The following is a 72,089-nucleotide window of genomic DNA, read 5'->3' on the forward strand; positions in this document are numbered from 1 at the left end:
AGCTTATTGTAGAATTTTGTCGGGGCAGCTAACCAAGCAGTAAATCCGTATGTGAGGACTGGTCGTAAGAATACTTTGTACGCATTTAGTATTGTGTGTGGTTTAAGGCCCCAAGTGGTACCAGTCAAGCGTTTCAATAGATTAAGTCTATTATAGGCTTTAGTAGTAACGGTTTTTAGATGTTGCAACCAGGTAAGATGATGGTCATATGTAATTCCAAGATATGTAACAATATTACTGAGTTGAATAGGCACCCCATCAACGTGTAGAGAGAGTTTACGTGGATTTCTACGGAATTTGGAAGTTCGTCTGGGTGGTAAGAAAACTATCGCTTGAGTTTTAGCTGCGTTTATAGTAAGCCTCCATGAAGTACACCAGGTGTAGAAGTGATCGATAGCAGTCTGTAAGAAAGTGCTGATCTTCTGAACAGTTGTTCCAAGTGCTAGCAGGGCCGTGTCGTCCGCATACTGGAAGAGATGGACTTTATCTGGTAATCGGGGCATATCAGCTACGTATAGAAGATACAATAAAGGGGATAAAGCCGACCCTTGCGGTACTCCAGAGAAGAGAAAGATAGGATGTGATAAACTGCCCTGTACTGAGATATAGGTGACACGATTGGTAATAAAGTTGTATATGAGGCGAATATATGAGATAGGGAGCTGGACTTTGAGAAGTTTGTATAGGAGCCCAAGATGCCAGACCTTATCGAATGCTTTCTCCAAGTTAAATAACACTAAGCAGGAAGGTTGAGCTGAATTATAATGTTGTGTAATGAGCATTGTGAGTCGGAGTAGCAGATCATTGATAGAGAAGCCTGGTAGAAAGCCTGCTTGTGTGACTGGAAGTAAGTTATGATCTGCGATGAATAGATGTAATCGTTTAACCAGAATAAGATCTTACTGAAGGTGGAAGTAAGTTGGATAGGTGTATAGGATGTAATATTCTGCGGAGGTTTGTGTGGTTTAGGAAACATAAGCGTCTTAGATGTTTTCCAAGCTAAAGGAAAAAAGCCAGTGCGCAGTATGAATGTGTAAACATTCGCAAGAAGAAGGAGTAGCGAGATAGGACATTCTTTGATATGGCGATATGTTACGTTATCGAGACAAGGTGCAGTATTTCGTTTATTATTAAGAATTTGAGTGATTTCGTTAACAGTGATGGGAGCAGAAACAGCAGCATTAGTAGGTAAGATATGAGTAATATTTGATTGAAGTGGTGGCGGTGAGGTATTAAGCCTGTCTGCAGCGTTGTCAGATGACGGTGTGAAAATTTCTTGTAAGTGATCTGCAAGTGCATTCGCTTTATTTCGATCGGTAGAAATAGGTGTGTCGCCTAATAAAATAGGGTAGGGCGTAGTAGTGAATTTCCCACACAATGCATTAAAGCGAGTCCAGAATTTTGTAGGATGAGATGTTTCGGAAAGATTGTTGCATGTCTTCACTCAGGAGCGAAGTTTATATGCTTTGACGTAGTTGTGAACTGTGCGTTGAAGTTGTTTGTGATGTCGGAGTGCTTCTGGATTGTGAGTGCGAAGATATTCTCGATAGAACTGGCGTGAACGTTTGATCATAGTGATGTATTGAGGCGGAAGCTTGAGTTGATAGGGAACGGATTGTGTGGTTGGAATGTATAAGTTGCTGGCTTCCTGGATTGCAGAGATAATGGTGTCTACAGTCTGATATAAATCATCGCTTGTGGTGGGGTCGATTAGATCTCTGGTGAGGTCTGAAACATGTGTACAATATTGGTCCCATTTAGCTCTATCATAACGCAAGCTCACTCGCAATGGTAACGAAGAACTACTTGCAGCTAAATATGGTTTATAGACTAGCTTGATGGGTGCATGATCGCTGCCCAGAAGATCAAGGATTTCGAACATTGCAGTGTGAGCCAAGATTTGCTGAGGCGATGACTATGTCAGGCTTGGTGTTTGAGATGGGGCGTATAGCTTGCGGAAGATCAAGAATGATTCCAGGAGTGTGAGTCGTTATAAAGTTAACAAAATTGGTCCTGTCGCCATCGCTGCGGTTATGCATATTGAAGTCAGCCATAATAATATATCTATTGAAAGTGTTGGAGATATATTGTACGACCTGCTCAGGCAATGGATGGTCTGGTCTGATATATATAGTTGCCAGTGTGATTATGATATTTTTTAAATAAACAGTGGCTATGAGGTATTCGGAAACAGCTGTTGCAGTATAGTGATGCTGGCGAAAAGGGATGTGAGGAGAAACCCTTATGGCCACTCCCCCATTGGCTCGAAGTGTAGGTAGAGGATTTTCAGAATGAAGCTTGGTATATCGTGGTAAACGACAAGAACGAGAGCTGGTAAGAAATGTTTCATTAAGCAGGAAGACTGTTACATGCTCCTCGAGAAGAAGCTGTTCAAATAAAATTTTGTTCTTTGGTAGTGACCGGATGTTGAGAAAGAGGAAAGTTAAAGCCATGATATTAATAGATAGTAGTAGCATGTGATTTATGGAAATGGACAGTATTGCCTCAATATGTTGCAGTAAAATTGACATGGAAAGTTGTCTTTGCTGCTATAATGATTTGTTGTAGAATATGAGGCCTAATGAAAGGATGAATATTTTGTAGAGCTAGTGTTAGAAACGTTAGTAGCTGGTCCAATGAAACAGGAGTGTCAATTGGATGTGGAGTGGTTTGAACTGGCGTCGGTGGTCGCAAAAGAACGACTAGTTCAGGATGGTCCTGAATAGGGTCCGGCTTTGCCTTACACTTATAACTATAGGCCGGATGCTGCTCATTACAAGTGGCGCATTTTGGTGGCAATTGCAAGTTGTTACAAGTCCGGGTGTTATGCGGACCAGCACAGTAGACACAGTTACTTGTGTTTTTACAATCGGATGTCTGATGAGCATTGTAAACCTGGCATCGCTCACAGCGGATAGGCATAGGAACTGGTGTTCGTGATGGCTCTACTTGGTGTTTATGATTATAAATGTAGGCTCCTGATGCCAATAGCTCATCGAGTACCTTGGTGGTTTTTAAGAACACGAACCATATAGGTAGGGCCTTGGTCGTTTCAAATTCGTAGTACTTTCGTAATAGTATGGCCTTCTAGCTTGAGCTCCTCTTGGACCTCTTCATCTGTATAAGAGGGGTCAACCCCCCGAATAACAACAGATAACAGAGGGGATCGTTTCGGTGGTGGAGGCTGCTTACATGTGGAAGAGTTCAGTGATTGAATCTTCGCATTGGGACCAAAAGTGTCAATAGGCACTTTGTTTTTTATTGTAGCGAGCAGAGTTGGGTCCGGAGTTTTTAAGATGATACCATTCCTCGTATGGACGATTTCTGATATAGCTGCCCGAGAGAGGTACTTGCGTAGTTGTATGGCGACAAATTTCGCATTGCTGAATTTTAAGTCGAAATTAGTTAGTAACATTGAGTGAACAGAAGGTGAAGTAGGCCCGTCAGGATGATGCGAAGATGTAGCTATGTCCATTGGAACTTGGCTTACATCTGGATTTGAAGAGAGATGTTGTTGTTGTAGGTGGAGATTGTTGAAGCCGTTCGGCATAACTGTGTCTGTTGTGATGCATGTGGTGATCTGCTGCGAACAAAGCCAGAAGAAAGACCTGAAGTGGCAGAGGCAACTGAGGCTTGAGAACCTCGCCGCTGCTGAGATTTACTAAGAGTGGGGGTGATGTGGCTTGCATCCCTGCGGGTCCTGACCTTCGTGTTGTTCTCGGTTGGTCCAGCTAAAACTTGCGGTAATCCTGTATGCTTGCCTTTCATCGTTTTGCCTGATCCTAGCCGTGGGTCCGCCATCGAAAAATCCGCCCTGGGCTGATGCCCAAATGAAAGGATGCGTTACGCTTGTAGATGTGTAATGAATGATGTGATGATACAAGGTGTAATGATGGTAATGATAGGTTCACCCTCCAGCACTGAAAAGCGCTGTCAATCCCAGTGAGAGCGCATGCGTGTGCTACACAATGTCCTCGAAGGCACGTTAACACTTCCCAGCTAGGCTAGGTTTTATACAAAAGACAGCTTATGACGTTTGGTATGTCTAGCTGATAAGAGAGTATGTGTCAACAAAAAAATAGGAGTCATTAATTTCGTAACGACCCTCGTATATATACAGGCGCGGATCCAACGGGAGGGCTATAGGGGCTATAGCTCCAACTTGACGCTCAAGTATACACTGGATAATATGGGCTGGAATCCTACATTTTTTTACACCTGGTAAATTGGCAAACTATGGTTTAGCTCCTCCCTTGAGCATATCCTGGATCCGCGGCTGTATACATAACATTAACTTATAGAAATACGCTTTTTAGAAGTGTCCAAGGCTATGATTTCTTTTATTTATTAAAAAAAACTTAAGAAATCATTTAATGGGAAAAGAAAAATCGTAAAACTTAAAACATCAGAAAACGTATAACTTACTAGGGAAACGTAAGATATGGTAACCATAATATATCTTCTGTATTATTCATAGAATTACTGTCATCTGTCTCTTTAAAAAAAACCACACGTCCCTGTCCATTAGCGGAATTACTATTTTCATCTGTCATATGTTGTAATGGTGGAAAGAATTTTCTTTTAAATAACAAATTTATACATGAATTGATGTTCGAGAAACTAACTTCAATACTAGATAATGTTAAGCACTAGAAACAATAATAATGAAAAAAAGTGTGTTTATTTTAGATTGATTATTGTGTTAATTTTAACAATTGGCGAATGTGGTTGCCTCAGAGGGGCTTTAATAAAGATTGTGAGTGGTTGCGTGATATTTTTCTCAGTGCTACAAAGAGTCAAGAAAAATCGGAGATGTATCATCAATTCACCGGAGTTACCCCTCACTCCGTTTATCACAATCGTACAATGGAAACACAGTCATGTGGCAAGTCTTATAGCCAAGAACATCTACGTGACAAGCAGGTGCCACAGCAGGGCTACCCATCTTGCCCTGCCAAATGGCAGTATCAGATGCCAACGATGACATTCAGACAACAGCTGCAGATGGCCAGTTGTTGTAGTCACTATGTCCCTCCTCCACCTGCGTGTGGAGTTATGCGCAAGCCGGTTCCTCGTTGCGGCGGAGTAGCATGGACGCCCGGACGAGTATATCCTCCTCGGAAACGTGGCAAGAAAAAGCGAAGATCTGTTGAAAATAAATCTCCTGAGGAGAGGAAAGAACTTTTCACGGTAGAGACAAAAGTTACTGATGAAAACCCACAAAGTCTGCATGAACTGAGAGCTGTGAAATCCTATGAAATCCAGAATGAAACCAAAGTCCGATTCCGTCCTTCTGTTGGTAAATTCACTATTTTAGTGATGAACTTTCTCAAAGATCTAGATAGATTAGAGACATCTACATTACTATGTCATTATGCAAAAAAACGAGGACAACCTTTTATTTATCGCGTGTGTCAATATTTGGTATCACCGCAGGTCCGGTTGTTTCCTTATATGAGCTATAGTGATATCAGAGGAGAGCAAGCTGTACAGAGTCTAAAGAAATGTAAGAAAACTTACAAAGTGGCTGCCGAAGTACCAAACATCATATGTGGTATTAGTTACAATAGCATAATACCAAGTGCTTGTCTTGACACACACACAAACTTGAGCTTCGATATGTTAAACTATCACACGCGAGTATTATCGTTTTGCAGGAAACGCTTCATGTTAAAGTTTTGTCATTCAAATACGCTTTACTTGAATAAAACTGTGATATGCGAGAGAAAAGAAATGTATTTGCTAGTAGAACAGGAAGAATTTTTATCAGCTCCAGCAAATGAGCAGAAAACTTTCGCTATCAATCGGTCAACATCTGAGAGTGGAGAAGGCAATTTTAACATGTTTTGCGTTACTTCAATGCAGTCACAAATAAGAAAAATAGCAAAGAAAAGGAAATACCGAAGCTCGCATTATGTAACGTGGTGCTCAACTACAGTTCACGTATCTTCTCAAATTGCTTTTTTTGGTTCTGTTCTGTTTCTTAAAGAAGAGAAATCATCAAACCTGACGCTTTTTTCAGAAAAAAATTTAGTTATTCAAAAGCATTACATAAATAAGAACATAGTCATGAATGAAAATATAGAAATATCTTTGACAATAGAAAAAACTAAACGAATTTTGTCAGCGCCAGTCAATACAAAGCAAAGTTTATTAACCAATTTGTTTCCAGTATCCCGTGAGCACAAAGCTAGAAGCATCTGCATTTCTTCAAAAGACTTAATGCTAAGAACACCACCAAAAGAAAGAAAGAAATTGAATTTAAATTCTCTTATCTATTCTATGAAGACAGTTTGTTTACCTTCTCATGAAGTGTTATCAGAAATGAAAACTGACCTTTCGGAAATTTCTTCACCATCTTCACAGTTACTTTATTCATCTTTCCTTTCTGCTGCTACAGCTTCTATGCCTGATTCAGAAATAGTGAATGATGTGGAATTAGAAGTTCAAAGTACTCAGCCATGTTCACTTTCATATCTTGTGTCTGCTGCTACGTCTTCTGTTTTTGATTCAAAGGCATTGAATGATGTGGAAACTCAAGTTCTATCTCCAAATGCACAGTCACCTCCTCTTTCTGATCCACCTGCTCCTGTATCTGAAATGAAGACTGACCGTTCGGAAATTTCTTCACCATCTTCACAGTTATTTTATTCATCTTTCCTTTCTGCTGCTACGGCTTCTATGCCTGATTCAGAAATAGTGAATGATGTGGAATTAGTTCAAAGTACTCAACCATATTCACTTTCATATCTTGTTTCTGCTGCTACGTCTTCTGTTTTTGATTCAAAGGCATTGAATGATGTGGAAACTCAACTTCTAAGTCAACCATCTCCAAATGCACAGTCACCTCCTCTTTCTGATCCACCTGCTCCTGTATCTGAAATGAAGACTGACCGTTCGGAAATTTCTTCACCATCTTCACAGTTACTTTATTCATCTTTCCTTTCTGCTGCTACGGCTTCTATGCCTGATTCAGAAATAGTGAATGATGTGGAATTAGAAGTTCAAAGTACTCAGCCATGTCCACTTTCATATCTTGTGTCTGCTGCTACGTCTTCTGTTTTTGATTCAAAGGCATTGAATGATGTGGAAACTCAACTTCTATCTCCAAATGCACATTCACCTCCTCTTTCTGATCCACCTGCTTCTGTGTCTGTTTCAGAGGTACTTTTCAATGGAGAGAATGAACTAAATACATCTTGTGCATCATCTTATATTCAGAATGAACAGATAGTTGAAAACACTGAACACCCAGCAAGAAGTCCAGAGAAGAAAGTTACAGATAGTTCCTCATTAAGTACAAAGGAGTGCTTGGTGCAGGAAACTGAATCTGTAATAAAGAAGAAACGTAGTGTTCAACAAAAATTTTATGAATTGAATACAAATCTTCAACGGAAAATAAGGGAATTGGAGGCGGAGTACGAAACTTACGTGAGAAAGAAACTGAATAAAACAGTGACGAAAGCACTTAAAAGAGCTCAAACGAGAACTGAAAGGAGGAATGTGTACGACAAAGCGGTACAATTGGAAGAGAAAATGTACGGAGAGCTACCAATGTACCAAAATTATGACGCTGACTTATGGTCCCATTTACAAAGGGACTATCTACATAACAGCGAGAAAAAGATAGTACTAAAAAGAGTGTATCAAGCCAAAAAGGATAAAGCTAAGGAAACTATGCGAGAATGGTTAAAGTCAGTAACTTGTCCAAATGCCAATGTTCGATGGAGGATTTTTAATTGTATTTTTAATGCCTTTTCATGCTTTTAAGGATTGCAATAAGTATAAACTTTTGATTAGTGTAAAACCGGTTGATATACGCTCATGTAAATGAGAAGAAATTTTTAACAGTATGGTACCAGTTCGTCCAACTGGAGAATTTTTAAAGAAATAAAAGAAGAAGAAGAAAGAGAAAAGATAGTAGGAACTAAACAATGGAAGATTTTTGTTGTGATCTACGCTTGGTGAAATTTTGATAAAATAAGTGGAAAGCGACCACAGCACTCGCAATTTTTTTGTTGATAGACTGCCAGAAAAATCACTCATACAGGATGGTTGGTTGAAATGCCTAATTAACGATAGAGGGACAGTGTTATTAATATTTCGGCAACTGGGCGACACTTAAATGGTCAACGCCTTATTTGTTCTTCTGCAACATGAAGAAAAGAAAAAAGAAAGGATGAAATTACAGAAGCCATTGACGTAAAAAAAAAAAAGTTTTAACATCCTTTATTCTTTGTTATGTTGTACTGCTTAACGCGTGAATTAGACTCCAATTAGTAGTAGTTTCCAATATAAGTAGGAAAACTAAATTTGTTACGTACAAGAACGACAGCGTAATATAAAGAATTTGGAAAATTTTCCGTTTAATGAGTCCTGATAAATATAAGTAACAAAATTAACATTTCCTTTTATTTTATTGTATAACAGTAATTGTTAAATCTTCTAACCAACAGTGTTGCCAACAAGTTGATACAAAAAGTCGCTAAAGGGAGATGAAAAGACTCCGATTTTGAGTGAAAAGTCGCTAAATAATTATTCGTGGAACTTCTCACTCTCACTCTCATATATATTTACATCTCTTTCATATATATATATATATTACTTTATGATCAATTTCACTTCAACGAAATCTAAAATGAGTTTAGAAAAACGAACAAAAGTAAAAGTCTTACAAAGAAAAAGTCTTACATCCACTTTACTTTTACTCACGCTTCTACAGATAACCAGCTTACTATTGGTAATGTATTATTTGTGGCTCTAAACTGAAGCTCTGCAAACTAAAGGATATTAAAGGTTGCAGTTGGCCTCCGTCAGAAGGCAAAAAGTAACAGCAATCGAAGTGGGAATATGGAGATAAATGGTATATACTTTCCAGGCTCTTCAATATCTGAGCTGATTCAAATATGGAAAGGAAAATGAACATACATCTGAACTGACTCGAGCTAATAGTACTTGATTACAGGACAAGTTGTTCACATCACAGAAGTCGCTAAATTTTTAAGTAAGTCGCCAAATTGTCATTCAAAAATCATCAAAAAAGTCGCTAATCGGAAACATTATCTTTTGTCGCTTTCCTAGAAGTCAGATCCCCTAGATTTAGCGATTTTTACTCCAAATTGGCAACACTGCTAACCAAACAGAAAAGATCTAAAACAGTGGTTCTCAAACTCATTGTCAATGCGACCCACATTAAATAATAAAAAGTATTTTGTTGCCCACCTACTTTTACTCAAATACACATTGACATTCTTTCTCTATAACTGTATCATATGAAATTATACGCATGCGCAAAGAGGGTTATGGTAAAGTGTTTCCACAGAAAGATAAGACAGAGCTAACACTGTCCCAACGTAATACCCTACCTTGTGGCAGATTTTGACTTACCCACTTCCTTTCCATCCTAACACACAATCTCTACTAACTGTTACAACAAGGTTGGGCGCTGAGAAACCACTTCTTGTTCATCTTATTAACAAACGTTTCCAATTTTCATTTTATGAATAGTACTTTACAACATATATTTTTTTGCATCAAAATAAAACTTTTATAATTAAAAGGAAAAATTTATCACGACCCACCAATGGGTCACGACCCAGAGTTTGAGAAGCACTGATCTAAAACATAAAGGAAAGTATTATTTCAAATAAGGTATAAAATATCTTCTAGTTATCTGACGACTTAGCTAAATTAAGACCTTTTTATTGTTTTTAATCTAAAATACGAGGAGCAGTCTAAAAATTTCCCGCAATGTTGTTCTAGTTTTTGCATTTATGATGCAATTACAATGAATCTTGAACAGTGCAGTTCTTAGGTTGTCTAATTATGAATTTAACGAGTTTTAACACATTATAACAGGCATTGTATGAACAATGTAGCTGAACGAAGGAGTGTCTGGTGATCAAATAGTACAATTTCACAGATCGAGCAACGCGCAAACATCAAGTTCATGTGCAAATATGGGGGGAAAATCTGTTTCAGAGACTTTGATAGCCTTAAAAAAACTGTTTAGCACCATCGGATGTTTGATTTTTCCCAAAGTTTATAATGGGTTATTTCCGCTTCGCTAATGCAGAAGAGATCAAAATCAACGCAACGCCTAAACTTCGGCAGATACCAAAAGAGGTCTTTCGTCCGTATTTCCACCAATCGCAGGAGCTTGGAACTAGTGTTTTTGTGTGTGTGTGTTCCAACGTGCCAACTTTGAAAGCGAATAAGTAAATGTGTACTTATGGTCAGGGACGTACGCAAAAATTTATTTCGGGAGGGGTCTAACGCGTTTTTTTTGGGGGGGGTCCAAATACAATTTGAGGCTAAATTATATGAAAATTTCTAAAATTACCCCTAAAAGTAGACTACATTTACAAAAATAGTCGGGATTTCGGAAGGGGGATCCGGACTCCCAGGGCCCACCCCCTGCGTACTACCCTGCTTATGGTAATAAAGAGCTACAACAGAACTCTGTAAACTTTAGAACCGACCCTCGTATTTATTTGTCGAATTTTGTTCAGTTTTGTCAGCTGACATGAAATTTCCTTTATTAAGGAAATTCTGAACACTGGCGGGAATGCGAGATTTTTCTTTAACCTTTCACTTAATTAGCGTTCATACTTACAATCAACATAGCTTTTTATTCAGTTATATGCTCGAATGATAACTTCAATGACCGTTTAGTTGACATTACTGCTTTTATATTGATATTCATATACGTGATTTGAGGATTTAAAAAAAAAAATATTTTCGTCGGCAGGAGGTTAGTCAAATTCAGAAGCAGAAACAGAAGCTGTATTTCTCGAGTTCCGCGTAAGATTTTTGTTATTTGTGGTTTCTTCGTCTGCAGGAAGATATTTCAACGAAACTGCTGCTCGTGAGAAATATTCGTAATTATAGTTGAACATAAGAGTTGAGAAGGGAAAAAAATAAAATTTTTCGTGTCGAGTATGGGTCAGAAACATGGACATTATTCAAAAGTGCTGAAAAACGACTGGAAGTTTTAGAAATGTGGGTATGAAGAAGAATGGAGAGAATTTGCTGGGTCGAGGAGAAAACGAATGAGAGGGCGTTAGAAATGGTGGGGGAGAAAAGAACAATTGTAGTTATTATTATTAAGAAGAGGAAGAGAAAGTGGTTTGGACATTGGCTAAGAAGGAACTGTATCATGAGGGACGTGCAAGACGTTATGGTAGCAGGAAAAACAGGGAGGGGCGAAGGAGACTACAATTAATGGACGATATCAGAACAGATAAATCGCACACGAAGATGAAGAGGTTAGAAGAAGACCATAGACCATGGAAGCTTCTCAGTTGCAGCAATTGACCTGCCAATAATGGCGGAATACCTATGATGATGATGATACTGTGGGCTATGTTGACTTCTTGTAACACATGATTATGTGCTTTAAATTACGAAATCATTGTCAGGAAGGTGTGTTTTATCCATAATATCAAACCAAAACACTTTCACAAGAATTTCTCAATGCTTGTTATTTAAAAGGTTACATTGAATGTTGCACTTTCATCGTGACAGCAGACTCGTCGCTAGATTTTCACAAAATCATTGTCACTGGGGGGTGAAACGTGGTGTCTCAATTATAATCCTCTCACCAAAGGACAGTCGTGAACGTTGGTAAATCGAGAAAAGCTAATACCAACGAACATTCTCAACCAGAAGTTACGAGTCAAATCTATTTTGATTGACTATTTTGACTATCTATTTTGACTCCAAGGTGCAGAAGACCAGGTCCTCAATATCAGTTTCTATCTAGAGGTCATGTCACAGGAAATTAATTAAGTCTGGTAATTAATTAATTAAGACCTCTCAAACAACTGGCACATCCAGTGCAAGGGAATCAAGCCCACTTTCGGTCATTATAAACCTCACATTTAAGATGTCTATCTGAAGTTCCTTTCAAAACTTAAAAGATTCATGTTAAGGGTCTTCACTAAAGCGAAATTAAACTACCGCAAATTCCAGTTTCCTGTAATATCTTCAAAATAAATAAAATTTTAGAAAAGCAGAATTAGTCTCATACCAAAAGCAGATAGGTGAATAGTGGTAAAGGTATCACATGCAAAATAGTAGTGTCTAGTCACTACGTTCCTGCTTTTCTAATATTTTTATTTGTTTTGAAGATATTACAGAAAAAACTCTAAAATTAGCGGTAGTTTAATTTCACTGTAGTGAAAACCTTTAAGATATTGTAAATAATTCTCATAATATAGAAAACAGAGTTTATTTCTCCACGTACTTATAAATGTTCAGATTTTGTCTCTGTTTCTCGCAACTTTGGTGATTGAACTGGATTTGTTTATTCTCAGACAGATTTTCGCCGGAAAAGTAGGTAATTGTGATTGACCACACACCGAATTCACTAGATTTGGCTCCATCAGTCTATTTCTGGTTCTCAAAGCTGAAAATCTTCCTTAAGGGCAACATGATTGGGGGCATAGAGGCCACCAAGACGATCACGACAAGAGGACTAAAGGGCATCCAAGAAGATGGCTCTTCCAGCAGCTTCCAGTTACTATAATAGCGAGCGAACATTGAGGAAAGAAAAAACGTGTGTGGCGTATGTAAAAACGTAGATTGCGTGTGTAATTCCTGTAGTTTTCGGACTTAACGTACAGCAAACATATAACTGAAAAAGTATATTTTATACGTCTTTTCCTTAGTGTTTCGAATAAACTTACTTTCCGTACGAACGAAAGAACCGTATATGGATGGGCAGGATCTCACATACAGATAGATCTATGTAACATACGTATACATATGCAATATACGGAAGACATCCTACAATGGCATTATGTAACTCTAAGGACAGTGCGTATGTAGCATATGAATAAAATTTTCTTCGTACTGATTTCTGTAGTAAACATAAGGATTCAGTATATTTGTACGTACAATATACCACTGTTCAGATAAAGAATTTTTCTCAGTGAAGTTGGGTATCATGAAACAAAGTAAGTACGTAGAAAATGTAAGGAATATCATCTTCCTGAGGTCATATTTTTCACTTCATAAAATTCGTTCAGTAACTTTATGGCCACATTGTACAGAAATATCTAGATGGAAGTTAGCAATATTACATACACGCGTTCAATATATATGATTTTATTTTGTTTTAAAAGAAAGAAAGCAAAAATCACGAAATATGCTAGGTCTTTATTTTGAGAAGCCAATTTGTTTTTCGAACAATTGATTGCCTATTTGGAAAAGACGATTTGGTTTCAGCTTCTACAAGAGAGGGATCCGCTACCGTGTTAATTTGTTAACTAAGATATTTCTTTCCTCCTAAAATACACACGTGTACATAAGAAGAAACACATTTTACTTTGTATTTACCGTCTTTAATCCTTGGAGGACGACCAAGAAAAGACCATTTAACAACAAATAAGACCTTTTTCGTAACTGTTGAAGAATCTAAAATATTTTGTTTGAAATAATGATAGCATTAGTGGAATAAATTCTTAGTTCTTTTGTGGACAACTTTATTTTGTGTTTGACATGAAAGAGCAAAGATCTTTCATGATAGTAAAATAAATTTGCGATTCACACTTAAAAAATATCCTTTTCAAAACTTGTGTCCATGTTTCAAATGAACATTTTCTGTGTTAAAACTTAAAAGGAAATTCAGTAAACGATGGACAGAGAAAAATGTATGTTATATGCGTAAATCTCGTAGTTTTTGGAATTAAAGTACGATTATATGTAACATACTGCAGAAAAAATATAACTGAAAAAGTTTTGTAATGCTTTCCGCATAAGTATTCCATCTATACGTACTTTCCGTATGAAAGAAAGAACTGGATATATGCGCTAAGGATCTCTCACAGATGGACGTATATAACATATACTTAACGTATGTAACATAGTATATATATGTAATATACAGAAGACCGTTAGATGTCTAATATCTGAAGCAGCATGATGTAACATCTAATCGGGGAAAAGTCAGTACGTATGTAACATATGGATAACATTTGGTCGGTGCAGATTTCCCTAATAAATATATGGATACCGTACATTTGTATGTGCGACTCCAAAAGTGCATTAAAATCTGCAATTCTCCTTTTCCTGCAATAGTAGGCAACCCAAAAACTTTGCTCTTTGAGTTGGTTGAGAATTGGAAAGGCGTTGGACCAAACCTCAATTTTGTTACAAATATATCACTGTGGCAAACTACAAATAATAGAATAAAATAAATTGTTAAAGATGATGGTTTTATTATTGTGAGGAAAATGGATGACATAAAAAGTTACAAAATGATCTTAGTTAAGCAGTTGAAACAAGGTGAATGGTAAGAAATAGATATCAGAGAAAAGCAGTTTCTTTCTTTCTTCCAAAAAAACTCGTAAAAAAGAAAAAAGTTTACATAATGTAAAGGTTTAATATAAAAGCCTAACAGCACAACAACAAACATCCACAAGAAACGAAGAGACAAACCCAGACTAAGGGACACCATTGGCGTTGCAGACTTGCTGGCCTCCCATGCAAGATAAAGACATGGGACCCTAATTGTAAACCCAATTGTTATAATAATAATAATAATAACAATTATTATTATTATATTGTCTGCATATAGTAGTCATATCTGCACTTCTTTCAATGAGCGGTCCCAAAGGCCAAAAGGAAAGGAAATCTCCGAGAGAGAGGAACAAAAGTCTTCCTTATGATAAATTCTAGGTCAAAGTTAGAAGCACTTGCTTTCGACAGGTGCTTTCTTCGAAGGTGTTTCGACAGGTGTTCCTTTTTTCCTGGAAAAGAAAAGTTTTGGAGCCTAAGAAATCACAGTATATATATATATATATATATATATATATATATATATATATATATATATATATATATATATATATATTGCAAACTTGCAAGTGGATATATTAACATTGAATTTGTAGTAATAAAAAAATTGTCATTAGAAGACATTATTGTAAAAATTAAGTTTTTTTATGTTAGTCGAAAAAATAGGATAAAAGTTACTTTTTTGTAATACTGAAATCCATCAGACTGTGAGCTATGGCTATTCGTGTTTCTAAGAAAATTTCCGACAAACTTTAAAAAAAATAGAATATAATTAATTTTATTCAGGCTCGTAATTTAGAACAAAATAAGTAATGTCTAGGGTAATTAACTTAATAAACAGGTTTATTACTAAGAATCTTATCTACATATGGAATCACAACACATGAGATACCTCTATTAAAAGTTTATTTAGAGAGAGTTGATTAATTCTATAAAATATCTTTCATTAAAAGTGCATGAGTGATACCTGTTGGGTATTCTCTTCTCTAATTCCTTATTTTTTTTAGTTTTAGTAAACTCTATTAAGTTAAGGTTTCTCTAATTTTGTGCATGTGGCAGACAGAAGGGTTAGCCGTCATTAAAAGTGTCATCTATCAACCTTAACATATAAAAGGCATTGACTCACTACATCCGAAGCCCTGGCCTACAACCCTATTTCGTGTACTCCCTTAAATAGAGAAGAGCACTAGAAGGATGTCTATCTAAATACTTATTATAGGGATAGGTAGGAAAGGAGAATGAGTTCGCCTTATAGTAGCGAAAGATCCTTAAATAGATTTGGCAGGTAAAGGTTAGTTAAGAACCATACTCCCTGAAATAGGAGGTGTGATTCAAACAATAAAAAATCTAAAAACTCTATCAGTAACCTCTCACGAGCCTACATCGAGGGATCGAACCCTGGAATATGTTTTCAGAGTATTCATAAAAACCTAATGTGTCCTGCAAGAGAAACAAATTACTTTATAACCGACCAAAGCCGTATACAGCTTCAGTTTTGAACACGTACTCAAAAATTCTAATATTAGGAAATTGTTAGTCTAAATGCCATATCCACTTAAATATGGAATGTAGCATTTCCAGGGTCAAATCCTGTCCCTATCCTACAGTTCCTAATTCCCTAGCAAAAATCTATTTCTTGAATCAATATAAGAATTATTTTTCTATGGTGTTATATACTGCTGAGAGAAAAATGAAAAAAGAAGTTTACAAACAACTATGGGAGGAGGAACTCTCACAAGAATCTTTTGAAAAAAGACGTTACTGACGTAAATGTTTCCATCTAGTTAAACCAAAATTTTATAGAGGCAAATATGTTTTTAAGAATAAATGATATATGCTAAATAAGATACATACTTTTACACAATACATAAACATATCAAATTGTAACTACACTTAACATATAATATTAAACTAAGATAGAAATAAATAATTTTAACTAGATCTGGCCAATTTCCCCACATATGTAATATATAAATTTTTCATACTAATGCAATTATACTATTCGAACTACTAAAGTAAGTAAAGTAAGAGGTGATTTGATCCTTAGTAATCAACATTATACTGTTACAGAATATTTATGAGAATTGTTAACAAGAAATAACCAAACAAACTATGATGATAATGATATAGGTGATTATAGGCAAATATTACGTGATTCAAATTCCATATTTCAAAAGAATGAACCGAAAATAGGAAGACCAAAATCTAGTAAAAGTGGAAAATATAATGAAATCATCAAACCTATTTGGGATATGTATATTAAACCATATCTTCCGTGAACACCACCAAAAACAAACACCAAAGTCTGGAGAGGAAATAACAACATATAACGATTTACCGAAACAGTATGTATAGGTAAGTGATTTAAGAAAATGAATAGATAGATTGATTGTTATAAATGAGGAGGAAAAAGCTGGCAATAATAACTTTATCAATGAGAAAGTAGGTATAATAGATATGATTAATTCAAAACTCTTACAATTTGTTGCGAACAATTCAAAAGATATAGGTTATTTGATAAAGATTTTGAATACATTACCACCAAGATTTTGGAATGAAGAAAAATATGGTAAAGGATTGATTAATTGGATTTTAAATTTCACAGGAATGCCTGAGTTACAACGAAGCTACAAGAAAGATTAGAAAGACGAGATAAAGGAATTAACCTATTAGATGAATCCTGCAAAGAACATGACATATTTTACAGAAATCATAAATATACAAGCTCAAGACATATTGCTGATAAAGAATTAGAAAATAAAGCATGGGAAAGAGTTTTTGCTAAAGATACCCCACTAATAATTGAAAAACTACCAGCTTTAGAAACTGCTTTAGCGATGAACACAATAATAAGATTTGGTTTAGGTTTATAAATATATGTGTTGTTTAATTTCCATGGAGTGTTTTCCATAAAAGAATATCGCTTAATAACGTATGTTATTAGCAGATCAAATATAATTTTTGATGTGCATTGTTTGGTGATTTTAAACTGATTGTCCTTATCTTTAAACCAGATTTTAACATCGTCAAAAAGTTTTTTTTTATACAATAAATACAATATGAAGTTGAGTAGTTTTACATTTACAGTTCCTAACGAAGAACTTGGACAATTAAATATTGATCACTTTTAACAAACAAGCAACTTAAACAGAAAGAAATCAAACTAAGCAAAGGAAAAGGTTGTTTTTATATCTTACTGTACCTCAAATTAAAAAAATAAACAAAGAAATAAAGAGTAGTAATAAGGTTCACTATGGAGGATTTATAGTTACTATTCCTACATTCCTAGCGTTAATAGGTGCTTTAAGTTCTGCTGCTGGATTGGTTGCTACAATTGTTAAAGCTGTAAATGATGTGAAAATGAATAAAGAAGAACTAGAAAAAAGACAACTTAGCAATGGAAACAAAGCAAGGTAGAGGTAGAAAATAAAAAAAAGCTTAAACCGTTAACCAACTTCAACATAGAAAGGTTGGCGAAAGATTTAAAGATTAGAAACTTTAGAGGTGTATTTATGATTGATGAATTACCTAAACAGCCTAAAGTTATAGAATGTGGAATTGTTAATTTTGATTCGTCTAAAATATAGGAATGCATTGGATTTGTTATTGGGAAGAAGGAAATATAAAGTATGTGTTTGATTCATTCTGAGGCAATCCGCCAAAAGCTCTTATAAAATATCTAAGCCATAATAATGTAGAATATAGTAGAGACCGAATATAGCATTTTAAGGGGTTAATCTGTGGACATTTATGTATTTTTGTTTTAAAGATGTTTACAGATGAATATAGCTTTTCTGAAATCATTATTCGACTAAACAAAAATAAAGATATTAGGAGAAGGTATATTTAAGTTTAGGTTAATTTGTTCGTTTTATGGGGATAATCCATAAAAATAAAAGTTTTTTCTTATAATAAATATAAATAGAATTGCAATCCTTTAACCCTAATCAAAAACAATCGAAAATTTAAATAACCAAACAGATCTATTGAGTTTGATATTGATGTAGGTGACAGTTTTGTGCATCCTTATTATGATGAGATTTACGTAACTTTTGAAATTAGAAGTAGAGATGCTGACAGGGAATATACTAATGTTCAAAATATTAAACTTATTAATAATTTCTTTCCACATTTATTTTATCAAATAACGTACCAGATAGAACAACTTGTTATGTTGTAATAATTGCAAAGAATTTTAAATATGATGTTCAAAAGGAAAAAATTGAGAAAATGTAATTAGGTTTAGATTTTAAATTTATATGTTAAGATTTTATGATAAATATCAAAATACTTGAAGGGAGGAGCGATTACTCCTCCCTTATAGTTGTTAAGAGGAACGATTTGTGTTTCCCCTGTGTTGTAAGGGAATAGTGATTTGCTATCCCTGTATTGTAAGGGAGTAGTGATTTGCTAGCCCTGTGTTGTAAGGGAGTAGCGATTTGCTAAACCAGTGTTGTAAGGGACTTGCGATTTGCTACCCCTGTGTTGTAAGGGAGTAACGATTTGTTTCTCTTGTAGTTGTTAAGGAGGCCTGATTCAGACCCCCTTTGTACTTCTCTCTGTTGGAAACTAATTTTAAAAACTTTCCATACAATAAACATGGCAAAACATATTGACATTGTACATATAAATGGACATAAGACTGGAAATATTGAACAAAAACCAGTTATCACTTTGAAAGAGCTAGATTTAGATACAGAATATGAGATTATTAAGATGGAAAGAATAAAGACTAAGTATGGTAAGGATATTTTAGTTGAATTTGAAGACATTAAGGCATTTCTTCCACTTAGATTAAAAAAAAACATATGACAGATAAAAATGCTAAAAGAGATAATTAAGGATGGTTTATGTATTAAGTATACTGGTTTGAAAGATGGTTACCCAACATTAGAATTTTGTGAGAAAATAATGATTAATCTTTCTAAAAGTTTTCTTTATATAAATAAGGGATGGCATCACAATTAAAGAAGAAAAACGATATTAATGTATTAAGAGCTGTTCGTTTGCATGATTTAAAAAAGTGTAAACCATACGAAATTACACTGTGAAAATTAGTTCAAACACAATATACAGGAAAAATGGTGTTAGTACACTTAGATGAGAATACGAAACTTTATTGCATCAAAGATATAATGAAGATACAGAACAAGTGTTAAAAGAGATGAAAACTAACAAAAAAACTGTTTATGAGGTATGATGCAATGAAAGATCTTTCTAATGGTTATAAAATGCATCAATCGTTCTTTAAAAATGAGTTTAAGAAGTAAAAATGTTAAACTTGAATTTCATTTTTTATGGTTTTAAGGTATAAAAATGAAAATGAAACGGGAAAATATTTTTAATAATTAATTGGGTTGCTATGAAACCTCAAAAGAAGTTTATTTTTATTTCTTCATTCAATGTGATTGTGAAAGATGTGTAAGACAACACGCAAATATTTTCGAAATAAATGGATGTTAATTCAGTTTGAACTATGATCAGTAGACAGAGTTTAAGAATTCATTATTCCCAATTGAAAACGAAGTAAAAAGATTTTACTACAAATATACTCATTTATAATTAACATGTAACATTTAAGTAAATGTTTATGGTTTTAATGCCATAAAATCTATATCCTGTAAGTATGCAACCAAGGGACACATTCTGAAAAAACTTTTTATTTTTATATTGACTGACGTTTGTTTCATTTAGTTTGAGTAATTAGAAGCTGAGAAAATATAAACTGAAAATAAAGGGTTATTGAGATGGATTAGGCTGTTGATTTTTTTTAGATGAGTTGAGGGTGGTTAGAGTAGGTATAGCGGTGAATCTACAGAACATATTCCCTTTTATTTTATTTCAATTGATTATATAGGAGATAAACTTCCCAAGTGATTATAAATGTCAATTTTTCTGATATTGGGGATAGTTTGTGTGGTTATTTTGTTCAGATTTTGCACTCTTTGCAATTTTGTCTTTTTTCTCTTCTCTGCTAGTTTAGTGCATTCCTTGTCAAACCATCTTCGTCCAAATTTTTCTTTTACTGACATCTTAATGCTATCTCTGATTCCAACCCAAGTGTCGTCAACACTAGTGTACTCCGAACCTTCTAAAATCGAGAATCTATTCGAAACTTGAATATGGTTTCCTCTCTTACCTGGCTCTTCTCTGATTCTTTCAAATTAAATCTCTTCGTTTTCAGACATTGAATATTTTCCTTATTCAAAGATAATCTCTCTCTTATTATCGCTGCAACCAGGTAGTAATCAGTGCCACAGTCAACTTCTTTAAACGGCTGAACATTAGTTATGTTGGACTGTTTCTTCGACCTACTAAAACATGATCAATTTGATTGTGTGTTTTTTCAAATGGTGAGGCCCAAGTATATTTATGAACGTCACGATATGGGAATTTTGTTTTCTTAGAAGATATTTTTTTATGTTGCAAAGTTTGCAAGTCTAACACTGTTATCATTACTTTCCTTCCTGTCGTCCTACCTTCGCATTGAAATCCCAAATAGAATTTATAGCGATATTTTATATCTATTTTGTAATTTCTTCTATTTTTATATTTTGATCTTGGACAACGGTGCATAAAAGGACGCAATCTGTCGTGTAAAAGAAGAAGAAGAAAAAGAAGAATATATATGTTGTTGATTCTAAATAGAAAGAAATAAGATTTAATCTCAATAGTAAAAGTATATGTTGGTTTTATAGGTGTAATCTGCATTTTTAGTTATTATAACAGCAGATAGTTGCTTGTTTAAATCGTTATGACAACCGAAAAAGATCTGGTTAGAAATCTATAGATTATAAGATTTCTGACCAAAGTATAATTAATGAAGTTTTGGAGAATAAAGGTAATAGTGATATAATTTGTCGTGCCTGATTTAATGTGATTGGATCAATTTGACATTTTTTAAAACTTACACGGACTGTTTGTTGAAATGTAACGTAAAAATATATGTATAATATAAATTGATCCTTATATTTTAAATGGTGGTTCCAATATACATTACATTTTAGATGGTGTTATCTCGCCCAGGACATTACATTTTAGATGGTGGTTTACCGACCAGGAGTATTGAGATTAGTTTGAAGTAAAGTAAAGCTGTCTCAGTATAGAGTTCAACACGGAGTATACTTTACACAGAAGTGGGAAAATAATCTATAGAAACAAAAATGACTGGGTCTGGAAATGAAAATATGAAAGAGGAAGGTGGTGATGTGGAGCTACCAGGTATGAACTCTTCAACGAACGTGGCTGATCTTATAAGACAGCTTGGTCAGAAAATGTCCCACCAAATAACATAGCAACAGCAAAAAATAGATACCAAGCTGGAGCAAATGTCACATTTAACACAACAAAAAAATGGAACAATTCGCACAACGGATGGATGTAAAGTTTGAGCAAATAACTAAGCAAATGGACACTAAAATGGAGAGTAAATTGGAAAAATAAACCAACAAATACATTCAAAATTGAACAAACCGATTATAAAATGGAACAGATTTTACATCGATTCACTGTTGTACAAATTTTGGTTGAAGCCATTTTGACTCACCTTGAAGTTGTTCCATAAAGACTCAAAATTCTATTTGGAAATATTCAGATTCATCAGGGTCGCATTATCCCTAAAAATAAACGTTGCCCAAATGTCACAAAAGTGCCGTTAAGATCGTTTTAGAAAGCGTTTTTCTGAAATCTTTACCACCCACTTCCAAGAAAAATTACTGAAACTTCTTTGTTGCTTAATTCTAATCTTTCAAATTGTGTATGAAAACATCACATCAAGTTCGGAAATGGAGATATGATCATTTAAACAGACCTACGTCTCTCGACACGGCAGTCATTTTGATGACGTCACCACTGGGGTTTATGAACTCTGATTAAGTGTCTCACGGCAGTTTTTTCTATTCCTTCATATATATATATATATATATATATATATTCACTGTGCAAAATATCATACTGGTCTTGAAGCCATAAACAGGCATTATTATACTATTATAGATGTAAGATAAAAAGAAAGTAGACTAAAGTGTTTTTTTCTATTAAGGTCATAGAAAGTAAGTTACATTGCATCTCATTCTAAAATGGGACAAGCATGTAATAATAAATCAGATTACAAATATATAGAAGTAACACCCAAAAATGAACCTAGTAACACGTCACATTTTGTTAAATCCGTTTGCTTGCTGGTGAAAAACTGAGATTATCGTGTGGTATTAGTTAAAAAGTCCATGGGTAAAAATCCCTGGGACCCTGCATTAAGGGAATCTCCTAGAACATTTACAGTAAAACATTATTAATGGATACGATTACGATATGTAGTTCGACCTTAGCACTTTCATCCTACGTATTATCATCATAGGCATTCTGCCGTTACTGGATAGACTTCCAGGACAAACTGTCAATTAAACTATTTTTTTTATCGAGAAGTACTTGACAAACTCAGAAAAAGGATGATATATGTGTTATCAGCATTGCGTGCTCTTGAATGCTGCACAACGGCAACATACAGTGTCATACAGAGGTTTTCGTCAATGATTTTTTTTTCAGAAGAAAAGCAATTCTCATCTTCCTATTCACTGGATCTCATTCCCTATTACTTCGTTGTGTTCTCTCTGTTCAAAAAATACTTAAATGGTGCCATTTTGGGACTTTGGATAATATCCAGAATAGTGTAACCGACGAGTTGAAAGGTATTTCAGCAGACTGCTACGAAGACTGGAAAAAACTTGTCTATCACTCTGTAACTGTTCAAGGGAACTATTTGGAAGGGGATAACCTTATTTTGTAACAATAATAATAATAATATTCGTCGTTAACTGAAAATCAGTTTCAGTTCTTTTCTAGCATATCTTGTATATAAATGGTCCCTAGTGTCCTTTCGTGGGCAAGTGACCAATGTGTGCTTTGATCCTGGTATTGAAATGCTTGTCTCGGATTCAAATAAAGTAATAATTTCCTTTGTATTTACGAAGTTTCTTCCATCTCATGTAGACTCTGTGCAATAAATGACAACCAAGCGGGAAGGGTAGTTTAGTGGTAGAGCGCTCACTTCTAATGCGAAGGGTACATGATTCAACCTTGGGCCACGTGAATTTGTGGTGGACAACATCGTGACTGTGGGTTTTATTTGGAGTCTCCCATCTTCTCCCACAAGTTCATATCACCAACTCTTTCCTAATCGTTCACTTAATCATTAATCATTCGTCTTCTTTTACCTAACGGCCATAATCGCGGGATTGAAACAAGAAATTTTATTTAATTTTTCCCAATCCACCAATTTAAAGGTCTTTTTTATTTAATTCTTGAAGTATTTAATTCTTGAATCTTCGGTGATTCCTCTCGCCAAGTTGTTTAGGCCAGAAGTCAGAGGACTATAAATATTTGCCATTAATTCTGTTATCCGAAAAATAAGTGCTTCTATTAGTACATAAAATTTCAACATAATATTTCTTGTATGTTCGTGTAGGACCATGAATAATGAACTTCTGTAAACCTGGGTTTGACAACGGATAATGCTGATGTTTATTCAGCATCATGGAGAGATTGTGAAACCATTTGAATTAAGAGATAGAAGAAAGTCGAAACAACCGCGCTTGAAAACCAATGTACACACTATAGATAGCTAACAAATAGCTAACTATATCCAGCTATAGTGAACTATGACATCAAAACATTTACTGTAGTTTATTAAAGTGAATAAATACGAAGTATTGAATTTAACATTCCTTATTTTTCTATAGTCTAATGGAGATTTAAGTAAATTATTATAGCAGAATTGACAGAATGGACATATTTGAAGATACGAGAAAATCCCGATAATACGTTGAATACGATTTTGTAAAACACAAAGTCATATTGCCTGCGATTGAATCAGATACACGTCGCACTAGAGGAAAGCATTTCACCATTGCGACACTGTTCTTTAATGAAAAAGTTTCAGTGTGTATATAAATTGTTTGGAAAGTAAAGTGCATTTAGATTCCCATTATGAAAGTACAATATCTTCCAAACTATCCGAAACTGGTTGTAATAGATCTGTAGCTTCCAATTGAAATACAGGATAAAGTCTGAGACATTACTTATTAGTGGAACACTGAAGCCAATATCATGGTACCGACAACTTCCAGATGCAATAGAAGAGTAAAGTTAGGGAAGAGTAATGTTAACATATTCTTCGGACGCTTAATCGATAGCAGAAAATTGTTTTCCGCTCTTTCTCTTACCGTTTTTGCTCTACGGAAAGCTCCGACGCATCCAAAAGTACTAGTTAAAGATTACCACTTTCGTTTTTAGTAGAGAAATGAAGATGAATATATTATTTATTTCTTGAGACACTGAATTGATTCCTGCAACCCGCTTTTCACTAACTGTTTTCGCTTTTGTTCAACGGAGATCAAAATTGAAACTGAAAATGATTAATTCGTACCACTTCTGGTTTGAAATGAAATCGTTAAATTTTTACGTTTCACACTTATGCTAGTTAGACTAAAGGAGACGGTAATGATGAGAAATGAAGGAAATGGTGAAATGAAGAAAGTGGGAGGAAATGGGAGAACTCGAGAATGCACACACACACGATGTTTTTTTTTTACCACAGAGGTCACTTGGCGAGAGCTGGGATAGAACCAGGGACTCCATGCACCAGAGGTGAAAGCTCTACCACTGAGCCACCGCGGCCCCACACTTCTGGTTTGAATAGGGGGTTAACGGCCTAGATGAAAACTATTCTTGGAGCGCTGGACCGATTTCAAGACACGGCTTCTAGATATCTTTTACCATTTTTGCTTTGACACTCGTTAACAGACAGACAGAACGATGTATGTATATCTTCTATAAGAATTTCGATACTTATGCATAGTATAGTTTACTAGTAAAATAATATTTACATGAATACTAATTTTCTTGTCTAAAAATGCCAATTTCAAAAAGCAATACAAGTATTATATCTTTCACTCTTTTTAATAGCTCATTCAGGTCGTTTGAAAATTCATACACAAAACTGCTAATAATTTAAAATGCTCTTTATTTTATGTTGGGTTCTTTGAAATGAAATTACATTTTTTTAAACAGTAACCAATTCGAAAAAAAAAATACTTGCTGATAGTTGTAGCCAATTGCTAGATTTGAAGTGGTAGTTTATCTGAAAAATATAGGAAAATAAATTAAAAAATTAGTATTCATCATCTTATTTATACAATATTTTAAAAAAGAAATGAATTTATCTTAATCTATATAATGTGTTTTAATGTACACAGTATTCATCTAAGATTATCAAGTATTTGAAAGAAGCGTTTGTTTTTCAAATATTTACTTTTTTGTCCTCAAGCTATTGATAATACATAGTAGAATATATAAATGGGAAGTTATAAATTGCTGAACAAGGGCATGACCAAAAACAGTAGAAAATATTTATATTTTTCTTTTATCTGCCTGTAATTGCTTAAAATATAGGTGAATTTATTATTAGTTTCATATGATTCACACTAATTTGATATGCGATATGATATTCGTAATACATTCTCAGGTAAGTTCAGTAAATCGTGTCAATACACTTACTTTTTAAAAAATAAAAATTCTTATCAAATTCATACTGGTGCTTATCAAACAATATGAGTATTTATGACCACTATCTTTGAAGTCTTTTCTCCATCAAATTAATATATCACTTGTTTTCTCTATCTATCGAAGAATTTCAATTAGACATTACCTCAATTTCTTGAACAGAGGATCAGAAAATGGTGAAGTTTTAAATATACCTTTCTAACTGGTTGATTTGCGTTTAATATTCTTTTTGTGACACTGAAACAGGACCTAAAATTAAAATTGAATTTTATTGCAGAGGGCTCTAACCTATTGTTATCATAATGCACTCCATTCATCTCTTTGTTTCACGCATAGTCTTAAATGTATTCAGAGACTATAAGAAACTTCTCACAATAATGGGTAAGCTTTACAGTGGCCTTAGGTAATCTTCGATCTTGCAAGGAGGAAGATTGTCCCTCGGACGTTTGTCGACATCGACTTATATGCCATACAGATGAGATGCTGTGGGGCGCTCTACTATTCGATTTTTTTTCCGGAATCTAGGCCAATCAAGGTACTTGAAACTTAAACCAAAAGAAGTATAAACAGGTATTCTTATTTTGCAGGTAATCTGAAAGTTGCAATCCTTTCAACCTCATGAGTCTGTTAAATTAAGAGCACCACTTACATGTATTTTAATATCACTTAATATTGGGACATATTCACAACTCAATTTTTCATAAAGTCAATTAGCCTCCAAACTTCCAATATGCTCTTCTATTTTAATTGACTTTTAAAAATGGAGGATATTCCCAACTCAATCCGTTTCTATATATGTGCTGGATAGATTCACGCATAACTTCGATATAAGCTTTATATATCTTCCTGGTGATTCCATATAATTCCCTTTATAATCCGATTATGATATTTGCAGGTAGACTATAAGACTCCTCAGCGAATGCTGGTTAATTACAGCAAAGTAAGTTGTTTATAGGCAACCATACATACTTTATCGCGATTATGGTTGCATAAAAGCACGGGGGTTGAACTGCAAAGTTTCGGAGCATTTTTACAGTTCATTTTACTGTATTTGTTGTTTCCAACATTTTAAACTAATTGGTTACGTGTGAAGTCACTTAAGAAACCCAAATAAACTCTTAAAATAACTGTAAGGTAGAGAGATAGTTGGTAGCATTAGAACTTACTTCGGGCAAAGTTTATGATTTGTTGTTTCATGTTTCTGTGTTGAAAACCTTAGACAATAGCGATGTCAGCACAATTTCTGTATTCTTCCTGTGGACCACAGCCCATTGCGGAGGATCCATTACCACAGTCTCCCCATCGGTTACCTGTAAAGAAAAAGTAAATGTTAATAGTATTAAAATATATTATCAACGAATGTATATTCTACTTATAAAATAAGGATACCTAACAAATAAATACTCTTTGCTACTATGTGATAGTAAATTTTAAATTGGAAAGACTAGCATAGAAGATAGTTATAGAAAATAATATATTGGAAAATAATTTTAGATTTCGTAGGAAATGATTTGCTTTTGTTTTGCAAAATAGCTTTCAGTCAGTTGTCAGACCAGAATGGTTAGTTTAATGGTCAATTACGGCATGTAAAAGTTTTATATTACTTTAGAAAGCTCATACATAGTTGGAGCTAAGTTTACTTTTTTCTTTCAATGAAATAACATATTTATTTATTTATTTATTTGCTGAGTGTTAAATACTCGTTAGGAGCACAGAACCTATAAAAGAAATGGATCTACAGGTCAATGTGCTCCTGTTTAGAAATATAATTTAAATAATGTAGCAACTCGTATAATAGAATCATGGACTTTGTATGGTTCCTTTTTAAAATTAAGTATTAGAAAAAAGTAGATTGTATGGTAATAGAAACAAATGTACATAATGTATGTTATTAACATTTTAAATAAAAATGATTTTATTTCCTATTGTTTTTTTTCTCTTCCCGTATAATGTTTGAGGATTTACTTTTGTTTACTTTCGAAAATGTCATCAGTATGTTTGGTAATTCATCACGGAAACAGCAACTAACTGAAGCATTTTTTAAAAGGTTTGAGTTGATCATTACAAAAACCTCTTCTTCCTCACTGTTTCTGATTTCAACATAATTTTATTCTTCAAATTTGCTGCAAACTTTTCTTAGAAATTAACTTATTTCCAATCGCCTTCATATAAAAATCTTGATCTTTATTATCTAGTGAGATCTAATTAGAGGGTATTTGAGGATCAAGCTAGCCCTCAAATAAATATTAAGTATAAAATCTTTGATAACGAATACAACATATACTTATGAAAGCACACTCTAATGTACAAATATGTTCATGTTATTATGAATACATTTCTTTGAAAATCAGAACGTTCTATTAGTGGTAATTTAGTTAAATCTTGACTAGCTAAATTAAAATGTTATGATGATTTTTTGTGTTGAGGTATAATGTTAATTAGCTGATAAAACAACATTTAAGACTATTAGTAAATACTATCCTTATTAACCAGACAAATAAGTTCAGAATACCATCAGAGGAATTTGCGTGATACTAAATAATAACTACAGAATTAAGTAATGAAAAAGCTATTAAGTTATACCTGATGAAATAACCTGTCCCTCTAACGGAAAATATTTGTTATACTAATAGTCTAGTGTATTGACTGATTTTATAAGTTGTTGAACCATCTAATTTCTAAATTGCACTTACCGTCCCTGTAGTACCATTGCATGACGCATCTGTCACAGGTAAGTCCCTCAGGAAGCCTGACGTCAATGGTGTACACTCCATGGTTGTTGTTGTCATTCTGGTCCAAGAAGTATCTGGTTCCTGATCCATCAGCCAATTCCAACAGGTTTTGATCGAAGCATTCTTGTTCTTCGAGTTCCTTAGGGTCGCTGAGTTTGCAGATACGCCATTCCATCCAACCCGCGTGAGTGGCTGTGAAGTTAATGGCAACCTGGACTACTTGACCTTCTTGGTATTCTCGGCCTACAATTCCCAAACCGTAAGTTCCTCCATTTTCATTGGGTCGTGGACGAGGGTCAGCATAGTTGTCTCCACAAATTCCACAGTTACCATTGTTCTGGTACCATTGGACCTAAAGGCAGAAAATATCATATAAGTTCAGGATTGGCTCCCAAAAAATGAGAGATCATGAATTATTAAACTATGTATTTTTTTCTAATTAGGGGAAACAAGAACACTCATTAGATAAACTAAATCATCAAAGTACAAGTATATAGGGCTCAGTGAAGTTAACTTTCTATTCCACTCATGACCTCTAGATTAAGAAGCAGAATAATTTTACAAAGTTACACTGTGATGTAGTGAAGTAACTTTATCGTCGTCCAGAAGTTTTATATATATTTTAAACTTTAAAGTTTATACTATTGTAATCAGATTATTTGGTCTGTACGTCCCATGATTATGCACTAAGGTTAGGAAGACGGTGCTAATGAGATGGATGATAAACCTCAATGATAAAAGTGGGAGAAAACAAGAAAGGCCATATATTGTTTATCTAGTATAACCTCTATCTTACTTGGCTGGTCTAGCCATATTCATGAGCAAGTTGAAGCATAAACATAATTCTGGATTAAAAATCAAAACGAAACTACCGGTATGTAAAACGTCCTTTCAATCGGCGACAGTTGATGTCAATTTTCGAAATCCTGCTGTCTGCTAATTACATACATATTATTGTTATTGTTATTACATTAGATCTAATAGCCCTTGTTGAGATCGAAGTTGTATCTACAATAATTTAATGAGTAATCCGAGACCACTAGCTTCGTGTATTTTGTATCAACGCTCTGGACGTAAACTATTTTGAGACAAGGGTGCTCCAATACACTTTCGTGTTATAATTTATGAAACCTTTAGAATATATTAAACTTGGTTAATATATGTTACGAACTCTTACAGTTTGTAATTTAAATTATGGTTAGAGGCCTATCTTGAACTACAAGAAGTTAACCAAATTATGTTATAAAGTTTACAATTTCTAATAAGCGTTTTCGTGGGATACCACTTTTAAGATTACTTCTTCACCTTTTTGTTGAGGAACTTACTCCGTATGATCCACAGTTCAGTGCGTTATCCAAATAATTGGGTGGAACATTGAATCCAAATCGCCACATAGATGATCTCTCTGGTGGTTCAGAGAGAAAACCATGACCCACAACGTCGTGGACCAAGAGGGCGCCGAGCAAGAGGAGAGCTGAGTGGAACATCTTTGCAAGTGAGGGTTTGGGATGCTTCGATCTTTCCACACTGTGCTGTCCTTAATTGTAAAACGGGTTTTTATACTAGTTTATGTCTCAAATTTTCATAGTAATCACGTGAAAGATAAAGCGAATTTTGATTTTTTTTTGTGGGCGAATAATATCTACTATCTTTTTTTAAATATAAAAGTAGAGATAGTTTGATCTCAATCTTTTGAAGTAGTATATTATTATTAATGAATCTTAATTTGTGGTCATCTGTTTGCGGGGGGAGAAAGGAAACAATCACTCATAGATAACAGAGGTCATTGTTAACCCTCGCGTGTTGTCAATTGTTCAACAGATAAAAATAAATGTGAATAATACTTATAGTTCATAAGATAAGAGCACGTGAACGATAATTTCAATTTAGTTATCAAAATGGAGCCCAGAATGGTTCATTTTTATGTTCATTTGACAAAGCAAAGGCCAAGTACAACAAGCATAAAAAGTAACTCTTTTAGCTTAAGCAATCTGAAAATTCATTGTTGAACAAGTCAATGAACGCAACATGATTCTATCTTGTACCAAATCAATACAATGTTACAATATTTGTCGAAGGTCTTGATTCACATAAACATCGTTCTCCTTCCAAGCAAACTCAGCGATATCTTACCGAAAGGATGGGGCCACGATGGCTCAGTGGTAGTGCGTTCACCTCTAGTGCATAGAGTCCTTGGTTCGATCCCAGCTCGCGCCAAGTAACTTTGTGGTGGACAAACACCGTGTGCGTGGATTTTCTCGGATTTCTCCCGTTTCCTCCCACTTTTTTCACTCTACCATTTCATTCTTTATCATCACTGTCTCTTTTAGCCTTGACTTTATAAGCAAGGGACGTAAAACTTAAATATTTTCTTATCGAAAGGCTCTCCAAGTAAAACTCTATATTCCTTGCGGGAGTTGTCCAAACGAATACTCTCAATCAAAACACTGTGAAGTTTCTCTTTAAGAAATTTTGCTCATTTATCCCCTTTAGTTAAGCATCTTTCGACTCGAAAAAAAATGCTCAAAGCTTTCTTTTCCAACACACTTAACTTATAATTCTGTCATGGTAATAAGCAATTTTTATATGCTTAGAATGCAATGGACAAAGTTGTGCTCCTAAGTTTAAACAAAACATCTCTCGTTAATGCTCTTTAGGCTAAGGGAGACGGATGATTAAGCAAGTGAATAATCATGGAAAAATGGTTGGAATGAGAATGAGGAAGGAAACGGACCCAGTTAAAACACACGGACACGATGTTGTCCACCACAAACTTACTTGACAGGGGATCGAACCAGAGACCCCACGCACCAGAGGTAACGGCTCTACCAATGAATCATCGTGCCCCCCCCCCAATGAACATCAAAGATGCTCCATTGGGAAATATAGTGTAGCATATGCTAATTTCAAATAACCATTTATTCTTTTTTACTTCAGTTAGTCTTGTTGAAAGATATTATAATTATTGATATTCTCAGAAAATGAAAAAAAAAAAGGAGATGAGGAAATGAATTACATAATGAAATGTTAATTAATTGTAAGGACACTAAAAGTCAGACACTATCAGTTTTTTTTTTTTTTTTTTTTTTTTTTTTTTTTTTTTTTTTTTTTTTTGCTCCAGGTAAATTTCTGACGCAATTCAAAACTATCATATTCCTTTCAATTCTGTTACTACTTCTAATAATGGTTATTATACACGTGAAACTCCGTACACAAGTACAAATAGAGAGTAACTTTATCATATCCTACGTATAAAAGTTGATTATCGAAAGTTATCCAGCTCCACCTGTGGCACAATTGAAAATATACTTTGTTACTGTATAGTAAGCCTATTAGCTCACATTTCTGACATTTTCTGTACATAAAATTGAAAGAAAAAGTACTAAGTCAAAATATAGTCCTTATATAGTCGAATGAAGAAAGACAGCAGAGTTTCTAAATAAGGAAATGTGAAGCGCACATAAGTAATGCTAAAACTCTGGATATGGATTCACATTTTATACATTTACACTCGTAATAATATAGCTGAAATATGATTGTGATGCAGGATACACATGAAATTAAGTATCTTACATGGACTATACATAACATTAAGAAAACTTAAAACTCGTAGACACTAGTATTAATAATTTTAATATTTACAGAACACCATGTCTAACCATAAGCACTGAGAAAGGAGAAAAGGAGAAAAGTGAAAACCAGCAATATGGTTAAAGATAATTTAATATGAATTAAGGATCTGAATCATATATAATTTCAAAACTAACTACTTGCACAGAACATATTTCAAAATGTATGTCGTTAGCACACAAACAGGCTCGGTGTCTAATGAACCACTCGCCTGTTGTAGCACTCAAAGTGTCCAGAGGAAATGCCGCCACTGCAGTCAGTAAAGAGCACTTCAACTCAGAGGCGGACTGGTAGTACAAGGGCCCATCCGCAGAATGATCCTTAAGGGCCTTGATGAATACCGAGTTGGTTTGAAGTCTGGACTGCCCTATTAGGAATGAACCTTTAGATAGAGACTTGGATGGCTAAACTCCCTTACTCCCACAAAATGTAAACGTGTGTATGCGTATCTATAACCTAGTATTATTTCGCTTTCTTTATTTTCTACAGTCTGAAAATCTGCAATGAAAGGTACATATGCCTTCAAAGCAGCGACTGTTTATATTGAAAGACATCGGAATATGAGATGATTCCATCTTCAAAACTATGAGGAATTTAATTTTCATGAATGGTACATGGAAAAAGAGTGAATAAATTATAATAAACTTAATTTTATTATGTAAAATAATTGTCTATCTTCGTCGATTTGTTTACATGATATATAATGAACAACATGAGTAACCATCAAATTATGGAGGTCAGAAAAAAGTAACAGTTTGAAAACACATAAAGTTTAGAGAAACGGTTTCAAAATATTTCTGATAAAGCACACTGAGTTCGATCAGAAATAATTTCTTGTTGACGTATTAAACACTAATTAAATTGGAACATTACTACAATATATTAGGATTACAGCTTAAAATATTTTTTAAACTATTGGCAGTTAGGAATCACCCTCTCAATCAAGAAAGAAAAACGGAACGAATAGCACGAACTTTTGATGTAAAAATTCGCATACTTGTTGACGACACAGAGGTGATAACGCATTTGTAAGTCATGTTTTAGATGGGTTTTGCAATTCGTATAAAATACGTGAGTAATGAAGTTCATTTATTAAACGAACTTTTACAGCAGCATTTTTCTAAAGATAGGAGAAGATTTCCCAAGTTCATCGATAATTTCATCACTAGAGATATTTTGCAGGACATTCCTTTTAATAACCATAAGCAAAAATTATTCCAGAATATGATTCGACAAAGACAAACGCGTACGAGTTTTAATTAAGTTAACTGAATGCTCGCTCACACGATACTTGCGTAACTGAAAGAGTTATCAAATATTTGTATACAGTAAACAGTGTTTGGAAAGTGGAAACATGCATGTTAAATCTTACAAGGGACATCACCCAATTGTCCGGCTCCGACTTCAATGAAATTTTTTTAGCTGATAGAGGACATATATGTATTATTTGTGATGACAGAAATTTTTGCCATGGTGCATGTTTTCTATTTTTTTTATATAATTTTTAAGTTGTGATGTGGTTATTAGAGATTACTGCAGAAGTCCCTTACTAACCTTTGTAAACGGAGCGTTAATGAAAGAACAACCATGTAGATACATATAAGTCCTAGGAGGAAGTTGTATGGTAGGTATGACCTTGACGGCAGCCATCTTGAAATCCGCCATTTTGAATTAAGGTCAAGTTTTTTAAATGGGAATATGGTAATATGACACATAATTTCGGGCTAGAATTTAATCAGAAAGACAATGGTGAAGCTAATTTTGAGATACATTCATTTAGAGAAAAGTTACAGGCATTCAATTGTTCACTTACTACGTGCGAAAGTTGCTTATCTCTGATTCTAGCCTGCGTATTAATGATAATAAGTGGATAAAAGCTTCGGTAATATATGTTATGGCTAGAGGGAAGTGATACGGTAAGGGTACCCTTGACGGTAGCCATCTTGAAATCCGCCATTTTAAATTAAAGTGAAGTTTGAAAAATGAAAACTATAGCATGTGACACCCAATTTTAATAGCAAATTTTCCCCAAAAGCCAATGATATGCTTATTTTTGTTCTATAGTTAACCAGTATGAATTTAGGACTGCTTTTAATGTGCACCAAACGTCCATTATTCGATCTTTCAAATTGACAACACTCCTAATTTTCACCGCATTTTTAAGATTGCAACTGGCACTTTGCAATTGTTACCATGGCTCATGTTTTCTAAATTTATTACATTTTTTAAGAGATGCTATTTGTCAGTTCGTGAATAGTGTTGGGATTCAAAACTATAGAATAAAAATAAGCACACCATTGGCTTTTTGGGAAAATTTGCTATTAAAATTAGGTGTCATATGCTATGGTTTTCATTTTTTAAACTTCACTTTAATTTAAAATGGCGGATTTCAAGATGGCTACCGTCAAGAGTACCCTTACCGTATCACTTCCCTCTAGGCATAACACGTATTACCGAAGCTTTTATCCACTTATTATCATTAATATGCGGGTTAGAATCGGAGATGAGCAACTTTCGCACGTAGTAAGTGAACAATTAAATGCCTGTAACTTTTCTCTAAATGGATGTATCTCAAAACTAGCTTCACCATTATGTTCCTGATTAAATTCTAGCCCGAAATTATGTGTCATATTACCCTATTAGTATTTAAAAAACTTGACCTTAATTCAAAATGGCTGCCGTCAAGGTCATACCTACCATACAACTTCCCCCTAGGCCTTATATGTATCTACATGGTTGTTCTTTCATTAACGCTCCGTTTACAAAGGTTAGTAAGGGACTTCTGCAGTAATCTCTAATAACCACATCACAACTTAAAAATTATAAAAAAATAGAAAACATGCACCATGGCAAAAATTTCTGTCACCACAAATAATACATATATGTCCTCTATCAGCTAGAAAAATTTCATTGAAATCGGAGCCGGACAATTGGGTGATGTCCCTTGTTAGTAGCAGCCTGCAGCAAGACAAGGACTGCAGCAACACTGCTTACAAGGATGATTTTCGTCCACAGAAGACTGGCCTTCTGAAAAAGAGACAATGCATTACTCAGGCTCACTTTCGCCCTCCGAAGCTTTATACTTAGTAGAACTGTCGCATTCTGCAACATCTACGTCGGGTTGTATGTCAGAACAGTCTTTATTATTTGCATTATCACAGTAGTCTTCCAGAGTTTTCTGAAGTTTTTCAAAACGTTTAGCAAAATTGAACAATTCAGATTCCAAATTTTCAAAATTTAGATTATAGTGAAAACAATCGGTGTGATTTTATGATTGTAAAATTTATTTTCTAGGCATTTGAAAGGACGAGGTTACGCTTTATTGCTAATCGCTGTGAAATGAAGTGTTAAGAAAATACCAGAGAACTCATCGTTAATCGGGTTCCAGTTACGACAATGATTACTTGTAATATCTTTCAGTTACCTGTTGCTTCGGGAACTTTTTCGTATTAAAGATCCGTATGACCTGTGTAGTCCATATATTTCCCTAAGATGTATTATTCCACAAAACACATGCATAAATACAATTCAAATTATATTATTTTTTTGTTACTGTTATTACCGTAACCAAGATCGCGTGCCCCCAACCGCGTATATTGTTAGGTATACCGAATTAGAAACGCCATCTTACTATCCCCTTCCTTCCTCTTTATCGACTCGAATTAAAAAAAAAAACTATGATTATATCAGCAATGGAGACTTCGTTCTACAAGTTTTGAAAACAAAGTAAAAAATAAATAAAAATCATAAGTTAAAAAATAAAGATTTGCAAGAAAGGAGTGGTGCCTTTCCATTGGAGTTCATTATTTCCCGTGTACTTTATATGCTCGTATACAATAAAAAGAAACTGAACCAATCTGATACCTTGTTAATTTCCACAGCTTTGCAATATCTTTGTAACTTTTGGATAAGAACAAGGAGACTCTCCCATGAAAATCCTCCTACAGTAAGAAAACTATGTTAGACATGAAGTTGGAAACGCGAGTTGTGACGTCGGAAAATACCGGGCCCCCTAAGCACAGCGATGATGTTAGAAATCGGTCCCGCGGCACGAAACCCAAGAATTCGGGCTCCACATGTTTGGGCTCAGGACCTTCTATTCGATATATCTCTTGTCTTCTAATGTTAGGTTGAATAACATTCATTCACGTTAAGGAAACTTATTTTTGTGAGCAAACAACATGGAGAATAGCATGAACATTCTTTGGGGCCTGATTTCTTGGGCTTCTAGCCTCGGGACAGATTTCGACATCACCGCTGTACCGGTGTTCTCAGGGGAAACCGACCTTTTCCAATGCAACCATCCAAGTCCAAAAACTCCATGCTTCATTAGTAAATAGAAGAGACCCGACTCTATAGTTTCGGGGCCCGATATCTGAGGACGTCAGGCCCGGGGTCTATTTGTGACATCACCGCTGTGCTTAGGGGCCACGATCTTTCTATTGCTATCTCTCACGTCTAAGAATTAGTCTACATATTTGGGTGAATAGAAGGGACCCAAGTTCGAAAATTCGTGGCCCGATTTCTGGAGCTTCGGGCTCGTTTTCTGACATCACCACTGTGCTCAGAGGACCATTATCTATCACTACTCTCGCGTCCAACAACTTCATGTCTAACATGATTTCCTTACCGTAGGAAAATCAGCTTCATGCTCTTTATATGTAATTGATTGTACATCACAATATTGGATACCTAAATTATGGACGAGATTGCATTTTCGAGCTAATAACTTACATGTATTTTTGAGACTATTTTATTGTCTTATTGATTTTTCAACAAACAAGGCTACAGGTTGGACAGGGGTCCCCTTTCCCTAATGTCCCCCTTCCCTAGAATGCGGGCCCGTTAGTTACGCCACTGCCTACTACGAACGAGAATGGAATATCGAATTAGTTATAACTAATTGATCAATATCGTAAGTGATTTTGCAGAGGGCAGGGCCCATTCGGAAATTTCCGGGTAACCGGTCAGCCTCTGCTTCAACCGCCAATTATGAGATGACTTTATGTAGGTAATACCCTCAAGAACTACTCGCAGTTTCAAATTAGATATTTAAGGTCATCAGCGCTGCCAGAGAACCAATAAATCTGTGGATACTAAGTCAAATACATTATTCTCCAGCCACTCCTGGATTTACCTTGTGGACTGAAGCACAGTCCTGTTAGAAAATCCATTACGGTAATGTGAACAAGGTGATGTTCAATCCCTTCACTATATACTCTAGCACAGTTTTTTGGTACATCCAAGCACCAGTTTTTACGCCTTTCTCGCAAAAATTATGATGTGTAGCGCCAGCATAGCTCACTCACTGCTACACCATGACTGACGCGGGACAATGTCCTCTTCGGCTTTTCGGAACCCTGCTATGACTTCCAAGATAATCAGGCATATATCGTACTACTTTAGCGATTGAAACTCTCTTCAATGATGAACATCTCATCGGTAAAGAGAATGTCTTTGTCTATTGTTTGTATACTGCAGAAGCTAGTGTTTATATTTATGCTTCTATTGCACCTTCAGACACGACGTTAGAAAGTCTCCCTTTGACCGTGGGGAAGTCCGAAGACCAAGATTCACCCCTGAGTAGCCTAGATATCGTTCGCTTTTAGACGTTCATATTACGTGCCATCACTGTCTGTTTCCACGCTGGGTTTTCCCCTTTCATACTCCGCCACTGCTTTAATAGCTCTTGAAGTTCTTAAACTTCGCGTGGAACAATTTTCTCTTGGGCTATCCTGAACAGTAAAGATAAGATATCAAAAAACCATAAAAACGATAATTGCCAAATTTACTTTAAGAGATCATAACTCAGTCACAGATGAGCACAAGATAACTCGACACATGATTGAAGTATAGTGCATAGGTACGAAAATTCTGTTGTACTTGTAAGATAAGGAAAAATAAGGATGTGTCAATCGGTGGTTGATGACAGGTGTTAAAGGCAGTCACTGAAGTAGATCAGCGGATGATGACACTAGGGATTGCAGAACGAAAAATTGGTTTGTTTAGTTTGAGATAAACAATATTACAATCTGATTTTGCAATATGACGTTAGTGACGAAACTTTATGTTTTGGAATCATGTATTCTTCGCAAATTCTTTCACAGAATCACTCCGAAAATTCTTAGAGGAAATTTTGCATTACGTTTTACTGTGCAAGTTTTGCGAAAACTGATACGGAATGACACCCATAAGTCTTTATGTGTGGTAAAAACTCTCCTATCTATTGCTGCTCTTTCAAAAGAAATTGAGGTCTTTTTCTTTCAAAATTCTTAGTCGTACAGCACAAAACAACCCATCTTTTTCAACTGTGTTTTACCCGTGCCTCATCAGAAAGGAAAATTTCTATCCCTAATAGGTAAATTATTCCAAATTTTTTAACTTGTGTGTTTTAACCAAAATACATTTCAGAATAAAATATAATTCCCTCTCGCCAAAGCTCGAAAATCCCTCCGAAAACCAAGAAGACTGCATAAAACACTGATTATTTAATTGAACGATCAATTAGAGACTAACATACTATGGTAGCATACACTTACCTGTGACAGAGAATAAGTAAATAAATAAACAGAGCGTATTTAGGGGAAAGAGGGCAAGTAAGACAAGAAGGGCAACTGCATCCGCCCCTGTAATGCCGATACTCTATATTTGTTGATCCCTTCGATAAGGATAGAAGTCAGTGTGAGCCAATCTGAATCGTTCTGTCATTGCCCTGGTGTTAATGAAGAAATGAGGAAACCTTACTCAGGATGGCTGGCTTGAAAAAAACTTTTCCACTTTTTTCGACTGAATTTCCCCCGGAACCGCTCGCACCAAAGACGAGAGCCTTAGTGACTACGGTACATAGGGCCACTTCACCGTTGAGATGTAAGCATACTAGTATATTGAAGTCAAGAATAACCATGGTTAGAAATGATCTTACGTGTTGTAGGCAATATTTGTGATAATGTAATGTATTAGTTTGCACATGAAAGCTTATCGGAAGTGCCGAGCTCCTAGTATTCTGAACAGGAGCAAAAGAATGACAGAATATTTATGGGAATTACCATAAATACTATCTCAACTTCTGAAGGTGGATGTACTTCCGCCCGTACAAGAGAGCGACATCCAGAGCGGTATCGTGAAGCGTGAGGCATTGCTGAATGAGCTGAAAAAGTGTGTCAGTTGTTAATGTTCAAGACGGATTGTGGCGAGTATGAAAATTGTGTGGCCGTAATAGATTTGCACAAGGTAGATGAACTACAAGTTTTCAAAACCCCCCAGAAGCTGCAAATTAGTAAAAAAAAGTCGTTTAACGCATTATCCATCACTTTGGTGATACTGAAACTGTGAAAGATTGCCCGTAGCAAGGAAGACCACGCACAACACGAACACCGGAATTTGTCAAAGCAGCGGGGACACGTGTCCGACGAAATCCAGTTAGGAAAGTCAGTTATAGATCGTGAGCTAAAGATATCGAAAATGTCTGTGTCTCGCATGTTAAACAGTGACCTGGGACTCCATGCTTACAAAAAAAGACATCTGACAAATGAACGGAAGCGTCAGATGCTCCTACAAGCAAATCACTTATTTAAGCGTTAACAAATGAGTACCGTCAAATACTTTTCACTGATGGAAAGATTTTCAGTTTTGAGAAGAATTTCAATGCCCAAAATGACAGGATACTGTATATGCCAGGGAAGATGGTAAAAAGGCTTCAAGGATTCAGAAGGGTCAGCATCCTGACTCGGTCATGGTGTGGTGGAGTGTGAACTAGGAGCTCCATTTCTGTAAAAAGGGGATCAAAACTTCAACCAAACTGTACGAGGAGGCAGTGCTTGAGAGAGTTGTCAATAATCTCATTAACACTCTCTTCCGTGGACAGAACTGGAGCTTCTAGTAAAACTCAGCTCCAGCACACAAGGCACGGACAATCCAGCAGTAGGAGGAAACAAATATTCCGGACTTCATTTGCACTTCAGATTGTTCTTTTGCAAATCCAGAGCTAAACTCTTTGGATTAGAAATTGTGGTGCAAGCTTCAGGAGATGGCCTGCAATAAAAGGCATTCCAATATTGAAAGTTTAAAGCCATCTTTTCGGAAGGCAGCTGCAGAGTTTTCAGTTGATGTGTTGCGTAATGCAATTGATAAGTGGCCACAAAGACTCAAGGACTGTGTGCATGCTAATGGTGGCCATTTTAAATAAGTGACTTTGGTTCATAATGCATCAATGTAACTCATGTTATTAAGATATTAAAACATTCCTATGACAGTACTTAAAACTTTGGGACAGATGTTTGCCATCGATATATTGGGGGTTCATAGCCATCTCACTTTTGACACAGACATTGTTTTATCGCTATTGCTCATAGTATGTTATTTATATTTGATAGTCGTAATCACCTATTGAATTCTGTTGAAGTGAGTAAGTTTATACACTTTAAATTGTGAACTTTAAATTGTGAACGTAGACTATCAAAAACACTATGATAGGTATATTCACTACAGTCTATTGTTGTTACTTTCTTGTTACCTAAATTTGAAAGTGAACAATCTTGACCATAAACTCGAGATTGAAATTTTTTGCACCACCAACCAAGGTAATGTTACAAGCTATTTTCTCTTAATAGGTCTACATGTCTTGTTGTAGCCCAGTCTGCTGTTATCCAACACAAAAGTAGTAAGTTCAAGAACTATGAGAGCTCCTAGCTTTCTAAATAATTCGTACGCTTGCTTTTGGTGTAGGTGCTCTTGGGTTTGATTCTAAGTGGAGGCAAAAAATTTACGGTGTTGACCCAGTATGGTGAGACAAAATGACACTAGTCTTTAATATGATCGACAGTTTGATGAAGACGTTTTACATATGTTGATATTATTTTACACGTTCTGAAGCTGATAAAATGTAATTTACGGTTATTTTTTTAATTTGAGGGTATGGTGCGAACATACATTCGAAAGACTGACAAAGGAGAAGGGTGAGTGAAGATAGTTTCCAGAAGACTCTCGATGAAATAAGAAATACAACTCTATCAACACGGAAAGCAGGTATCAAATATAACACTCCAAGAACAACGTTGCCGTCGAGACTGCGGGTCCTGTTGTAAATATAGGGAGATTCAAGCCATTGTTTATTTTGAAAATGGAAGAAAAGCTGACACAACAGATGGCTCACCTACAGAAGCTAGCCTATGAATTTGCCGAAGCAAATGACATCATGCTCTCTTTTGACAAACAAAAATTATCAAGTAGCAGGAAAGAAATGGGTCCGTAACATTTTAAACAGACACAAAATTCTCTCTCTCAACTCTGGTATACCTAAACACTTTCACTCAACTAACAAAAGAAACACCCATCCTTCTTATTCTGGGTGGTCACCACAGCCACAAGAGTGTAGAAGTAATTGAGCTAGCAAAAATATCTGATATTGTTAATCTCACACTTCTATTGCACACAACACACAAAATGCAGGTTCGTGATATTTCTGTTTTTGAACATTTCAAGTGTTACTATACTCAGGAACTTCATGTCTGTATGATACACCATGCAGGAAATAGAGTGATGGAATGACATGGGTCCCATAATAAAAAGTGATTTTTTAAGGGATTTCACTCTTAAGAACATAACAAATTGGTTCAAGAAAGCAGACATATTTCAAATGAAGTCGACTCTTTGAGGACTATGAGTTTGAAGTATCGAATCGAATGAGACAGAATTCAGAACCCAATATAGCTTATATAGCTGTTTGACTTACATGGATAAGTTTAGCAGATCATGACGTTAGCACTAACAATCGTAAAGAAGCATCTCTGGAAAAGAGCAAAGAACTTTTTCTAGCTGTTGACACTGATTTTGCAGTATCAAGTACTTTGCACGTTCCCCTTACTGCAATATTTGAAGTGTCAACCAAGAAGAACAACGCTTGTAGACGAAAACGCAGATCTGCGTGACGTGAGGTTTCTGAAATTATAACCAGTTGTCCGTACAAGAAAATGTTAGAAGACAAGAAACAATCCAAGACAGAAAAAGAACTGAGAGAACCTGAAAGTGTGGAAAAAAGAAGAAAAAGACAACTTCAAAAAGCAAAGTCCTCGTGAATGAAGCTTCCATTTTTACAACTACAGCTTTTGAAGAAGAGAATATATTATGTTTGTATTCCTCCGAAAAATACGCTGACGCTGTATAAAGAAGTGGATAATGTGTGTGAAATGCAAGCAATGGATGCATGAGGAGTGTACGAGCAATAAACAAAGAATGGATAATTATGTTTACGATACTTGCCGTAAGTGTTTCCTCTTCTATACTCTGGACAGACAAGAAAGTTCCAGAATATGTTCTCGTTTTTTCTTTAAATTTTGTTGTTTTCACTGATTATGTAATGGTTGAGATATAAATAATTTGTATAATTATTGGGTTTCATATTGTAGAATCATTCAATTTGTAGTGATATGTTCATTTAAAATTTAGCAACTTGAGTTGCTTTTGATAATGTAGAGGTATTTATCAGCAGTGATTATTACATTTAGTACCCGTTACATAACCATTTTGTTGCACATATCCATATTTTTATTTTCTGTATTGTAGTAAACATTATTGAACTCCCTTGTATCTCTAGGTGGGGAAGTGTGTCTCTTTATACGGTTCTCTCCTTTGTTATCTTATCAGATAAGTAGTCACTTTACATTTTTCATTGTACTTCAATACACACCACCCTTTAATTTGCGTTAAGTTTCACCTTCTTAACTGTTACGACATGTACGCTAATAATGGTCTTACTTGCCCAACCCTCCCCTAACTTTCACAAAAATTGAAGCATTTCCCCTGAATAACGTTGTATGGTATATACATTACAGCAAAACCAAGAAAAGCGAAGAAAACTACATTATGCTTGCATATACAGCAATGTTCCACTCAGAGTTGACCAGTATACAAGTCGGGTGAAAATGAGACCATAACTATAGAAATCTTCTCCAATCCACCGCACGCCGAACATAACATTTAATTTGATACGAACTATATTGCCAGTGTACTGATTGTTGTTTACCATAGTCTAACATATAGTTTCAACCCATATCAAGTACGGCAGGAACACCGATGAAATAGTTTGAACACTGTGGCAGGGCAAGTAGATACGATACGTATCTGTTGCCACCTAATGGAAGAAATGAAAAAGTCATCCAGACTACAGACATCAATGCAAATTGTCACTTCGCCATTTTGTACAATAATAACATATCTTATACAACTGTTATATGTAATATGTTAAGTGGTCTTATATTTTGTACTGTTCACTGCTGCTCATTTCTCAAATGAATTCTGCGTCGCACTGTACAGAAAATAACATACTTGTCCGTGCTCAAGGCCAAAATAACAAAGAAACCAGGTCTAAAAGCACCAAACTTCGTACACAGACAGCTCTTGACAAAAATATAATCGAGTACGATGCCTTTGTTTTAAATTTTTGACACGATGGTGATGGGAGTGCTAAAGTTAAAAATATGTATATGTACCCGTGAGGTAGATAACTCAACCATTGTTCCTGTGCTGCATACCTTTTATAAAATCTTTTAATTCTATTGTATTAATTTAATTATTGCCGTGCGTAGAACGAGTATGTCAGCTGGCTCGAGAATCGATAGGGATAATGCTGAAGGCATTGCTTATCGTTATATGTTTCACTCGTTTCTTTACTTTTGAATATTTTCAAAAAAAAAAATTCTTCCCGCACAAAGAACGGTCATTGTAGCTAGTAGAAAATAGCAATAGTTAAGCAGTTCCTTATAAAATCCATTATACTCAGTGGTTCTCATTAGTGGTTCTTTCAGAAAACATGTGGCGGGGTGGGGGACACTAAAACTTACGCATTAGCCTAAAGCTATTTGTCTTTTACATTTTTATGAAGTACGCAAAAAAGGACGTTCAATTATCACTTATCTGTTCAAGGTTGGGAGTTACAGACGCAAGGTATCATCCAATCTCTTTTTACATATATATATAGGAAACTTTCTTATTTTACATATATAAATAAAACCCATCCCAAAGTTAAAAGTAGCAGTATGACAACCCACCGCCCCCCCCCCAGAAGTCGGTCCTGGATCCGCCCCTGATATATATAAACCAATAGCTTCAGCACGAGTTTTAGAACATTTATAAAGTATCAATATTAAATAGTTGATTTATTTATTGTATTCTGCCATATCCATCTTCCATTGTTGGTACTATTTTAGTACGTATTAACCTTATCTCCTCCAGGGGCACTCTCAGGCCTCTGCCCTCCAGAAACATACCTGAAAGAAGCACTGATTCACATACACGATGCAATGTGCTAGAAACATGTCCAGAGCTAGAGATCTATCGTAGGCGATAATAAAGATATTACTTAAACGTTAAATCACACCCAGTGGTTTTAGTCACTGTCCTATTTGTTCATTTTACCTTCACAAAAATTTCCTTTTTAGTACCTTTTATAAGAGCATTCTTTTCTGTTATATCTTTTAAGCAGGTACTAGAATCATCCATGAGACTAGATAAGACAGAATTTTCGTCATAAGATACGAGACGAATAAGAGTTCCGAGACAAAATATCACTTTCCCGACACAATTTCGAGACGGAGACAGTATCAACTCCTTTCTTGTACGAGGCAGCAGAAATCATCTGTATTACATCTGAAAGAGGATAAAGACTATAACGCTGTTCTGGCTCCTCCATGTTGGAATGTTTGAAGAGGTTAGCGACTAACATAAGGGTAAAAACAATGTTCTGTTCAGTTCTAGTTTCATTGTTCCGTTCCAAGTGGATTTCAATGGGTAGATTGACGTAGTTGGTGCAACTTAGAGAGCCTCGAATCCCTCTTATCAAGTTTAATAGACATTATTGGTCAGGATGCACTTATTACAAAAGGCTGTTCGGTTTATATGGGACCAATTTTAAAGGATTCTGACCTTTCGAGAAATCTCACTGCCACAATGACTGGTATTCTATTGGATCCCAAGTATTGTGGACTGTCACTCAACAACGCAGTTTCCATAGCAGCAAACTCCAGCAAAGCACAGGTAACGAAATTTGGTTCCATTTCTTCCTGGAAGTCTTCTAGAGATCACCGAGGTTATGAGGATGTCGATATGGAAGACGTTTCTTTTTTTCAATAGGAAAAAGCCACAAAAATCCATTGGACTAAATTGACAAAGTGTAAACCTATTCTCCCAACACTGCTGCATTATGTGTACATGAAAAACACGAACATGAAAAAGGACCTAGATATACGCATCACAGTAGCGGTTTAGTTTAGGTGCCATTTGACGACTCCATGCATCCTTGCAACTTGAGACACACTACTGCTCACAACATCGTTCTAGCATTTTCTACTAGGGATGGCCACAAAGTTCCGGTTCCGGCGGAACCGGTTCCGCGAGGAACCGGTTCTCGGAGATCCGGTTTTCAGAACCGGTTCTGGAACCGGTTCCGGACCTGGATCCGAAAACCCGGTTCCAGAACCGGATCTTAGGAACCGGTTCCAGACCTGGATCCGAAAACCCAGTTCCAGAACCGGATCTTAAGAACCGGTTCCACCGGTTCCACATCTGGTTCTGAAAACCCGGTTCCAGAACCGGATCTTAGGAACCGGTTCCAGACCTGGATCCGAAAGCCCCAAAGACTCGTAAAGGAGGCATAAAGTTCACCTTCAAAAATAATGCAAAGAGGACCATGCGCTTGTGCCTTCCCCGCCCAGACCCGTTTGTGCCCCCAGAAAAACAATTTTGGTCCACCAGTGGGTGTTTAGCCAAATGAGTTGGCCAGTTTGCCTGTTTAACCAATGAGTTTGCCAGTTACCCAGTTTATTTAGCCAAATGAGACAAGCTGCCGCCGCCTGGGCGCCTGCCTGTCGCTTCCACCATTTCATCTAGCATACTGTTCACAGCTTGCCAGCAGCTCGGGTTTAGCGTAGGGATGGTCACAAAGTTTCGGTTCCAGCGGAACCGGTTCCGCGAGGAACCGGTTCTGTTTTCAGAACCGGTTCTAGACCTGGATCCGAAGAACCGGTTCTAGACCTGGATCCGAAAAACCGGTTCCGGAACCGGATCTTCTAGAACCGGATCCGTTCAGACCCGAAAACCGGTTCCTCCAGGAACCGGTTCTGGCCATCCCTATTTTCTACAGCTGACAAGCAGCAGCGTTCCTATACAGGTGGCACGTAGTGTTCCGACTCAAACCGAATAACCTATTGTAAATTAAATTTTGATTGATTTGAAGGAAGTTTATTTTTCTCAGTGTTATCCCTAAATGTAACTTCTGGCTACATTGCTGATAATGAACACAAATATAGTTGAAGTAATAAAAAAAAGAAAAGAAAGAAAAGAAACATAACTGTCGTCCTTTTTAAGTGCCACTTAATCTTTTCAATTAAATTTAAAATATTTTAATTTAGATTAGAGTAAATTAAAGAATAAAAATACAGTGCGAGTATGTATATTGTACTGATTTTATTTCGTGTGTAATCACCAATACATAGGATCTATAATTTGTGTTTATTTATTTTGTCTTCTAAATGAGAGAAAAGATTGTTCAGGTTTAGAAATAAGCCAATTCTTCCATGATATATGAGATCAATCTGTAAAGAAGGAACATAAACAAGTTAGATTAATTTATTGATGCGCTTGAATTATTTTCGATGTTCAAAAATCATAATTACATTATACATGATCAATTTATTAATTTATAATTCTAATATTTTTCTTCAATTCAAGTGCATTTTTGATGGTTGATATTGTTGATTAGTTCAAACCACGACAAAATAAATTGATTAGTACGTATTAATAAAAATAAAGTAAATAGTAGATAAGGTAACTTAATAATATAATTTGCTGAAAGATAAGGTAAAAATCACGATTTTCCGATTTAATATCTCCGATTTTCATTAATATATAAGTACCAAACCATTTGGCTTAAGAGACCATTTGACGGCCTGAGCCGCTCCAACGCCATCTTTCAGCGACCGGCTGAACTACGTCCAGCCTGACCACGAGCACATGGTCACCGTGTTGCGTCGCCCTGTCAGTAACCGGCGTATCGGCAACTTTCTAGACCTAGTGTCCGTCACGTCTTTCATTCACATGGCTCCCCAGTTTGCCACACGACGCTGAGTGGACGACGAAAACTGGAAAGCACCGGCCGGGGATCGTACTCGGGACCACGTGGCCGTGAGTCCAACGCTCTAACCACTAGACTATGGTGTCTATGTATGTCCTTTATTAATGTGTAAGGGGTTCAGTATATCCTCTATTAATGTGTAAAGGGTTCAGTATATCCTCTATTAATGTGTAAGGGGTTCAGTATATCCTCTATTAATGTGTAAGGGGTTCAGTATGTCCTCTATTAATGTGTAAGGGGTTCAGTATATCCTCTATTAATGTGTAAAGGGTTCAGTATGTCCTCTATTAATGTGTAAGGGGTTCAGTATATCCTCTATTAATGTGTAAAGGGTTCAGTATATCCTCTATTAATGTGTAAGGGGTTCAGTATATCCTCTATTAATGTGTAAGGGGTTCAGTATGTCCTCTATTAATGTGTAAGGGGTTCAGTATATCCTCTATTAATGTGTAAAGGGTTCAGTATGTCCTCTATTAATGTGTAAGGGGTTCAGTATATCCTCTATTAATGTGTAAAGGGTTCAGTATATCCTCTATTAATGTGTAAGGGGTTCAGTATGTCCTCTATTAATGTGTAAGGGGTTCAGTATATCCTCTATTAATGTGTAAGGGGTTCAGTATATCCTCTATTAATGTGTAAGGGGTTCAGTATGTCCTCTATTAATGTGTAAGGGGTTCAGTATATCCTCTATTAATGTGTAAGGGGTTCAGTATGTCCTCTATTAATGTGTAAGGGGTTCAGTATATCCTCTATTAATGTGTAAGGGGTTCAGTATATCCTCTATTAATGTGTAAGGGGTTCAGTATGTCCTCTATTAATGTGTAAGGGGTTCAGTATATCCTCTATTAATGTGTAAGGGGTTCAGTATATCCTCTATTAATGTGTAAGGGGTACAGTATGTCCTCTATTAATGTGTAATTAAGCCACTAAATTGTCTGTATTTTTCTTCTCGTCATTTCTTCGTTTCCTATTTTTAAAGTGCATTTTCTGGTGACGACAAGTACACGTTCCGCTAAGGCTTAAAAAAAGAGAAAACTCTGATGCGGGAGCAGGCCGGTAGCCAGTCCAAAAATGTAGGGGGGCGGCTGAAGTTAGGGATTCCGATTCAACCATATTATAGTGTATCATCGTATTATAGTTCATATGCAAGCCTACCGTGAAAATTTTAGGGGGGCCAGCAAAAGTTTAGGGAGGCCGGACCCCATAGATCCCCCTGGATACGGGCCTGTGCGGAAGTTATTCATTCATTGATTATTTATCAGCAACGCTGTCTCAGCAAATGACTAATTCATGAGGATTTACTTCAAGAATGAAACTACGTACAGTGCGTATATACAACGTTCCATTTTTGTTGTCATCAACTTCAGAAGAAATGACTCTATTTCAAGTGAGTTTTTCTACAACTTACAGATGATTAAATCCTGCGCGCTATTCTCAAAATAGCTGTAATTTGTTTTGCGTTCTTGAACATTTGTTTATATTTGTCTCGCTTATTATTATTATTATTATTATTATCATTATTATTATTATTATTATTATTATTATTATTATTATTATTATTATTATTATTATTATTATTATTATTATTATTATTATTATTATTATATCTAAATGTTGTAAGCTAGTTCTAAGCTAGCAGACCACAACATACTTACCTAATTAAATGAGAATATCATCCGGTAAATTTACCCAATCAAATTAGTAATTTATGAAATGGTAACGTCAGCACAGTTGCGGGTTTGCTCTTGAGCACCACATCCCATTCCACCGGTACCATCACCACAGTCTCCCCAGTTGTGGCCTACAAGTAGATAAACATACAGTTTAGATATTTTAAAAAAATAAAGTAAATAAAACAGGAAAAAGAACTTTGGAATTTTGAGAATTCGAATAGCACATTTACATCGACTTTTCTACAGAAATATTGAGAGTTATCTTAAATATATGTAGCTAAAGTGGATATTTTTCCATAAACTATCTTAGACGGACTAGGAAAAATGTAAATGTTTCACTCTCTATTTTTTATACTGCTTTTTGAATTGTTAATTTATAAAACGAAAATTTAGTCAAATGTAAAATGATATATACTGTAATACGATACGTATGTGAACCAAACTATTTACTTGTGTTAAGAGAAAAATAAACAGAAATGTTGCACAATGAAGCATTATAGTGCAGTAAGTAGGATAAAGTATTTAAGCTTAAAAGAAGAAATATTTCTTGACAATTGTTGAAAAACACTTACCAGCATTGTAGTGCCACCTCAAGACACACTGAGAGCATGTCAATCCTTCTGGCAGCTTGACTTCAAGATCATAGCTTCCAGGGATGTTCATGTCGCTCAGTTTCCATTTGTAACCAGAACCATCAGCCAACTCCAGAGGATATTGCTCGAAACATTCGTCGGTTTCTATGGTTCCTGGAACAGTGATTGGGCAGATGTTGAACTGAAAGTAACCTCCGTGGGTGGTGGTAAAGTTGATTTGGATTGGCACAACCTGGCCTTCCTTATACTCCCTCACGATGACTCCCAAACCGTAGGTTCCAGTGTTCTCATTAGGTCGAGGTTGAGGAAGAGCGTAGTCATCTCCGCAAACACCACACTTGCCTCCGTTCTGACCCCATTGAATCTATACAAGTATCAATGAGTTATGGTCAAATACTACATTTGAATATTTAACAAGGCACAAGTATTATATAGTGTAGCAAACTTGCAAAAATATTGAAAAAAATTAAATTCTAAAATATTATTGACGCATAATAAATGAATAAATAAATTTTGAAAGTGGAGATATATAACAATTTATAAATCTCATTGAGCTAAATAAAATGATTTGGGTGAAAGTGTAAATCCTAATGCGCACTATTTGAGAAAATCGATGAAAACAATGTTTTTGTGAAACTAAAAATTAATGTTATACGATAACTTCGCTAGTTATTAAGATGACATTGATACTAAACTATATTTTTATAAAGTTTTTCATAATGACGCTAGCAAGACAGCAGTACGCAGTATGTATAGTAACATAAATAATCGTAAATTGTATTATTATTATTATTATTATTATTATTATTATTATTATTATTATTATTATTATTATTATTATTATTATTATTATTATTATTATTATTATGCTTCATCCAAAGAGAGAGTTAGGTTTAAGAAACAAAAAAAGAAGCTCATTTTAGATTTATGATTTTGACATGCTAATGACAATGTAGAAACATGAATCCTTTCAACCTTGAAGAGTAAGACAAATAGTTTCTTTTAAACTTGAAGAATGGGACAAATGGATCTTTTAATCTGGGAGAAAATGGGAGAAACTGATTCTTTATAACCTTGAAGAGTGAGAGAAGTGGATCTAGAGGTGTGGACAAAATCTCAGCCCCACCACACACACACCCAAGAAAAAAGTAGTACAGGAGATCGTAGTTGGTGTGATAAAATCAAGATAACTTGTTTGTAAACTTCAATTTTGGACTTTTGCTTGTAGACTTTTATTAAATTTTAGAACTTTTTTGTTCTTAAAAGAATTAGTATGGTATAATTAAAGTTCGTTTGTACCAGTTGCAATGAAAATTTATGACCCCTAAATAAAACCCTCACGGGTTCAATCTGTGTCCTAAACCTGTGTCTAGATACTCCTAAGTGGATCCTTTTAACGTTGAAATGTGGGAAGATTGGATCATTTTAACTTTAAGAATTACAAAAACCAAATCATCTCTTTTGTTTTTGGCCCCACAATGATGAAAGTTTTTAAGGAGACCTGGATTTTGCTTGATTCTTTGGGTTGCAATTTAGCGTTTCTTTCAATACTGCAACTATATAAGACGTGGACGAACAGCTTAATGAGGGATCCGAATCTCGTAATTCCACCAAATTACCAAATTTCCTCAGGTTTCCTTCAAATATTTCTAATTTATTTATTTTGCCGTTTCACAGCATTATCAAGCACATCTGTCCAGTTACTAATGTATTTATCTAATGTTCCGTATTGAATTACTTTGTGAACGTAAGATTTTATTGAAGATTTCGTTCATGTAGCTATATCTTTCATACTAAGACATAAATAGATTTTTAAATGCTAAATGTGAAGGTTGAAGATATATAAGTGAATTTATATACTACAATACTTTTATACATTAACTGCGATGTTAGAACAATACTTCAGGATTGCAGTAACTCGAAGCAGATAGCTCAATAGTCGGACCGAAATGCAATTATTCGATCAGTTCGTTGAGTCTCATCTTATTAGCTATCTCACAAAAAAATTGTAATGGCAATCCAATACGGTATAGTCATTTAGACTGAGGACGTTTCTGTTTAAATTCTAGTACGTACATTTAAAAAAAAAGGCAAACCAAATTCTCGTACATGATTACAATCTTTTACAATCGTATACAGAAAAGTTTCAAACTTTGACATGCATGATCTCAATTGACCAAAAAAGATTCGCATTCGCATTTGTTTAATTTAATTTGATCTACGGATAAGAAAGCAAGGCAGTTTCAAAGAGTGATGTATGACAATATTTCTGTGAACAGAACTGCACATATTGTGAATTACGTCATAAATGATATTGACTAGTGTCACTTGAGTGGTTACAGATTTACAAACTCTGTGTTAAAAATTTAATACAATTAGTTGAAATGGCAATCTATCCAAAATAGAACATAGTAACGTTGGAATCTATTCTGCAAGTGAATTTAGAGTAGTGCTAGATATCACTATGTACTTCCTATCTTCCTCATGTATTTTGTGTGAAGCAATAATATTCAAAATATTTCAACTAAATTCAAGAACTCAATAACTAAACATTGCTCAAGGACAAATTGAAGCATTAATCAAGAAATAATCTGTGCATTGTTTTTATGTTTTAATATTTTGTCTGTTTTCTTTGTTGATAGGGATTTACGTGCATTATTAGAAACACATTTATGAAGCGTACCGTGAAGTGTTCTTAACAATGAATAAGAGAAAATAAATAAAAACTGGACGGTTATTTTCTGATTAATAATTCATCTTATTTTTTAAGAAAATTTGAACGTTGATCTCTTGAAATTGTAGAATATTGTCTCTCCATCAGGGAGTAATCTACACCCCCCCAACACCCCCCTAACACCCCTCCAAATTTCTTTATACACACCCCTGGATGGAAAAGGAATACTCCCCCAAATCCAATTGTATCAATCAGTATCATATAGGTTATTTATTACATCAAGTTAAAAAAGGTTTAGCGTTTAGGAAAGAAGGCAATATTCTTATTTATTTATTTCACTTCAAAATATGAAACGACCTCGTTCTCATGTACGGGCTTCAAGAACCACATGACCTCATTGTTTCGGGCGGTGTTTCGATCAAAACAATTGACAAAACAGACCCGCTTTATATCTACCCTCCTGGGCTCCGCGGTCGTTTCCGAGAAAAGAGATTGATGTACAGATGCAGATGACTGAAATTGGCAACGTCTTGATTGATCATTCACCTACCTCCTCCTCAATAAGGAATAATGTGACAATATAGTAATAAGCCTATACCAGATTCAGTTGGTAATTGCTACTCTGCAACAGGCTCGCAACCAGAGGGGGGCTAGGGAGAGCCTGGCCCTCCCTAAATTTTTCATGTCCCCTCCAGACCTCAATACAACATGCACAATTTAGATATTTGAAAATAAAATTTTTAATGACTTGGCCCCTCCTAACATATTCGTGGCCCCCCAAAGCTCTGTGGCTGGTTTTGAGCCTGCTCTGTAAGTGGTGTATCAACGGACGGACGTTAGAAGGGTGTAGCCAAAACGTTTTTAGAAATGAGGAGATCGATCGAATTAAGAATTATATATATATTTTAGACTGAGTCTAGTGTTATGCAGGAACGCATTTGGCGCTAGCTTAATTTTTGTAAAGTATATTTTTGTTCACGTAAATTGATTGAGTGGAACAGAGCTCATAACGAGCCACTTTTTTAACTAAAATTTACTTTTTTTTTAAGTTGGTCACTAAAAGTTACTTTTTTTCAAATTTGTCACTAAAAGATACTTTTTTGAGAGGAACGATAATGTCTGAGACGAAGAAATTCGGAAATAGGCCAGAACTGGTTCCACTTACTCAGGAGCTTTTTACATGTGCTAAGTCTGCTTACCACATAACTACAAAGCTTACTCTGAAAACCTAAGAAAGGAGGAAGCTCAAAAAGAAGAAGGAAAGAAGAAACAAAACAAACAAAGAGAGAGAGGTGATGGAGAAATTGACAAAACAAAAAAGGGGCATGATGAAATTTTGGTCACTTTTTCGTGTGGTTTGCCCATTTTTGGTCACTTTTCAAGTATTTACAAGAGACCAGATCACTATGAGCCCTGGGATTTTTAAAATTAGGGTATATTAAAGAAGACAAAACAGAAATATACAAAATATTTGTAAATTGAAAAACTGGATTTCTGGAAAACAACTAAATCAATGAATAATTTTCCTATGAAAGATATTCAGAGCCAATAACGCAGCCAGGAAGGGGCAGGAACGGACATTAAGAGATCAAATCATTAAGAGGAGATCAAGAGATATTACAACAATTAACGTTAACAACAGCGTTAGAATATTAAAATAATGAAATTGGAACTATGTACGGTATAAATTACTAAACGAATGTGATTTCATCATGGGACGAGGGAATTTTTCCTAATTAATATTTTTGAAAAAAATCACCCACTAAACTTGCTGGGGTGAAAAGAGAACCCTTCCTTTTAGGGACACCCCTCATTTACAGGCAAATAATGGTGTTCCACCGATGTCCATTTTGAGAGGTTTCACTGTATTAGTTTCATAATAATAATAAATGCTGAAATGTGTGAACTTACTTTATTCAACCTACCAGTGCGAAGAGCTGATATTATTATTATTATTATTATTATTATTATTATTATTATTATTATTAGTAGTAGTAGTAGTAGTAGTAGTAGTAGTAGTAGTAGTAGTAGTAGTAGTAGTAGTAGTAGTAGTAGTAGAAGTAGTAGTAGTAGTGTTGCAATAGTTGCGTAACAAAATATACTGTTTTCTTGTTTGTTTGAGTTTGTTTAAAAATTATATCACTATTCTGAGAACACCCCCCCTTTTATTTTGAACACCCCCCCAAGTAAAAATTTCTGGCGTACTTACTGCTCTCCATACAAAATATATTGAAAAAATAGGGAAAAAGTGCTGCTATCTATGACTATAGTTGAGCCTTTACACTAACCTGAAATAAGTTTCACGGTTAGATATAAGGCAAATTTACTTACTGGATATGTTCCGCAGGTAAGTCCCTGGTCATTGTAGTTGGGAGGAATTGGGTATCCAAAGCGCCATGCGGACGACCTCATAGGAGGTTCCAACATGTGGCCGTGACCGACCACCTGGTGAACCAAGAGGGCGCCGAGTGCCAAAAGAAGTCCTGAGCGAACCATTGTACCTCAACTGTGTGAGCTTACAGTGTGTGTCTTACCCAAGAAAACGAACCGAATATATAGTACTTTGGAGCAGGGATTATCAGTCCTGTCATCGAAAGATGGTCAAAGATAAAACTGTATCTCATCTTGAAAATGACACAGATTGACAAGGTTTCAACAATGACAAAGACAATGAAATACATAGATCACATCTCAAGTGGTGTTACACCACTATTGATGTCAATCATTTGCGTTTTATAATATTGTTACTACAGGAAATACTTAATATACTTCTCAAACTCAGTTATAACTCCGTTTTTAGGTAAGTTTGTTGCTAAGACTACAGCCCACCTCAGAATTAACTCATATAGTTGGGCATTTAAGAGTCTGTATTTTTTTATTCTACCAAATAAAATCAGTTCTTAAATGTAGTTTAATTCACCGTGTCATTTAAAGACTGATTTATAGGGTATATACAGGTATGCATCGGAATACGAAGTTTAGAAAATAATGAGGTTAAGAGCAAAATTTTCTTAACAAAGGGCAGAACTTTAATTCCGTTGCATATCTACATAAATTATTTTCTAAGTTTGTTTCTAAAATTGTTACTGATCCCTCCTTCAAATTCTTCTTAGGGTCTCGTGCAAAATGATTGGCTCTTTTGGGCTTAATTAAGACATAAAACACAACAGCTGACCATAAATAAACATGAACGTAAATCAATGATCTTCATATATGTCTATTAAGATTAGCTATATGAGCTAACATAAATGCTCTTTCCTTCTGCTTTTAGTTTCTAAATACAGGAGTTTCTGAAATTACATTCATATACCTTAGTTAAGAGATTTTTGAGACACGTTATCAATAGTTGCAACACTGAAATGATATTATACATTCCACAATAGTAGGTATCCATAAAGATGTGACCTAAGTTTCAACAAGTACATCGCCCACTACACGATCCACATTATCCCAACTGCAATAGTCAAAATGGGAACAATTGTTGAATAAAATAATATATTTTGAGCACAGTAGTTCATAATAGGCACATGATTGTATAAGGAGCATGTTAGGTTTAACCGGATACTCGGAAGATTGCAGGTACCCAAAATTAGCGACAGGTAGGTAAGAAGTTCGGGATAGGGACAAAATCTCGCGGCCGAAATATTGCCGCCCAAAATCTCGCGGGTCAAAACCTCGGCGCTCGAAACCTCATGGGACAAAATCTCACCGGCTCAAAGTCTCGTCTGGCCAAAACTTCGCCCTCCAAAATTTCGCGGGCCAAAATCTCGCTGGACCATTATCTCACCTAACTAAAACATCGCATGCCCAAAATCTGGTCCCCCAAAAGCCCGCGGGGTAAAATCTCGCCTAGCCAGTATCTCGCGTGGCCAAAACCTTGTAGCCCGAAACCTTGTGGGACAAAATTTCGCCTGGTCAGAACCTCGCTGTCTAAAATCTTGCTTGGCTGAAACCTTGCGGATTTTACTCAATGAGTTAATAATAATAATAATAATAATAATAATAATAATAATAATAATAATAATAATAATAATAATAATAATAATAATAATAGACTTAAGTAACATGTTTAATTAAAATATTGACTTGTTTAAATGAATGGACATATACATGTAAAATAAACCAACGTTCTCCAAACCTTGGATATTAAATCTTGGGTGAATACACACAATAAAACAACCTACAAATTTACCTACATGTTCAGGACCTCAATACAGGAAAAAACATTTATATTTGACTTTGGTCAGAAATTTTTAATTATGGAGATTGAGCTAATTAAAGGTAATTCGTGGAATTAGTTGTCCATCTAATTACCTTTAATTTGCCTTATGTCCTTAATTAAGCGTTTGTGATCAAAGTCGCAGACACTTTTTTCTGAACACGTATGAGAAGTTTGTGGCTTTATCCCCTGTATTATATGCTTTCCTAGGTGAGATTATGTCCCGCGTAGTTTGGGCCAGGCGAGATTCTGTATCGCGAGTGAAAACAGCAAAGTTTCGGCCAGGCGATATTTTGGGATGCGAGGTTTTGGATGGCGAGGTTTCGACGAAGCGAGATTTTGTCTCGTAATATTTTCACTGCGAGGTTCTTGTTGTGAGTTTTTATACCCAAACCAAGAAGATGAATGTCGTCAGTAAACTCATTTTTGTAAAAGTTATCATATATTCTAAACAGGTAGAAATACTAAACTGTAGTATGAACAGATCTCCAATCTCCACCGCCCAGGCAATGATCATTCTGATCTGAGATCTGTTTACAGTAGCATTTGCAATAGACGAACTTACAGCAGTCTCTGAGACAATTTCTTCTAACAGATTGAGTATCACCGGCTACATGAGACTGTATTAAGGAGACCAGCAAGATTTATTTCTTTCAAACAAGGGCACCATCAGATCCGCATAATGTGATATATTTCTTACACTGATTTTTTAAAAAGTAATTGTTATTTTAGCTTGAAGAGCGATTCTCGACGTTTATACATTGCAAATGTTAAAATTTAAGCAATGTTTTGACGACGTTTAGCTCTCGTTTGAGGATTAATCATGTTATGGAACATGCACACAACTTCTGGCTATAAAATGCCATTCTGCAGCACTATATGAGAATTTTCTTTGATACGCATAAATCTAACTTTAATCTGATTGCTGATTTCTTTCTTTGCAAATTATTCACTATTGTTGTAGGAATATATTGATCATGAGGAGATTCAGTGTCTGGAGTGACCATCATATACCTCTAGGCTCAATCCTATTGAGCATGCCTAGCAGTGGCACAACAACCCCGGGGCTGGGGGGCCTATGCCCCCCAGTTTTTGACAGACGAAAATAATTAACCTATTATTTATACCTAGGTATATGTTTTTGAAAGTGTATAGTAAACTCGTGACATACCTATCATAGTCTGGGGTCTGCCCCCCAGTTTTTACCTCTAGCTGTAGCAGGCATTCACAACTCCATCACATTAAACTATTTATGATTTCTGAAAGGTGTTTGCCCAAAAATGGAGCGTGTTACCACAGGAAATCCCAAACTAAACCATCCACAGGAAAGGGATTCATATTGTAATCTGCGCAGTCGTTCGTCATAATTACTCTCTTTCTTTCTTACTTTTTTAATAATAAATTCAATCCTTGCTCAAAAATATTATTATTTTTTCTCATATTACGGAAATATTTCTTGTTATTGAAATACTTTTGTAATGAATAAAATTATCAAAATATCCTTTAAAGAATAGTAATAAATTAAAATAAACTAGCTGAACATGCGTTGTCTAGTCAGCGCATCGTTCTGTTATGACCGTGAATCTCCTTTTCACTGTGCATGTCTCCTTATTCATACAAGAGGATCGGATACCCACAAAGGAAGTGAATTGCTATGTATTGATGTTGGAGTGAGTTTTTAGCAAAATTGTAGAAGTAACACGATATCAAGTGGAAATATTTTTTTTTCTAATAAATCAATATCTGTCCGAGTACGCCTCATTGAGTCTCTTGAGGCCTTTGAAGTTGCCAGCATGCAATAGGTTTTGCCATTAAGCGCCTGCAATGTTCGTCAACCCGAAATACGTAACTTCTCTACTGGTTGCATAACACTATAGTTTCGGCGTGCAACAATGTTAATGTTATGGGTTCAAAACGGCCCTTAAAATGTTGAATAGGACAATAACGACACGGTTTTTGAAAATTTGAATGAGAACTGGACAATCTACATAAAATTTGGAATCGACCAGAGACAACGGCACGTTTCTAGCACTTGTGCTTTCCGAGATATCATTGTCGGAAGGATTGCGGACAAACATATAAATCTAGCATTTTTAGTAAATATAGATGAAACTAAAATACTTCTTCTGTGAACAGATAACAACAGGAGTTTTTGAAGTACAATATTTTTTCTCAAACTTAAGCAATAGTAGCTTTTTAAGGACTTGACATCGGTAGCAAGTATACCACGTGAAGGAGTTTGGTTTGTGTGGCATACTATTTTCTCAATACTGAAACCAGATGTTGTAGCAGATTTCTACAACTTTCTGTTTTAGAAGAGAGATTAGAGTGGAGATTGAATATGTTCTTGGAACGGTTAATTGATTATTGAAACCGTTTCTCTTTATCTATTACTTTTTTTTACTCTATAATGATCAACGTTAAACCGGAAGGAGTTGATTCTTGTCACAGGGGTTAAAAGAGATTATATTTATTCTTAGAAACCTACATCAATTTCTAAAAATCGCTTCTCTGTAACTCTTATCTATTGTAGAACATATTGAAACAAACTTGTAGTGTATTTCTACAACTTCCGGTTTTAGTACAGAGTTACTGTCAGAGGTCAAATGTATTCTTGTAGCGCTTAGTCGATGACATAGTTCTTCCTAGCTATTACCGTCTTTACTGTATGAAGCAATCACTGTTAAACCGGAAGAGATTAAATTCCTAGAATTTCTGGTTTTAAAAGAGACATTAGTGTACTGAGAGAATATATTCTTAAGATACTTAATTGAGTGTAGAAGATGGTTTCTTGCTGCCTGTTACAGTTTATATTCTATAACTATTAACGTTGAAAACCAGAAGCAGTTTATTTCTACCACTTTCGGATTCAGCAGAGAGATTAGATTGCAGATTGAACATATTCTTCAGACATTTAACTGACTACAGAAAGCCGCTTCTCGCTAACTATAAAGGTAACCAAGAAAGTTCTGTCGTTTTTGTGAAGGTATGTGTTCAATTGGCCCTCTCACCGTGAGTTGAATGGGAATGAAGATAAGACTAAGGTCAGTTGTTTGTGTGGGTATATGCAACACACTGCCAGCTCAGTTACACTTTGAACTTGCGTAAGGACAGAGTGAACATAGGACCTCCACAGAGCGTCATAAGGGCGTGTATGCTGTACGAGTTCAAACTGGGGTGAAACGACGCTGCAGTGGAGCGGAAGATATGGCAGGCCTTTAGTGGGATGTCGTGACTACGCGGACAGTGCAGCGGTGGTTTAACAAGTTTAAACAACGGTGACGAAACACTCGAAGACGCACAAACTGCCACGAAGGCACAAGATCAACACAAGTACAAAATGAAGCTCTTCAGACAGCAATTGATGCGAACAGTGACCAGACATGTGAGGAACTGAGACTACAATTCAGAATGAGTGGAGAAACCATACGGCAGCACCTCCAAAATCTAAGGAAACACTACAAGTTGGGTCGATGTGTCCCACATGATTTGACTCCAGGAGAGAAGGCAACGCGAGCAGACACATGTTTTTCTTTGCTGTCTCCTCTGAGGAAGGAGTTATTTCTGGACAGGGTGTTGATATGTGATGAGAAGTGGGTCCTGCACGAAGCTCAACGGCGCCGTCATCATTTGTTTTCATCCCATGAACCGGTTCCAAAACAGTTGAAACGAGCACTGCACCAGAAGAAGGTCCTGCTGCGTGTTTGGTGGGCTGCTTGTGGCATTGTGCATCGGAAACTGCTATCAGCTGGTCAAAATCTCAACATAACTGTGTACTGTCAACAGTTGAGCCGTGTTAAAGAAAATCTTAAAACTCTGGAGCCAGCACTTCTGAATTGCAAATGGGTCTTCCTGTCACAGTACAACGCTTAAGCCGCACTTGGCTAGGATGACCCGGGACACCATTCAACGCCTTGGGAAACATTATTGCATCCGCCATATTCCCCGGACGTTGTGCCGTCCAATTATCACCTGTTCCATTATTTGGACAATCACTTTAGAGAACGTCAGTTGAAATCCCTAGTAACGGTGCAAAATGCACTTGATACCTTCTTCGCTTCACGATCCACCAAGTTCGCGATGGAATCCATGGCCTTCCAGATCGTTGGCAGAAGGTCGTCGATGCTCCTGGGAACTATTTTTGATCTTCCAGGTACATCTTAGGTGACATATCGATGTTCGAAGGAGGTGAGTGAAAAAGCGACAGAACTTTCTTGGTTACCTCTATATTACGGTTTTTATTCCATGGCTATCAATGTTAAAACAGGAAGTGGTTGGTTTGTTACGGGATTAAGTGAGAAGATGGTACGTATTCTTACAACGCTAAAGTGGTTCCAGAAAGAAGCTTCTTGTTATCTCGTAGCATTTTAAATATATGTAGATCAACATTGAAACCTGATGTTAGAGCGGATTTCTACAATTCCCCGTTCCAATCATAGTGTGAGCACGGTCGGAAATGTAATGTATTCTTGGAACTCTTAACTCGATTGCAGAAAACCGTTTTTCGATATCTATTACCGTTTTTTCTCTATGACGATCAATGTTTAAACCGGAAGCGATTGATTTTCGATAGTTGTGGTGTTAGCATAAATATTAGATTGGAGATAGAATATATTCTTGAGATTCTTAATTGACTACTTAGAACAGTTTGTCGTTATCTATTACGATTCTTATTAATGACAGTCAACGTTAAAACCGGAAGTGGTTGATTTGTTCCACTTCTAGTTTTAATACAGGGTAAAGAATTAGATGGTACCTATTCTTAGACTGCTAAATTGATTAAAAGAAAATTCTTTTTGCTATCTCTTATCTGGAATATTGAAACCGGAAGTTGTAAAGGATTGCTTTCTCTTGTAGTTTTAGTAGAGAGGTAAGGATAAAGATGAAATAAATTCTTGGAATACATAATTGATTGCAGAAACTGATTCCCTCTATCTATTACCGTTTTTGCTCTATAGTGATCAACGTAGAAAACGGAAATCGTTGATGACAGAGTAAATAGGCCTACCCAATGTAATTTGTTAATCCAAACTCCTTTAAAAATTAAATTTTATCGCTACAATTAAACGGAAGAAAACTTTCCTAATGCACTAATTTTTGTAAATAGCTTTCTGAAGCTGTATAAAGCTGTCTTTCCTTAGCATGTAGCAACAAATCTAATTATTTTTACCTATGTTACTTGCCTCATGAGCCAGCAGGAAATCTTACTACAAATATTTTCATTTTTATTCGATAGTATAAAAAATAATTAAAATATTGGTCATACAGTATATATGGAAAGTGAAGAGTCTGTACCAGCCACCGGACTTATTCAGAATATGAATATTATTTCCTGTTCTACCCATAAAATATTGGTCAGTTGGTAATCCTACTCACCGTTTCTATCTCACACATCCATAAATTACATAAAACTTGCATATTACGCTTTTCTTGGATAGTTATCTTAAGAATCCTAATATAGGATAAATTGCTAAATCAGACACAATTCCAACATATTCAAACGGAAGTATATTGACAATTTATTTTGTATATCTATTGGTAGTTTGTTTGTAATTAAACAAAAACTTAAATTTAGTTTTCCAGCCATCTCCCTACATTTCAACTTTATTGTGGCTGCAGGAACATGTTATTGCCTCCATCTACTCATCCATGAATACGAGAGTCAGTAAAGGTATTTTTATTATAAGTTCCATTCTTACTGTCAACAAAATAAATATGGTAATAATATGCTGAAAGATAGTTTATTAGTACACACTAACTTTAATATTACAAACAACAAAATTACTTACGTACCCTCTACCACTGGACACAGCACCTCTGAGTACCTATTGATTGATTTTCTGTACTATTTTCGGAACAACTACTGCAATAATTATTAACTTATTTATTTATTTATTGTCCCAACAATGGACGAAAATATAGTCACAGAAAATTAAATAATTCAGTGAACGAAATATTGCACAGTAGGGTGAGACAAAAAAAAAAAAAAAAAAAGAGCTTTTCGATTATGCGTAGTGTGCAAAAGGTACCTTGATGACACTATGAGATTTTTAAGTTTGCTCCTTGATTTGACGAAAATGTCTTGATATTTTCTATAAAACGCTCATTTTTCTTTCGAGTGACGAAAAGAGATAAGAAATGTCAAACTTGGGTTGGTGCTCTTTCAAAATTAAGCTTGGAATGTAGCCGTTTCTACATATTATTGAACACTTAGAGTACTTCCAGATTGTTTGCATTACCCATATTGTGAAGATATATGAAATTGTTATGTATTTGCATACATTATGAGTTATTTTATTTCGAACATTGGGACATTTTATTTTAAATTGAACTCAATGGAAAGTATCATCGTCCGATTAATGTTGAAGTCGTATTACAATTCTTTTTTTTTCTAAAGTTCATTTATTTTACAAACAAGGAGGTTTTCTTGCTATTTGTCGTCTTGTTCTTACATATATAATTTTTAAATCAAAATAACAGATAGTTTCCCTGTCCACATTCCTGTCATCTCCTTACCTATGGTTAATCTATGTAGTCTGTACTTTTCAACGTCATGGAAGAAATTGTTGATGAACCAGAAAATTACCCGGAAGGTATGTTGAGCAAAAACCTATTGGAAGAGTTTTGGAAGAAGTAGTCGAAGTTTGTTTTCGAGCCAAGCATTATGTAACAGCGTAAACTATGATTTTGAGTTTTCAGAAATTATTTCTTGCTCTAGCTTTGAGAGCGTTTACTATCTTTAATGTTGTTAAGTTGTTAATGACAATGTCTCATCGTCTGCAAAACAATTTTAATTTTGGTTGAGTTAATCACCGCAGATACACTGACTTCTGTGTTTGAGTCATGCTTTACTTTAACTTCCATCCGCTTTACCGTATACTTGAAAGGAGAGATCAAGGAGACTTACGAATGGACGACTGTCGATCCACCAAAGAAACAATGAGAGAAGGAATGCCAAAACCTGCGAGTAAGTACGAGCAAATTAATCTATTTCCCTTTTTGCCAATTTCTACCCTTTCAACATCACAATCTGTTTCATTTTGTAAGTGTTCAGTTTTATTTAAATACAACCCAGGTCAGATCCCGTATTTTACGCTGTATCAAATGTTTTACAAAATCCTGAGTGCAACTTGTCAGTTCTGACACCCCCCAATGTACAACTTATTCGAGCGTTGTTTGAGTTTTTGAACTGCCAAGGGGCGCCTGCACAATATCGCTTATGTTAAATCAACTATGGGTCCTTATATGATGTGCTATGAGGTACTTTAGGGGAACCCCACCACTGTTCTGTACGGCAAAACAGAACCGTGTGTGAAAATGACAAACATCATTCAAAGTAGTAGTTAACGTGTATTTTGCATCATTCTGAGTGTGTGTTGAAATGTGTATTTATGTAGGTAACTTTAGACAATTCGGGCAATAAGAGGATAGGTTAACTGGACCATACCTGACGATGATGATGATCTTGACCCCAAAATCCAGAAGTCCACTCGCGAAGTACAACTATCTCTAAGTATACTATCAGTCTATTCAATTAATTTTGTAAATGATAACTTTAAATCTCGATGACCGACTGTTACTAGGATTCACTATGTACGGTTCATTAAAGATGTTCACAATGCTATCTCAGACTCACTCCAAATCCAACAACTCCAACTCACTCTCACAAAATGGACTGAAGTATAATACAAAAAAAAATGCGTGCATTCAGCTCATGGCTCCCAAAATTCGGGTTGAAATCATTACACGTGAGATTTCTCTGGAAAAAATCGTAGTTAACCAATACTTCTCAAAGATGAACATCATGTCAACACTTCAGAATTTACTTAACTTACATCACGTTGTCCGATGAAATGTGCTTGTGTTAATAAAACATTGAATTACAAAATACTTACATTTACATAAAATCTTTCAGATAATTTGCAACATTGAAGACATTCGCAGACTCTATTTTATGAAATTACAAGTAACAAAACCAAAACAAAATAAATTTTGATATTTTTCTACCATTGAAAATTAACATACATAATATTTTCAATTAATAAAAGATAAAGTATCAAGATTCCTTGACAGAAAGTATGGTGACAAATTTGATATTTCAACGGATTTACACTTTCATGACCCATACATTGCGAAAAGGAAAAGTTATTTTTCATCATCTGTCCGTCTGTTCATTCACTCTTCTGATGTTCGTACACTCACCTAGAGACTATTCTATTTAACGTTATCTCAACGAAATTTTAAACTTTTAGATTTTTATGTAATTCTCCAGAGTTTTCTTTCGAATTTTTTTCTTCCTACCTCTAAAAATAATGGTAGTTTACTGAAAGGTGAAAATCAAAATTATCTCAAAACCGGCTTTGTTTATGTTTCGTTTTCAGATTTTTCAATAACAACTCCGTACTGAGGTATGAATCATTTCTCTGAGAAAAATCGAGAAGGGTAGTTTACTCTTGGGGGTGAGCGTTTTCCGAAGATTTTCTCAAAAATGACTCAGGCAATTTTGATCCTTTTTCATTAATAAGCTCACAATATAGCATAACTTAATTTGTTCTGAAAAACTGAAGAAGTAGCATTCTTGAGATGAGTTCTTTTCGGACGATTTTCTTAAAAACGACTCAGGCAATTTTGATCATATTTCATAAATAAATATTTAACTAATAATCAGACTATATGGCATAACTCATATTTCCTGAAAAAAATGTACAAAGGGTAGTTTGTTTTGGGGTGAAATCTTTTCGGATGATTTTGTTTCGAAAACATCAGATGATTTTGTTCCTATTTTGTAAACAAACATTTTTATTAATAACTTGACAATATAACATAACTTAAATGTCTTGAAAAAATGTACGAGTAGTAGTTTATTCTTATGGTGTTTTTTTTTTCGGAACATTTTCTTGGAAACTGACTCAGGCGACTTTTTTCATATTTCATAAATAAATATTTCATTAATAATTCTATCAAGTCGCGTAAATTAATTCTTACCAAAAAATTCACAAGGGATGGTTCAATTTTGGGATGAGTTACTTTTCAGACTTTCTCCCCCCCCAAAAAAAAGACACACAATTTTGTTCATATTCCATAAATAAATATTTCCCTAATACCTTAAAGTATTGCATTAATATCTTACGCGAGAATATCCACAAGGTGTAATTTGCTATTGGGGTCAGGTTTTTTTATATATATAGTTTTGTGAAATACGCGTACGACTTCTGCGATTTGATTATTTTATATACACAAATATTTCGTTAATAACCCTAACACATGGCTTAAATAATTTGATATGGAAAAATCGAAAAGGAGAAGTGTTCTTTTTTGGGTAAATTATCCATGGAGAAAGTTTTCTGAAAACGCCTTATAATTTTGTTCGTATTCTACAAGAAAAAAATTCATTAATAACTGCAACAATTCATGATTTAGTGTAAGAAATTTAAACGAGAAAGTTAACTGCGCTGGCACGAATTTTTTATTTTAATTTTTTTAACAATATGTTATTTTTATTTCTTTTAGCTTTGGTGCTACTTGTCTTCCAAATTAGCTGATTTTTTATCACCTCATCGCGCATAAATAGGTAAAAGTTTTGTTTCGATCACCCGCCAGTTTCGTTCCTTTTGTCTGTTTATGTTCCCTGAAATTACTTCTTTAGTCGTATTCGATGCGTAGATGTGTCATATTTTCACTTGCATCGCGCAACACACCTTGATTACAAGTCCAGAAGTGGAGTACCGTGTGGAAAAAGCTGGAACCGTGTTCCTGGATAAAATCTGTCAGGCAGAGTGTTTCTCGACGGTCAGTTAGACTACGACAATTGCTCAGTGTGCACGTAAAAACTTTTTCTCGTGAGATAGAGTGCTTTGGTATATTGTTAAGCGTTATATGACACTACTTTGTATGTTGTTATTAAGGTTATTTTACGAATGACAAATGTAAATGGCCATTGTCGTGTAAAAACAAGCGGTAGTATGAGAAGTAGCCATTTGAGGAACTGTGTGGATTGAAAGGGTTGCAAATGACCAACTTATAATAGCAACATGTGCTATTATTATTGGTTGAGACATGATAAAGATGAAAATTGTTATATCTATCTTCAACCAGTGGACGATCTTGTTAAGGTGGTCGGTGAAAAGCTTCTTAAAGAAATCTGCGTAAACACATGTTCCTAAACAGAGTATTAACGTAAAGATTAGAGACTACTACAAGACGTGTTGATCAATGGAGAAATCACTTAAGCATACGGACGTAAAACAAAAGACATCTCGCGAAGAATTTATACAAAATGCTAGAAAGTCTGTCCTCTAAAATTTAGCTTTAAACAGATACTAGGACCAAAAGGACTACTTTTCACACTACTGCGTGTCTTTATATGGCAATCGCTCTTTGCACTAGCCATTAGCAAAATAGTCTTAATAACAATGCACAAAACAAGGTAATGGGATGATTAGAATTTAATAATACATAATAGCACCGTATTGCAGGAGAAAAAGGTTTTTACGTGCACACTGAGCAAATAACGCAATCTTACTGAGCGCAGAGAAAACACCCTGGCTCACAGATTTTATCCAGAAACATATATGTAGCTCCGCTTCATTCCACACTCTCCTCCACTTCCGGACTTGTAATCACGGCATGCTACAGGATGTCATTCAAAAATATGACACATCCACGCATCTAACAGAGCAAAAGAAATGCAGTAAGTAATTGCAAGGAACAAATGAATGAAGTCGACGGTAGGTCGAAACAAAACTTACAACTGTTGCCTATTTATACGCGATAGGGTGATAAAAAAAAACAGCTAATTTAGGAGACACATAACACCTAAATAGTACTTAATCAAAGCTTATATAGGCATTTGGAACACTAAACATGAATATATACGTATATATATATATATCTGCATCTTCTCCTGCATCTCTCATGAGATCCTAAGGAACAATGATAACGTACATTCATGAAAAAATCGTAGAATTACAGTGAAATAGTCCTAGATCATGACAGTCGTTTGACTGATCTGTGCAACAGGAAAGCTGAAAAAGTAGGACTCCTAGTTATCACATCAGTTTACACTGGCCAACAGGGACCATCGTCTAGAGTTGTAGATTTCCCTAATTGTAAAATATAACCAGAAATGTTTACTAGATCGTGTTATCACTTCCCATGAAAAATGAATCTGATACGACGATCATAAAAGGTCAGGACAGTTTTTGGATTGTGATCAGAATTGATTCCAAAAGTATCCCTCCTTCCGCAGAAGGGAGTTTAGGGTGTTTCAGTGTATGGACATTTCGGTGTAAGGACGTTCGGCTGTAAAGAACGTTTCCGTGTAAAGGCGTTTCAGTGTGTAAAATATTTGTTAAGGATTACTTTCGACGAACTTACGTGATGTGTGTGTGTGTGTATGTGTGTGTATTATATAAGCTAATTGAATACGAGAAATTCTAGCTTGGTTAATTAGTTTTAGATCTCGGAAACGGCTCGGATTTCCGATTTGCGATTCTGTCAGCAGTTTCGGGTATAGGAAAGCGGTTTAAATAGGTTTCTTCTTTGATAAAATTCATATACAAGCGTCTCCGAAAAATACTTTTTGTTAGAGGTGGAAGAGGTATCATCATATATTAAAAAACAGCTCTGGAATTTACATGATATATAAATTCTCTGATTACTTTAAAGCAAGCTACATGAACAGAATAGTAATGGTATATATATAATCTTGAAATTTTAAGAAAAAAACATGTGAATTTTGTGATCTGATACATTAAGTGCTATGGCGTTATTACTGTGCAATAGTATAAACTGGTTAACATTGTTACTAAAGCAACTAAAGATTGGTAATACAATGCGTTCATGGTAGAATGAAATGCGTTCATGATAGCACATTAGATTTACGATAAGATTGTCTGTCTCTGCAAGAATTGCATGAAGAATAACACTCAAATTTTAATCAAAAATTTCATTTAATTTGCATAAGTGCTTATACATAATATATAAAATTTGTACGTCGTTTCCGTTTGTATATGCAGTGAAATATAAAATACATAACTGTCAATACATAAATATATTCTACAACGTTAATGAAAATCACACTGCAAACTTAGTACTGCCTTATAGCATTTTTCAAACATATTCAAAGACAATAAATTTTATTTATACTTATTTTATTTATGCATAGCAGGTTATGCATCTACTGCAAAAGTGTCAACAAATAAAGCTCTTGCAACACTGCCTGTGACACTACAAACAGAGTAACATCTTATATATACTGTTGAAATATCGAATCAACTTCAGTTTCCACAGAATCACCAAATTTAAAATTTAAAATTGTATATGCGAATCCCTCTAAATTGTAATTACATAATCAAGTTGAAATTTGTACATGACGACAGTGAACTGATCCATTCAAACAATCACTGAGAAATTCCGAAACAGTCAGCTGAAAAATGCCAACAAATTCTCGCTTCTTATTCAGTGTTGCCACAGTCCTAGCTCTGGAGTGGGCTGAAAAATAGTACTAAATTGAAACAAAAAGAGCTGAATTCATTATTTTATACCAAAGTAGTAAATGGCTCTCTAACACGAAACTAAAAGAGGTAAAGTCTTAGAACACTCCTCCCTGTTCCAAGAGTCCAAATCAAGAAAGTGCTCTTTATAAAAATTACTTTTTTAGAAACATCCAAATAGGAGGACCGCGAACAACCGTGGAAGTCGATGAAACTTTTATCGCACGTAGGAAGTTTAACAGAGGACGCAAATTAAAAGGGAAAACAGTTATTGATTCAATACTTCATTCAACGTTTTTTTTTTTTAACTCCAAGTTAAAAATTCCATCACACTGCTTCTTTCTGGTTTCCTTCATGCATGGCGCGGATATCCCTATCTACTGTCATTTGTTTCCCGGTATAGTTTGGATTACGAATTTTCAACACAAAGTTCATAGTGTGATTCGGTGCAACGTCACAGAACGAATGTTCAACTACAGTTTTTAAGAGTCCAACACACAGTATGAGTAACTTGACATGTAGGAAAAGTCTTACTGACACTTTTGAAAATATGGCAAGGAGGCTTATTTGTTAAATGGTCCTGAATGGGGTAGAATTGTACCAACTTTTTCACATAAGGGGCTGAAAATTTCAGCGTGCTACCAACGGGCCGATGAATAACAAAAAGGGCTGAATTTGGTACAATTGTACCAAGTGTGGCAACACTGTTCTTATTTGACATTTGAAGACTTTGGGGCTAAAACCCGTCAAGTCCAAAAGGTGAAAATGTAAAGGTCATGTCAACATCCTCGGGAATTCTCTAGCTGATGCCGCAGCCCGTTTTGGAGCCCTGCATGGCACTCCCATAGATATTTCAGTTTCGCCTATTGACCTTTTTCCACGACTTATTACACTTCATTATCAACGCTGGACTGCTTATAATGCCTCCTGTACAAAGGCAAGTTGGTACTGGCACCATGCTTGTTCTCTCCGCTCTCCATCTTGGTTCACTCAATATACTTTCTATCCCTCTTACCTCCATTTTCTGCTCCGTAACAGACTTCACATTCTGTATGCTCCCCAATGCTTATATCTTCTCCGAAAACGTACTACTCCACTTTGTAACTGTGGTATCGATACAGGCTCCATCGATCATCTCATTTTCTCTTGCCCTCTTTATCAACAATATTGCCCGCCATTTCTCGCTATTCTTCATAAATTTCACGGTTCTGGTCCTTTTAATGTAGATTCGCTCATTTTCACCTTATCCCCAACCTATTCTTACTGCCTATTATCTTTATTTACAAAGATCTACGTTATTTAGCATCTTATAAGCATCTCTAAAGATTCATCTCAATTCCTTCTTCTGTTTCTTTTGATCACACCGCCTATAATTGCCGGGAGAGCGATCTTCGCTAAGGCAAGTTGCAACCGCAGAAGAAGAAGAAGAAGAAGAAGAAAATGTGAAAGAGATAGCTTCACAAGGGTTTCTCTTCATCAGATTTATTTCATGGTACATATATACTAGACCGAAAATAAATTGACACGCATTTTTTGTTTATTTCGGAAAATAAGTTAAGTAGGGCAAAGGGCCCCTTTTCAAAAAAGGGTCTTCTTGATTAAAAGGGCCACTTTAAAGAAACCAAACTCTGCAACTTTTTTGAAAACAGCCGAAGATAATTACATTCGGTAAAAATGACCAAAACCGTGATATGTTGTAGATATTGTGATCCTGAGAAAAAGACTTAATGGGCATAACCAACAATCACTGATCGTTTGGCCACTACAGGGCCACTTAAAAAAAAAAAAAAAAACAGCCGAAGATAGTGATAGTCTGGATTTCAATGAAAATGACTGAAACCGTGATATATTGTAACCGTGATCTATTTTAAAACAGCAGAAGGTAAAGATACTCTGGAATTTTAGTAGAATTGTATGAAACCCTGAAAAGTCCTATCCCACAACCCAGAAAAGGGATGGGGAGAGTAGTGGCTAACATTATTTAAGCATAGATAACATTCAGAGGCTCATATTGCTGGACAAAAAAAAAAAAAAAAACTGGAAAGTTCTAAACCAATGTTTCTCAAAGTGTGGGTCGCGACACGTTGGTGGGTCGCGAGCATGCCTTTGTGGGTCGCGAGAAATTAAGTATAAAAATTTTATTTTGATGGAAAAACGTATGTTATAAGGTAAGTACCATTCAGGAAATAAAAATTCAAAGCGTTTGTTAACGAGGTGAAGAGTAAGTGATTGCTCAGAGCCCTGCCTTGTTGTACACATGGTAAAGAAAGTATTTGACAGTTGACAAATTTTCTTTTGTCAATAACTCGGGAACAAATGAATTAATTTGGATCTTTTTGTTGCTATCCTTAGATTAGTTATAACTTAATAACTTGCCAAAAGCGGTACTCTAATAGGCCATTTTTTGTTGAATTATTAGGAAAAGAAATTTTGTCAACGGAAAAATTCTTTCGTGATTGTACAATCAGTAGAGATGCTGGATTAGGATGGAAAGAGAATGGATGAGTCAAAATCTGTCACGGGGCAGGGCATTGCGTTGAAAATATTGTTAGCTCTGAGTTACCTTTCTATGGAAAAATTAGAAATATGACTTACAAAATTTAATTGGTTTTTAATTCACCACGATGTGTATTTGAATAAAAGTAGGTGGGCCACAAAATAGTTTTTATATGTAATGTTGGTCGCGGTAACAAGTTTGAGAACCGCTGTTCTAGACAATTGTTCTCAGGATCACAACATATACAACATATCACAGTTTCATTCATTTACACCGAAATAAAAAAATGGTTATCCGGCTGTTTTAAAAAATTTGAACCTGTAGTGGCTAAACGGTCATAATTTGATAGTTGTGTCCATTAAGACTTTTTCTCATGATGAGAAGGTCTTCAACATATCTTAGTCTTACTCAATCTTACTGAAATCCAGAACATCGTTGTACTCAGCTGTTTTCAAGAAAGTAGCCCTGTAGTGACCAAACGATTAGTGCTTTGTGGCTGTGTCCCTTGAGACTTTTCCTCAGGATGACAATTTCTACAACATATCACGGATTCTGTCATTTTGATCGAAATCCAGAATATCACTATCTTCGGC

General features: G+C 35.4%; 2 protein-coding genes across 2 annotated transcripts; both read right to left on the reverse strand.

Annotated features, from left to right (window-relative positions):
- Positions 1-25,298: 25,298 nt before the first annotated feature.
- LOC145664161 (uncharacterized) lies at positions 25,299-30,112 on the reverse strand. The gene is made up of 4 exons (XM_081730567.1): positions 29,918-30,112; positions 28,554-28,944; positions 27,027-27,170; positions 25,299-25,438 (listed from the first exon to the last, which is right to left on the reverse strand). Exons 1-3 carry the CDS (start codon positions 30,077-30,079, stop codon positions 27,076-27,078), a joined length of 648 nt encoding a protein of 215 aa, XP_081586693.1. The 5' UTR covers positions 30,080-30,112; the 3' UTR covers positions 25,299-25,438; positions 27,027-27,075.
- Positions 30,113-46,660: 16,548 nt separating this feature from the next.
- On the reverse strand, positions 46,661-54,826 carry LOC145664162 (uncharacterized). The gene is made up of 4 exons (XM_081730568.1): positions 54,618-54,826; positions 49,592-49,976; positions 49,002-49,147; positions 46,661-46,807 (listed from the first exon to the last, which is right to left on the reverse strand). Exons 1-3 carry the CDS (start codon positions 54,780-54,782, stop codon positions 49,053-49,055), a joined length of 645 nt encoding a protein of 214 aa, XP_081586694.1. The 5' UTR covers positions 54,783-54,826; the 3' UTR covers positions 46,661-46,807; positions 49,002-49,052.
- Between the last annotated feature and the right edge of the window lie 17,263 nt (positions 54,827-72,089).

This window comes from Thermobia domestica, chromosome 11 (genome assembly GCF_964235325.1).
Source record: "Thermobia domestica chromosome 11, izTheDome1.hap1.1, whole genome shotgun sequence".
NCBI lineage: Eukaryota > Metazoa > Arthropoda > Insecta > Zygentoma > Lepismatidae > Thermobia > Thermobia domestica.

Coding starts and splice junctions, on each gene's coding strand:
- LOC145664161 (XM_081730567.1), bottom strand. CDS start 30,079: ATGTTCCACTCAGCTCTCCTCTTGCTCGGCGCCCTCTTGGTCCACGAC. Junction 28,945..29,917: donor TGAACTGTGGATCATACGGA/GTAAGTTCCTCA, acceptor TTCTGCCTTTAG/GTCCAATGGTACCAGAACAA. Junction 27,171..28,553: donor GCAATGGTACTACAGGGACG/GTAAGTGCAATT, acceptor TTTTCTTTACAG/GTAACCGATGGGGAGACTGT.
- LOC145664162 (XM_081730568.1), bottom strand. CDS start 54,782: ATGGTTCGCTCAGGACTTCTTTTGGCACTCGGCGCCCTCTTGGTTCAC. Junction 49,977..54,617: donor TTACCTGCGGAACATATCCA/GTAAGTAAATTT, acceptor ATACTTGTATAG/ATTCAATGGGGTCAGAACGG. Junction 49,148..49,591: donor GAGGTGGCACTACAATGCTG/GTAAGTGTTTTT, acceptor ATCTACTTGTAG/GCCACAACTGGGGAGACTGT.